Source organism: Muscardinus avellanarius (assembly GCF_963383645.1).
Source record: "Muscardinus avellanarius genome assembly, chromosome: 5".
NCBI lineage: Eukaryota > Metazoa > Chordata > Mammalia > Rodentia > Gliridae > Muscardinus > Muscardinus avellanarius.
The window spans coordinates 68,736,503-68,808,591 of NC_137790.1; the positions used below are offsets into that span (position 1 = coordinate 68,736,503).

General features: G+C 40.2%; 1 protein-coding gene across 4 annotated transcripts; it reads right to left on the minus strand.

The window, feature by feature from the left end:
• Positions 1-395: 395 nt before the first annotated feature.
• On the minus strand, positions 396-37,921 carry IGSF11 (immunoglobulin superfamily member 11; the record flags this gene model as incomplete). Of its 4 annotated transcripts, none has more annotated exons than XM_080696424.1 (6): positions 37,760-37,921; positions 35,564-35,771; positions 32,624-32,779; positions 4,355-4,405; positions 3,002-3,152; positions 396-840 (listed from the first exon to the last, which is right to left on the minus strand). In XM_080696424.1, the coding sequence occupies exons 1-6, from the start codon at positions 37,796-37,798 to the stop codon at positions 396-398; spliced, it is 1,050 nt and encodes a 349-aa protein (XP_080552550.1). In that variant the 5' UTR covers positions 37,799-37,921. The 4 variants fall into 4 exon arrangements, with proteins under 4 accessions (XP_080552550.1, XP_080552549.1, XP_080552552.1 ...); XM_080696423.1 differs by having other exon boundaries at positions 4,283-4,405; XM_080696426.1 differs by having other exon boundaries at positions 3,002-3,068; positions 37,760-37,918.
• Between the last annotated feature and the right edge of the window lie 34,168 nt (positions 37,922-72,089).

Consider the following 72,089-nt stretch of genomic DNA (forward strand, 5'->3'; position numbering starts at 1 on the left):
TTTATTTATTTAAACTCCATCTGGCACTTCAATCTCCTGAAAATTATTAAGTTAGGCATGAATTAAAGAATGAGCCCGTCTTAACTGCGTTTGAGTTGTGTGTGCTATTCAGCTCTTACATATTTCTCCTTGGCGTGGCACATCTTTGTGATGCAGCTTTTTTAATAGAATCCCAGGACATCTGTGGTGGGGAAACAAGTCTTCAAGATGGAGCACTCCCATCCACTTGGTGCATCTTGGTGACCAAGCAACAGTACTGCTTTCTTCTTTGTGCTTTCTTCTAGTAGTAGAATCACAAGGAAATTGTATCTTTCCCTGCACTCACCCACCCCACATTCCCCCTTGCATGGAGGCATTGGATTTATTCTTTTCTGAACACAGGGTCCCCTCATGTCCTATACCAGGGACCCTGCCCGACTCTGGGCTGGCACCATGACAGGAACGGCACCGATTCGCTCCAGTGTTGCTTGGCTGATGGTGTAGGAGTGTGTGTGCTGAGGCCGAGGCTTCCTGCTCACTGAGCCATTGTTCCTGGTCACAACCTGTGGTGATGACGCTCTGTTGGCTGTCACTACCAGAGTCTTATGTGGCCCGGGGACCAGATGGTTCCCATTAGTGTAGATGGACGGGATGTTGGCATCGCCTGAGTGGAGGGAGAAAGACTGGCGCAAGTCACCAAAGTGGTTGAATGACTCCGTGTTTCTGTGAACTTTCGAATTGTTGCTCCAGTATCGACTGTTGTAAGCATTGGAAGAGGTCAGTGTGTTGTTCTCTGAGGAGGATGTCTCCATGTGAAATACTTTGGTGGAAGAAGAACATTTAGGTGGAAGATCATCCTCTCTGGAAACAAGCAAAAGTAAAGCTGTTCTTAGGATCTACTTGAGCTTTATCTCACCCTCCCACCCAGGCCTCTTTCTTCTTATGTTAAAGCTACTATGACTGAAACACAATGTTGGCTTCATGGAGCCAACATGTGGGCTGTGCATGGACTTAGCTTTGGAACCCGCTGCTTGTGAGATAACTGGCAAGAAACCCTCGCCTCAGCGCCTCAGTATACAAGAGTAGAAAAAGAAAGCCCAAATCACTCAAGGAATTTCTCTTCTAATATAACTGAAATATACAAATAAATACAATACTTTCGTGTATAATTCATAAATAAATATATATCTTCTTACTGTAAATAAGAACACAGTCCATGTAAAAGAACCCTCTCTTTTTAATTACCATAAAATAGCTAGAAAACCAATCTATGGATATGGAGAACTTCAAGAAATCATTATTGTCTTGATTTTATTACCTTTTGGGATTTGACAAAACATTGTGGTATGCTAATGAGAAGTTTTCCTCAGCAATGTTAAAGTGGGATGGAATCTATCCATTGATACATCCCAAATCCTTAAGAATTTAACATTGAGAATATTCTTCTTCTTTTTTTTTTTTTTGGTGGTGGTACTGGGTTTCTGGAAGCCCTTCTACCTCCGGGCTACACTCCCAGACCTATTTTTACATTTTTTTTTTATTTGGAAACAGGATCTCCTAAGCCAACGCACACGGCTGGCTTCGAACCTGCGTGATCCTCCTGTCTCTGCCTCCCAGGCGCAGGGATTACAAGCGCTTGCCACCACGCCCGGCAACATTGAGAATATTCTACTAGATGTTTCATGCAAAGATGACACCTAATTGCGGCAGAAGATATATAGCTCAGTGGTAGAATGCTTGCCTAGCATGTGTGAGGCCCTGGGTTCAATTCCTAGTCACACACACACACACTCCTAAGAACCCTATAATCAAATAGCAGTAACAATCAATGCAAGCACACTTAAAAGTGAAAGGTTTCTAATTTATAATTTGAAAGGTTGTGCAAAGGGCTAAAGACAACTTATATGAGGATGTGATGCCTGGACTGGTCTTGAACCAGATCAGAGGATTTAGGAAGGAATGGATGAAAGGAGAAGGGATATGGTCCAAGAAGAGAGTAGCAGCTTGGGTAAAGGCCTGAATCAAGGGGCAATGCAGCATAAACTGGAACCCCTTGTAAGTGGTGGTGAGAGAGAAGGCTGGGGAAGCAGGGTCAGATCAAAAAAGGCTATGTATGTCATACTAAGGAGACTGAGGTCACTAAACTGTTTTCAACAGAGATATGACGTGATGAGATTTGAGAATCCTCAAATCTCCACAATATTCTGAAAATCACATTTCTTTAAAGATTATCTTGTTGTTTTCCTTAAGGCATTCATACCCTTGTATGAAGTCTACTATGGTTTTCGTATAGTTTGAATTCAAAAGTTCATGTGTCGAAATTTGATGGCCATTGTGGGATATTCTGAGCATGAAAAGTTAATTGACTCTAGTATTTAGAGGTGGGGCCTCTGGGAGGTGATTAGGACCCAATGAAGTCATGAGAGTGGAGGCCCCATGACTGAATCCCGGCAGCTTTATAAGAAAAAGACAGAAAGCAGAGGTATACAGACACAAGAACACCCTGTCTGTTGCCATCTGATGTTCTGCTGCCTCGATACTCTGCCAACAAGAAGGCCGTCACCAAACAAGGCCCCTAAACCTTGCCTCTCATAGTCACCAGCCAGAAGCAAACTCTTGTGCAAACCTCAGGCATTCCGTTAGAGTAATGCAAAGCAGACCATGGCCCTTCTGCATACAGGAACTGGCATGCCCTCGAAGGTTTCCTTCCTGCTTTATGTTCCCATCTATTATAAAAACCTAGGTTAAACATGTTTGAAACTAACTTGTATTGTGGCTGTCTTTGTGCCCCATCAACCCTGGAGAGATGGAGGAGCAGGGGAACTTTATGTCTCCTCCTAGTTGGACACATGTTTCATCTTTCATGGCCCCATGTTAGAAAAAGCAATATACATACAAAAAATTATTATTATTTGGCCACTCCAATTACCTTGACCATCAGAGATTAGCAAAGAAATCTTGACTACCAAAATTAATAGAAATATGCATTGGCCACGCAGTACAAATTATCTGCCATACAAACCTTATTTCATTTGGAATTTCTTCTTCCTCCTCCTCTTTATTTTTGCTTCTCCAATAAAATAATGCCCCTAAAATCAGTGCAATGCAAAACATGGTAATAACTGCACCAGTGCCAATGGCTCCAGCTATTAGTCCAATGCTTCTGGGCTGTGCTGCAAAATATATTTAAGGTAGATTTAAAGAAAAGAGAGAAAGGAAGAGAGAGAGATTGCATTACCCATGCAACTGTGTAAATATATTTGAGCCTGCTTTAAATGTACAAAACTTCCTAAGATTTTACACCCACATAAAGTTAAACCTCGATTAACATTCTGTATCACTAGTGGCTAATAATAACACATAGTAGGCTCTCAACATCTTTTTTTTTTTTGGTGGTACTGGGGTTCCTGGAAGCCCTTCTACCTCCGGGCTACACTCCCAGACCTACTATATATATATACATATACACATACATACATACATATATACACATACACACACACACACACACAAACACACACACACACACACACACATATATATTGGGGGGGGGGGGGGACAGAGTCTCTTAAGCCAGCGTGGCTGACTTCGAACCAGCGCGATCCTCCTGTCTCCGCCTCCCAAGCCCAGGGAATAAAAGCGTGCGCCACCACGCCCGGCTCTCAACATCTTTTGAATATATGGGCCATTAAGTAACTCACAAAACTTCAAGAAAAGCAGCTGGAGCCGAGTGGGGCAGAGAACACCTTCCCAGATCACCGGAGTGAGCTGTGGCACTTGGTGGGATACCTCACAATCTCACCCCTCACATCACTGCCTTTTTGCAACTCGAAGTCAAAGAACACAGAATTCTAACTAAAGAGAAATGTTCTACACTGCCCGTTTATAATCGGACAATGTTTAGATATATATAAGGGATTAGGGAAAAAACACAAGGTTTTGGTACAGTTATAAGATCACTAAAAACTTATATATAATGTTTTAAGCAGTATGAAATTAAGAACTGGTTTTTTTTGTGTGTGTGTGTGATACTGGAGATTGAGCCAGAGGGAATTCTGCCTCTGAGCTATACCCTCAGCCTCATTCTAATGACCCTGAGGAAAAGGACATTTTGTCATAAAGGTTATTATATACATTGAAAGCACATTAAAATACTTGCAAAATATTTTCAATAATGACCAAACCCAAAAGAATTTCTATTAATCTTCAGACACCCTCAAAACAAGCATATTCCTTCATTTCCTGGCTTAACTAAGAGTTTCACACCACATATGATGATGACATCCTAATTCCATCCACTTACGTGAAATAACCTGGAGATCCAAAAGACAGGTGCTTGTTCCAATGGCGTTAGAAGCCACACACTGGTACAGACCTGAAGACAGAGCGCTGATGTTCCGGATGGTGACTGTTCCCTGGACCTGGTCTGTCACAAAAACAATAACTGAGTATTTGGTGGAATTAATAAGAAAATTAAAAAATCAGAAGATGAATGATAAACAAAGATACTAGAGTTTCATCAATTTTCTTTTTTATGGGGGTAGGAGGAGAGAGAAATTTTAGGTTTATGAATGTTAAAGTCTAAAATTACTATGCCATGTTAAAGACCTGGAATTATTACCTCCCGGAACTGTCCTAAATACAGACAATCTTGAAACTCAATCTCCATATTAGTATGCTGTATCCCAAATGCTAATGGTCTCCCCTGAGGAAAGGGTGGCTAATGCCTTAAGAGAGTTTATGATTAGTAAACCAACTTTTAATTCTGAGGAAATGTAATAACATATAGATCAAGTTAGTTTCCATACCATGTCCACTTTATACTTGTAGAGAAAATACCAATCTGTGCTTTGAGGTATAGATCATTACTTACAACAACTACTACAATTCTTGTCATAGCCTAGATTCTTCAAGAAAATGGTACTAAGATAGGAATGCAAAGTTTATTGCAAGAAATATACATAAAAGAAATGAAAAGGAAGCTCACAGGGAGACCTCTGTGAAGGGAAGGAAGTTTGGGTAGGAAGAGTCTCAGACTGAGTCCTGGTTTTATGGAAGTTTCCATCAGTCACATGGGGAGTGCTGGAGCCAAAGTCATCCACTAACAATACTCCACACCTTTCAGGCACAGGCCTGCATTAGCAGCCCCACTGTACCCCACCAGCAGGGAGGAGCAGCCCAGGGAAGCTCAGCCTTGATACCAAGTAGATCCAGAGAAGCAACAGCTGGAACCATCGGTCAGTTACGCTCCCCATATCAGAAGGCTGGAGCGATGCATTTTCAAGGTCTTCACACTGGTATTACCAAGAAATGATTTGATAGTTCCCATTTTGCAGTTCATTAATATCAGCACAGTTTTGCTTATTTAGTCCTACAAAATGTAAGTGATTTGGTAATAATAAAAATCAAAATTAACAGCTAAGAATATGTGCTAAGCATCAAATAATCTTTTATATATATTATCTCAATCTTTACAATGACCCTATGTATCATTTTTATTATTAATCCCACTGAACAGATAAAAAGACTGAAGTGTCAGATGGGTAATAAGATTACATAGCTACTCATTAGAAATTGGAATTGGGTGCTTGGCTGTCTTACCTCTAAAGCACTAGACCTTACTGCCTCCCTTAGCAGGAAGGATAATATATGCTGTTATCTCAGCCATTCAAAATAGTTGCAAATTTAGAAGTAGAAAAGCCTCCTAATGGCACAAGTTAAAAAAAAAATCTGGCATAAAGTCCAAGCATGCCTAGGGCAACACTTGGAGCTGCCCCACCCTGGATGGACTAAGATTAAGTTATCTGGGTTCTGCTACCAGCTTTCATCTTTATCTAGATCAGAGAGGAGAAGTCAGCAAAAGCAGACAAGAAGGTATGCCATTACAGTAAACAAGCTAAGTGCCAGCACCAGCCAGAGAACATGGGGTGCTGTGGAGCACATTGAAGGGACCTCTAGAGAGAGTCTGAGAAACCTACAGACCTGGAGGAGGAGAAAACACTGGCCCAGGCTGGATCAGGCACCTGAGCAAAATCACGGAAATACCCCACACATCAATGCATCGGGGTCATCTCAACAATTTTTAATATAATACAATGAACTGTGTTAATGACTGACTGAATTATCAAATATTCACAGGAACTAGTGACAATATAAAGCTTAGGGAAACAGGAGATTTCATTTTTGTTTTTAATGGGAGCACTTAAAAACTTAACCCCATATTATATGATATCTTTAACATATCCAGATAATGATGCTTGGTAATTCTGGACACACACCAATATACTTAGAGGTTAAGTGGCGGGGGCTTTCATTGTTGCGGGGGGGGGGGTGGCGGCAGAGGCATGGTTCAGTGAATTTGCTCAGACACTTGGGCCACACCAGGGGTGCTGGTTCTCTTCTCATTTGTGTTTTGCTGACTTCATAGGCCTTCACTAGAGGCACCCCTAGAACTCTGTGTTCTCTAGCACTGTGGACATTTCATCCATTTAGTGTAATTACTTGCCTTCTGGTCTCATTAAGGTTAAGGACTGGATTTGTCCTATTAATCATTATATCATCATCCTTAGAAATTACCCAGCACACAGAAAGGTGCTCAATAAAGAAAGATAATAAATGAAAAAATTACTTTCTTTTTAGTTGTTGTGAACCACATACAGTGAGCTTTAACTGTCTCATTTAATCTTCAAAACAAGCATAGGTTCTATATTCTCTACTCTTCAAATATAAGAAATCTCAGAGTAGTTATATGTGATTTGTCTAAGATCACAAAGGTAACAGCAGGCTATAAAATCAGGTCTGTCCAAGTCCAAAGCTCATAACAACCAGAAATTTAAAACTACATTACTCTTGAGGGCATATCCATAGAATATTTCCTAACCACATAAAACTAAGCCATCTGCCTAATTCCCTCTTCCACTTACATCCTAATGCTGTCATGCAAGAAAGCCATGCTCGCTGGGCAACCAACCCCACAATTTCACACACTGTTCTTGTTTTCCTTTTTTCTTAAGCCCTCAAATTCTAGAAATTTGATCAGCTCACACCAAACCAGTAATTGTGTTGGCATTTTCTAGAGACAATTTGGGAAATTTTAAACAGCTGCTCTAAGCAGCATTCTGGCATGTAGAGAGGGGGTAAATGCTCAAGATCATGGATTTTAAAAGCTATTTTTAAAAGGTGAAGTCACTACACTTCCTTTTGTCTCTACAGATGTAGGGACACCACACCATGAGCATGTGGCTAGGAAAGTTATTAAAGGAGGTTGACATGTCATTGTAGAGCTAACTCAGAACGTAATTAAGGAATGAAACAGACACATTGATAAGGAGGATTGCCCAGCAGCAGAACAGGGCTGTTTATGTAGACAAGGAAAAGCATCAACCCAGCAGCTCTTCAGCAAACACCAGACTGTGTGCTACCATCAAGCACAAAGCCAGTCCTGAACCCAGCAAAGCTAATTCCCTAATCTGTCAGTGCACTGGGCCTGCTCTGGTAGACAAGTAATTTGCTGAAATGACGTTGGAGAATAAATGTTCTTTTGATCTTTCTTTCAAAGTACAGAGAAAGTTCAACTGTGTGGAACTTCATAGTCTGGAAAGCTCAAAAGACATCAAACTCCATTGTTACAGTTCACACTCAAGCTATGCACCTGAGCCAGAATGCCCTTCAAAACTAGAAAAAAAAATGCAGTGTACATCTCCAATTCCATCCTTTTTTTTAGTTCCAGAGCACCACCTCCTGCTACATGGTTGATGGAGTATCAGGTAAGACAGGTGCTGCAGACTCAGGAAGCCTGGGTCTCAATCTGCTCCAGCTCCTACTAGGTATATTATCTTGAAGCCCTTACCTTTAGTATAATGTCTGGTAATATCACCAGGTGATAATTACTTTCTTGAGTTTCTTAGGATATTTATGTATTTTCATGAATCATGAGAAAAATATGAAAAATTTGGAGATATTTCTAAATTTCCAGTAAATATTATTCTTTAGTATTTAAGGATGAGAGATAAAAATGCCTAACTCCAGCTGGGCGTGGTGGCACACGCTTGTAATCCCCGTGCTTGGGAGGTAGAGACAGGAGGATCGCGCAGATTCGAAGCCAGCTGCGCGCTGGCTTAGGAGACCCTGTTTCCAAATAAAAATGTAAAAATAGGTCTGGGAGTGTAGCCCGGAGGTAGAAGGCTTCCAGGAACCCCAGTACCACCACCAAAAAAAAAAAAAAAAAAAAAAAAATTCCTAACTCCTAATTTTTTCTGTATTTTCAGAGGATTTATGTATTTTATATAAGTGAACCTAATAATAAAAAACAACAAATTCTTTCCTTTATAAAAGTCTCAAAAATATTTTGTTAAAATATATAATAATAATGCATGGTTTATTACACTGTAACAAAATCATGTATTTTAACAATATGTTAGAATCTCAACTCGAAAAAGACATTTGTTGACAAAAACTTTGTAAAACAAGGAAACATTAATCTAAAACAGCAAATAAGAGTCCAATAAAAATAAAGATAATACCATAGAAACTTAATATTTAAACCTCATCAGTCTTAGAAATTTAAAATAATACATGACATAAGTACACCAACTAATAGATTTATCTTTATTTCATTTTGGGGCTGGTTCTGGTTGAATAGAGATGGAGATGGGAGAAGGTACAAGGAAGAACCTGTCTTTGTCAGACGAATGTCCAAAAGCATGTTGCAGGTAGACATCAGGAGAGATGCTGCTTCTTACTAGCTCAACAACTTCACCCAACAATGAAAATACTTTATCTGTTTGTCCTGACCATGGTTTTTGCCATTGAAAGAGATAATGCTTTTGCCAATTCAGATTTAAATCCATTTCTGGTTACATGTCAGTGTGTTCTACAGCAATATCCCCCTCTTCTCAGCATTTCTGCCATTATTCACACACAAAAATGAAGTCTATTGCAAATATTGAAACACTAGAAACCACCAAGGAACTTCCCTGGGCATTATTTGAATAATGTAATGTTCAGATACCCTGGTATTAACATTACCTAAAACCACATGTCAGAATTACCAAGTTTAGGCCTTATTTTGCCTCCAAAATCTATTATTTCTTAGAATACCTCTCATGACATTTATATAAAATATACTATGTGTATAAACATATTAATGTTTATGCAAAAATGATTCACCAGACTAGGCTCTAAACACACACTTATAATATATGGTAACAATTACAAGCAAGACTAACCTAGGCTCTAAACACACACTTATAATACAAGGGATTCCTTCCTGTACACTCTGTCCAGGTTTCCAGAGTGTTCACTTTGATTCTTTTGGAATCGTACATCTCTATGACTGTTAAGCTTTGATCTCAAAGGAGAAGAGCACTAAGCACCCAAGAAATGTTACCATCAGCATTTCAATCCCCACCTAGAAGCCCTAGAGGACACAAACTCATTCATACCTTCCTCAAGCAAACCTCTACAAATGCCTTCCCTAAGTTGATACCATTAGTGTTCATTCAGAAGCCCACAACAGAAATCCAAGTTAACTGTGACTATTGTCTGAGATTCAACATTTAAACATGTCTCATATGTTGATTTTTTAAAAAATCTTCAGTCACTCTGTAATCCTAACCTTCCCTCTGTCTCTTCTCTGTCCCCATCATGAGGAACTTAGCTCAGGCCCCCTTGATGTCTTGATGGAGCTATTATTGAAACTTCCCATTTATGACCCGGCTGACAATCCTTCTCTGGGATTCCTGATACTGCTTCTGAAATGCACATCTGGGCTATCTTTTCATGGTTTTTTTTTTTTTTTTTTTTTTGGTGGTACTGGGGATGGAACCCTTCTACCTCCGGGCTATACTCCCAGACCTATTTTATATTTTATTTGGAAACAGGGTCTCTTAAACCAGAGAGGCTGGCTTTGAACCTGCGCGATCCTCCTGTCTCCGCCTCCCAAGCACAGGGATTACAAGCATGCACCACCACACCCGGCTTCTTTTCATGCTTTATGTCGATGAATCACAGTTTCAAAGGTAAGATCCAAATTCCTTAAATGTTACATAAAGCCTTCCACAGTCTGGTCTGGACCTTGCCATGTTCTTCTCTGCTCAAACTTCCACGACTTTTACATCAATTTCATAGATCTTCCCACTTAAAAGATGTCAAACTTTTATACTTGCAAGATCTTGCGTGCAGGGTCCTCTATAATACTGCCTTTTACTTGGTAAATCTATTCATCATTTAAGATCTTTTTCTGCTCAAGAATTTCCCTATAAAGTTCTTCCTGGTCTCCCCAAAAAGAATATTTCCATCTTTTAAGTCTAATAACACTGTATACATTTTATAGCATTAAGTGTGTTATAGAATTATAATCTCTATATATGTCTTCTCTATCATACATGAGATCTAAGATGAAGGTCTATTTTTTATTTATTTCTCCACCTCCAGCACTCTTCCCTGAAATAGTTGCACAGAAAGAATTGAATATGTGCATATGTGTGGACATACATATGTTTAAAGAATGAAAACATATGAAGAGAGGAATATTGCAGGCTGTGATCATCTCTGTCATTTGATCTTTTAAAGAAGAAGAGGTTCTGAATGTTGCATGGGACTCGCTTCTTCATGTTAGAGGGCTAAAAAGGGAGGTAAAAACTTGTCTGGATCAGGACAACATGCTGATGGAACAGTAAAAAGTACCAATTTACCCAACAACTTAGCAGATTAAAACTTTTCTGCTCCAATGAGAAAATTATGGAAATAACCTCATTCAGAAGGGAAATGGCAGTGACCATTTAGGAATCAAAGTTCCTAAGCCTTCTAAGCACACAAAAAGAATAAGAAGAGTTCTTTTTGTCAATACACTCTGGGCAAACCTGGTATCCTCACTGGCCTATCTTCTCTTTTGTAACATGATGATGTTAGACTACAGTGATACTTCAGACCATCTCCTGCTCTAGTCTGATCTCTAGACATAGCTGTACATGGAGATCTCAAGCAAGCGAGAGAGTTTATCATCTCTCTTCACTGTGTTAAATTAGGAAAGAAAAATACAATGGAGGCTTTTCTTAGAAACCATAAAAAATGTACAATTTAGTTTGGGAAACTATTAAGCATTAATAAATTTTTAAGTCTAATGCTATACTTTATATTTGTCAAGGGAAAAGCGTATAGAAAATTATTGCATTATTTACACTTCTTTTAAAAATTCATTCTAAGGTGCTCTGTGCCTCAGAGTTGTGAGAGTCCTTCTCTGTCTTTAAGTTAGAGAGGACTGTTTTTCTCATTATATCCCTCAGTCTTTGTTTTAGAGTTCAAGTATTGAACCATTATGAAGAGCAACTGTGTTTATCTCAATTCTTGGTTGCCAAAAGGTGGTAGGGTTTAGAGAACAGATGTCAGTCTAGAAATAAATAACTTCTGTGGCTTGATATTTATCCTTTTGGGTGTGTTAATGCTTTACTCAACTGATTCCTAACTCTGCACACTGGAAATATTGTCTAAAAAATACTACTGCTAGACTCTACCACAGACTAATTAAATCATAATGTCTTGAGGAGGGGCAGAGCAACGGATATATTTTATAAAGTTTCCTAGGTAATTTCAGTGCATACTGAGAATACAGACTACTGTGTTTTGAAAACTATACTCTCTGTCAGGAATATATATATATATATATATATATATATATATATATATATATATATATACACATATACATATATATACATACAAACACACACACACATATATATGGGTGTGTATGATTTTAAAAAGTCTAGATCAAATGCAAAGAAATATGTCTAGACCAAATGTAAAAAAATATGTATGTGTGTATGTATATTTATATATGTATACATGTTTATACATACATACACACATACATATACACATGTGTGTATGTGTATATGTATATGTGTAAGGAGTATGTATGTGTGTATATGTGTATATACATATATATATATTCATACAGACAGACTCCTGTGTGCTGAAACTACTCCGGCAGGAATATATGTATGTATGTATGTATGCATATGTATATATATACACATACATAAATACACATATACATATACATATATGTGTAAGTATATAATTTTAAAAATGGGTTACATTGGAAAACAAACATCTAGACTAAATATAAAGAAAAAATTTAAAAATACTAATTACTATGGCTAGGGGTATTACTCAGTAGTACAGCATTTGATTTGTCTGGCATGTGCAATGCCTTGGGTTAAATTCCTAGCACTGCCAACAAAACAAAACCTTCTTACCACTTAAAGAAAATACAAAAACCATCTTTAAAATATTTTGTGGACCCTATTATTTTGAAGTATATTATGGTATGAAATTACAATGGACCGAAAAAGCATATAAAAATATTGGGGTAAAATTAAATCAAAATTATAATTCAAATCAACTTAAATAGTCAATAATAGGAAATTATATCAATTATAGTATATTCTTATGACTGTTATATAACAAATTTCTTTTTTTTTATTTTTTTATATGAATCTGTTTTATTTTGGATGAAGATTTTTTTTTTTGGTGCACTGTATTCATACATTATAGTGGGATACAAACTTTTGTAAACATACATGCACACATCACCCAGTCAGCCCCCACCCGATCCCCACCCCATTCTTTCCCCATCCCTCCCTCCCATGCTTGGCTTAGTGGTTGATGTCTAGTATTATAGCAATTTATCCAAAATTAAAAATGATAATCTCTCATAACAGTTTCATTTGTCTGATACCAAGCTTTTGATGACTTAAAGATAACATTTCAATATTTCTTTTTACTTTCTTTCTTACCAGAGAATATTTTTTTTCTATTTTTTTAGGTGAAACTATCATATATTTATATATTTATTTTTCAGAAAAAAAATCTATCCTAATATGGAATATGGACTCTAGATACCCAAAACGATCTTGAAAAAGAACAAAGCTAGAAGATATATATTTTCTGATTTCAAACCAAATAAAGCTACAATAACTGAAACAGTGTAGTACTGTTCTAAAGGCAGATATATAAACCATTGGAGTTAAATAAAAGCCTAGAGCTAAATTCTTCCCTATATTGTCAAGTTATTTTTGACAAGGTTTCCACGAACATTTGGTGGTGGAAATAATAATCTTTTAACTAAATATTGTTGAAAAATAATAATTACATGGAAAAGAATAAAATTGGACCCTTACCTAATCCCATATACAAATATTAACTCAAAATAGATAATAGACCTAAATATAAATCTTAAGACTATAAACTTTCAGAAGAAAATCATAAAACCTCACAACATTGAAATTGGCAGTGATTTCTTGGATATGATTTCAATGGCACAGGCAACAGAAGAGTATACAAACTCTCTAAAAAATATATATATATTATACATCCAAAGACAATGTAAACAGAGTTAAAAGTTACTAATAGAATGGGATAAAATATTTCCAAATGCTATATCTGAAGGTATATTAATATTCCAACTAGACATCCTAAAAATTAGCAACAATAAAGGCAAACAATACCATTTAGAGATAGCTAAAAGACTAACATAAATAATGAATCTCCACAGATAACCAATCTTAGTTGTCTATTGGATGGAAAATCTTGTTTCTCTGGTTCTGGTGTGTGTTACCTACTTCTTCTTTGTGGTTAATCTCTTTGAATATTTTCTCTAGTGCTGGTTTTGAAGACATAAATTCCTTCAGTTTCTGTTTGTTGTGGAAGCTTCTTATTTTTCCATCTAATTTGATAGAAAGTTTTGCTGGGTAGGAAATTTTTGGCTAAGGTTGTTTTCTTTCAGAGTTTGGAATATGTTACTCCAAGCCCTTCTGGCTCTCATGACTTGGTTTGGGAAGTCTGGAGTGATTCTAATTGGTTTGCCTCTGAATGTCACTTGGCCCTTTGTTTTTGTTGCCTTTAAGATTCTCTGCTTGGCTTCCACATTGGTCATTTTGACAATTATGTGGCGTGGGGATCCTCTTCTCCGATCCTGTCTAAAGGGAGTTCTATAAGTTTCCTGGACCTGTGTATCAACCTCTTGCTCTATGTTTGGAAAATTTTCTGCTATTACTTCCTTGAAGAGATTGTTGATCCCTTTGGTTTCACTTTCTTTTCCCTCCTCTATTCCAATTATTCTTAGGTTAGCTCTCTTAAAATGGGCCCATATTTCTTCAATGTCAGATTCCTGCTGTCGGATATTTTTTTCTAGATTAGAAACTGTGCGTTCATTTTTGGAATGATCATCTTCTAAGAGCGAGATTCTGTTCTCCATGTGTTCTAATCGGTTGTTTGTGCTTTGAATTGAGGCCTTTACTTCATTAATTGCATCCTTTATCTCTTTTTGGCTCTCTCTGAGTTCTTTTCGAAGCACCTCTATTATTTCTACAGTTATTTTCCTGATTTGATCTTCTAGAAATCTCTGATTTTCTGTTTTATCGGGTTCTGATGTTGTGGGGTTGTGGGCATTCATTGCTCCAGTATTATTCCTCTTTCCCATGATTTCGGAAGTTTGTGCCTTCTCTGGGTTCTTCCCTTGGGTCACTATGACTTCACTTAAGGTGTTCTGGATCTCGAGTCAGTAGTATCTCTGACCCTACTACTCCTTTACTGGGTTGGATCACAGAGTCTCCGACCCAGAGAGTCAATAGAGGCTGCTTTAAACTATGGGGGGGTGCCAGGTTGTACGTTCTCCTACGGTGTGATATCTCTGCTACCGCCACTCCCCAACTGGATCAAGTCCCAGGGAGTACAGTACTGGGATTTCTCCTCTGTGACCCGCAATTTGACTCACTGTTCTTGAGTACGCAGATGTAGCTGTACTGGACTCGGTGAATTCGCTGCTGCTGCCGCCGGTGGCAATATGGTGCCGCTGCTACGCCCTCGGCCGTGAAGCTGGCGTATTTCTTCTTGGTCTTGAGTTCCACTCTGAGTCTCTGCAGCGTGTGCTGAGCTCCGCCACTGGGAGCTTTAGATGCTCCCTGCGCCGAGAAATCCCGCCTGGCTGTTCCGCAGTGGCTCACCTCGGCTTGCTGTAGCCGTCTGGTGAACTCGCTGCTGCTGCCAGCAGTAAAGCGCTGCTGCCACTTCCTCGGGCGTGAGGCCGGTGTATCTCCTCTGTGGCTCTGAGCTCTGTTCTCAGTCTGCTTTCTCTCTGGAGCCTGGTGATTTTTTTGTTTCTCTGGTGATGGTATTTTCTGGCTATGAAAGGCGCTGATTTTGTGGTAATGGAGATTGGTTGTTAGCGGGGCTCTTAAGCCCCGCTTTTCTAGGTCGCCATCTTCCCGGAAGTCTCACAAATTTCTATAATATTAGAAATGGTGCATTATATATGCTTATATTAAAAGAATCAGATTCCAAACAGAAATGGCAAACTATTTAAAATTTATATTGATACACAGACAAAATACTGAAGACAAAGTACAATGTCAGTGGTATCTATCTTGTGATGGATATTCCTTGTAAAAATGTAAAATCACTGTTTCTATTACCAAGAAGTAACCTATATTAAACGGTTAACTTAAGATCCCTGGTGATTACTAGACTCTTCCTAATTTATTTAATGTAGTGTTTAGGTTTTTATGATTGGATAACATTTTATTTAATTTTTGTGGTTCTTGGGATTGAATCCAGGATATTCTACCTCTGAGATATACGCTCAGCCCTAATTTTTTTATTATGAAATAGGGTCTAACTAGTGTTCAGACAGTCTCATTAAGGGCCTCACTATTAAGTTGCTGAGCCTGGTTGAGAACCTGTGATCTTCCTGTCTCAGCCTCCTAAGTACTGGGGTTACAAGCATGTACCACCATGCCCAGCTATGGATAACTTTTAATCATAAAAAAATTGTTATCAAACTGTTAGGCATGACTTTCAGTTGAGACAATGTGATGGTCTTAGTTAATGTCTAATGCCTTCTAACTACACAGGAAGGGAAACTAACAAGAGTGACCAATATAAAGTAAGCATTGATGAGTTAGATAAGGTATATACCACAGGAGCCAGGAACAAAGAAGAAACCAAGTGAAGGTGAAAACTGGACCTCAATCTAGAAAGACAGTGCTGTGGTTTCAATGGCAGCAGGTACAAGAGAAAACGTGGTCTTCCTTCCCGGGGGTGGGACTCAACTGAGGTCTCAGCTTGGAATCAGGATCCTGAACAGGTGACTTTTAGTGAGCCTTCCGAGTCTCTTGGATTACAGAAAATGTGCTACCATGTCTAGATTACTGTATGACTTTTAAACACATCTTTCCCATAAAACAATAAAACAGCATCTAAAGCAGATATAAAATATTGGAAATGAAGTTAACAAGTTTCACAAGCAATACATATATATGTGCTTTATATATGTGTGTGTCTGTGTATTTATTTACACACACACATACACACACAGCCTGCTGGTGCTAGGGTATATACACATATAATATGCAAGCGTAACAGCTCTTTACTATTCTCTAACGTGCTCCCACTCCAAACACATAGGCTTGACAGTTGGGCCTCTTTGACGATCATTAAACACACGAGGCACACCCTGCACCAGGGCCTTCCTTTCTATGTCTGTTTCCTCTGCCTAGTATGCTCTGTGGCCCCTATATTCAGATGGCTCGGTCCCTGATCTCTCAGTCTTTGCTACACTATCATTTTAATGAGGCTCACCCAAAGCACTTATTCAAAATTGAACTTCTCCTCCCCAAACTAACATATTTTATCCTTATCTGTTTTCCCCATTATCACCTTGAAACACACTATGCAGTTTTCTGACACACTGTATTCAATATCCATCCACTATAATGTACACTCTGCAGAGGGAAAGATGTCTGCCCTGTTCTCTCATGTGCCTCCAGCACCTACAACATTATTTGGCACCTACTTGGTGAATAATAATTATTTGTTGAGTGAATGAATAAATGAATAAGTGAATGGATAATAAAGAACAATATAAGTCATAAGAAGACAGATAAAATCAAAAGCTAGACTTAACAATCTAGATTTTAGAAAATAAAAAGGAGCCAGGCGTGGTGGCACACGCTTGTAATCCCCGTGTTTGGGAGGCAGAGACAGGAGGATCGCGCAGGTTCAAAGCCAGCTGTGCTGGCTTAAGAGACCCTGTTTCCAAATAAAAATATTAAAAATAGGTGTCTGGGAGTGTAGTCTGGAGGTAGAAGGGTTTCCAGAAATTCCAGTACCACAGAAAGAAAGAAAGAAAGAAAGAAAGAAAGAAAGAAAGAAAGAAAGAAAGAAAGAAAGAAAGAAAGAAAGAAAGAAAGAGGAAAGAGAAGAAAAAAGAAAAGAAAAGGGGAAAGGCTGATTCAGGAATAAAAAGAGAAATAGTTTAAAAATCTATAAAAATAAAATAATGGTAATATAAGTACTAGTACTTACTAAGTGCTTAAAAATACCAGATGCTATTCTATACATTTGACACACTTGTGTTTCCATTTCATCTTTATTCAACTGTGACATAGTTACCCTGATTTCTGTGTTTTATATGCATAAAAATGAAGTCAAAGCAGTCATATGCCCATTTATCCGAGATTCAAAACCATAGCCTTATCCAGAACCTAAACTCTTAAAGACATTATTCTGCTTCCATACAGAGAATACTATGAGCAACATGAGGCTAATATGTATAAACATGGACAAGAGACATTTTTAAAAAATAAGCACATGCTTGTATTCCCAGTTTTGGGGAGGCTGAGACAGGAGGATTACAGGTTTGAGGCCAGCCTCAGCTACTTAGGCCCTCCACAACTTAGTGAAACCCTGTTTCAAAATAAATTTTGAAATTTGGGGGTGTAGCTCAGAGGTAGAATGCCCCTGGGTTCCATCCCCAGTACCCTCCAGAGATCGAGACTACCACTCAACACCATAAGCGATGCCATAGTCCCTGTGGGAAAATGTCCAGCATGGCAACCACAGGGAACAGTGCAGCCATGATAAACTCCCTGGGTTTGAGACTTTACTGTTCAACCCTGGGAAAAGTGGGGATGGAGTCTACAACTTACAGCAATGGCGGCTGAGCTCACCACACCCTCCAGAGATTCAGAACTGTGCTCAACAACAGTAAGTGAATCTGCAGCCCATGGGAGAATGCAAAGCGTGCCCCCCCCCCAAACAGGGACCTGCACAGCTGCGATAAACTCACTGGATCTGAGACTTTGCAGTTCAACCCAGAGAAGGTGGGGTGGAGTCTACTGTTGGACATAGCAGAGACTCTGACAGACTTAGACTCTGCATCAGTGGAAAGTGTGGAGGGAGACCTAGGCTTAATTCTAAACCCAATGAGTAGGATCTCTGGGATCACCACAGACCACCCGATCGTGGTGAGTGGGGTGAAGTCAGATCTGACCAGCCCTAGCTGTGGAGAACAGAGACTCATACATTGAGTTTGGTCTCAGAGGCATCTGCCACCTATGGAGGCAGGGAGAGACTGAGACTCCACATCTGTGGAAAGCATGGAGGGTGACCTGTGCTTAACACTAGATCCAGCCCCATTGATACTGGTCATCTGCTTAGAGTGACAAAAACTCAGACAACCAGGCTTGCAGCAGGAAAGGTGCTGGTAACATTCAGTAACTGCACAGAGAGAGACTGCAGAGGCCTAGTCTGCTAAATATTCATATATTTGTAGAGTTACATTAATTTGTTGGTGGTGTTATTTGGGTTTTTGTGTGTTTGTGTGTGTGAGTGTATAAGCCTGTTTGTTTAATCTCTTCCCAAACCCTCTCCCAAGCTTCTTCCCTTGTATATACCTACTCCCTACTCTCCATCCCTTTTCTTTTTTTCTCTCTCTTCTTTTTTCTTCTTGCATTAAATCCATTTCATATCACTATACCAGAAACCCTACATTGGTTACTAAAATACTACTACATATTCACTATCTCTAATCTCTAATATATACTACCTTACCAAACTCATATTCTTATTCTATTTGATCCTATCTGAGGCTTTACCCTATTCTTGCTATTATGACTTCGCTTCCTTCCTCACTCAACCTTCACTGTTGAATACAATACAATGTGCCCTTAGATATACCAGCTGACACCTAGACTAAGAGAAATCTATCAAAAGCAACAGATAGCTAGGCGTGGTGGTGCACGCTTGTAATCCCCACGCTTGGGAGGCAGAGACAAGAGGATCATGCAGGTTCGAAGCCAGCCGCGCTGACTTAAGAGACCCTGTTTCCAAAGAAAAATATAAAAATAGGTCTGGGAGTGTAGTCCAGAGGTAGAAGGGCTTCCAGAAACCCCAGTACCACCAAAAAAAAAAAAAGAAAGAAAGAAAAGCAACAGATACAAACTTCTGAAATCATAAAGAGGAAGCAATGGGCTCCCACACCACCACATAACAGAACCTGACAACACAGAATTGCAGAGATCTCCAGAAGTTGTCAAACCAGGAACGTAACTGTAGAAATAATACAAGACTTCTGAAAAGAATTTAGAGAAAGTCTGAAAGAAATAAAGAATGCAATCATTGAAGTGAAGACTTTAAATCAAACTATAAACTATCAATTATATGACATAGAATACAATATTTTTCCTAGAAGATGATCACTCCAAAAATGAACACATAGTAACTAAATTAGACAAAACAATTCGACAGCATGAATTAGATGTTGAGGAAATATCGACCCTTTTTTTCTTTTGTGGTGTGGGGGTGGAACCCAGGGGCATTCGACCTCCGAGCTACACCTCCTGCCCTATTTTTTATTCTTTATTTTGAAACTGGGTCTCACTGAGTTGAAGAAGGCCTCACTAAGTAGTTGAGGCTGTCCGTGAATCGCGATCCTCAGGTTTCAGCCTCCCGAATGCTGGGATTACAAGCATGCGCCACCACGTCTGGCTAATATTGGCCCATTTTAAAAGAGCTTACCTAGCCAGGTGTGGTGGCACACGCTTGAAATCCCAGCATTCGGGAGGCTGAGACCAGAGGATTGCAGTTTGTGGACAGCCTCAGCTACTTAGTGAGGCCCTCCGCAACTCAGTGAGACCCTGTTTCAAAATAAAGAATAAAAAATAGGGCAGGGGGTGTAGCTCGGAGATCAATTGCCTCTGGGTTCCATCCCCAGATTTTCAAAAAAAAGAAAAAAAAAGAGCTTACCTAAGAATAATTGGTATAGAAGGAAAAGAAGGTGAAACCAAAGGGATCAACAGTTTTTACAAAGAATATCAGAAAACTTTCCAAACATAGAACCAAAGATTGATACATAGGTACAGGAAACTTATAGAACCCCCTTTAGTCAAGATCAGAGAAAAGATTCCCCACTCCACATAATAGTCAAAAGAAGCCAAGGAGAGAATCTTAAAGGCAAAAAAAAAAAAAAAAAAAAAGACCAGGTGACATTGAGAGGCAAACCAATTAGAATCACTTCAGACTTCCCAAACCAACTCATAAAATCTAAAAGGCAGATTCCAAACTTTGAAAGAAAACAACTTGCAACCAAAAATTTCCTACCCAGGAAAACTATCACTCAAATTAGACAGGGAAATAAAAATCTTCCAAGACAAACAAAAGCTGAAGGAATTTATGTCTTCAAAACAAGCATTAGAAAAAATACTCAAAGAGATTAACTGCAAAGAAGAAATAAGTAATCCATGCCAGAACCAGAGAAACAAGAATTTCTATCCAGCAAACAAATAAGCAAAGAAGAACAAATACTACCTCAAACAGAAGTTAAACCTAGATATGTTAGGAATTAAAAATAATCTCTTAATAATCACATTGAACATGAATGGCCTCAACTCCCCAGTAAAAAGACATAACGTGGAAAAATGTATTAAAAACCAGAAATGAGCCAGGCGTGGTGGCGCACGCTTGTAATCCCCGTGCTTGGGAGGCAGAGACAGGAGGATCGCGCAGGTTCGAAGCCAGCTGCGCACTGGCTTAGGAGACCCTGTTTCCAAATAAAAATGTAAAAATAGGTCTAGGAGTGTAGCCCGGAGGTAGAAGGGCTTCCAGGAACCCCAGAAATGTAAAAGGATATATTCCACTGAGAGTGTAGAAATCCAGAGGATTATCAGAAAATACGCTGAAAAACTATACTCCAACAAAATGGAATATCGGGAGGAAATTGACAACTTTCTAGATAAATACAATCTTCGTAAAGTGAGTCAAGAAGATATAGAAAAAAAAATTGGGGGGAGTGGTACTGGGGTTCCTGGAAGCCCTTCTACCTTCGGGCTACACTCCCAGACCTATTTTATATTTTTTTATTTTTTGGAAACAGGGTCTCTTAAGCCAGTGCAGCTGGCTTCAAACCTGCGTGATCCTCCTGTCTCCACCTCCCAAGCGCGGGGATTACAAGCGTGCGCCACCATGCCCGGCGATATAAAAAATTTAAACCAACTAATAGCAATCAAAAAATTGAAATAGCGTGCTGGCATAAGAGACCCTGTTTCAAAAAATATAAAATAGGTCTGGGAGTGTAGCCCGGAGGAAGAGGGGCTTCCAGGAACCCCAGTACCACCAAAAAAAAAAAATTGAAATAGCAATAAGGAGTCTATCATCAAAAAAAAGCCCAAAACCAGATGGTTTCCCAAGTGGATTTTAGAAAACCTTTATAGAAGAACTAATCCCAATATTCCTCAATCTATTTCATAAAATAGAAAGATAAAAGAATATTCCAAATACATTCTATGAAGCTACCATCACATTAATACCAAAACCAAATAAATACAGCTCAAAGAAGGAAAACTATAGGCCTATATCTCTAATGAACTTAGATGCAAAACTGCTAAACAAAATAATAGGAACACACTTTCAAAACCTCATCAAAAAAATCATACACCATGTCCAGATAGGCTTCATCCCATGGATGCCAGGGTGGTTCAACATATGAAAATAAATCCATGTAATTCATCATATAAACAGAACCAAAGACAAAAATCACATGATCATTTCAATAAACACTGAAAAAGCATTTGATAAAATCCAACATCCATTTATGATAAAAGCACTGCAAAGATTCAGAACAAAAGGAACATAACCTTAACATAATAAAGGCAGTCGACAAAAGGATCATAGCCAACATCATACTAAATGGAGAAACACCTCAAGAATTCCCCCTAAAAACAGAAATAAGACAAGTCCATTGTCACTCTTTTCAATATTGTACTTGAGACTCTAGCCAGAGCAATAAGAGAAGAAAAGAAAACAATGGAGTACAAATAGGAAAAAAAAACCTCAAAGTTTCACTATTTGCAGATGATATGATACTATACTTAGAAGACTCAAAAACTCAACCAAAAGGCTTATAGAACTTATTAACTAATTCAGCAAAGTGTCTGGATACAAAATCAATCTTAAAAAATAAGCTTTTCTATATACCAATCATAAATCCACTGAAAAAGAAATCCAGAAAACACTTCCACTCAAGATTTCCCAAAAAAGAATAAAATACTTAGGAATAAACTTAACCAAGTAGGCAAAAGATCTCTCAAAAGAAAATGATAAAACATTGAAAAAAGAAATTGAAGAAGATCTTAGAAGATGTAAAGATTGTCTATTTTTTAGATAGGCAGAATAAATATCATCAAAATGGTCATACTTCCAAAAGTGATCTAAAAATTCATCGCAATACTCATTAAATTACCAAGGTCATTCCTCACAGACATAGAAAAATTACTCCTTAAATTCATTTGGAACAACAAAACCCAGAATAGTCAAAGTAGTTCTCAGCAACAAAAACAATGCAGGAGAAATCACAATACCTGACTTTAAACTATACTACAAAGCCACAGTAATAAAAACAGCATGGTACTGGCATAAAAAGAAAAACAAAAATAGATACATAGACCAATGGAGTAGAAAGAAGACTCAGAAACAATACATACATTTACAGCCAATTGATTTTATCAAAGGGGCCAAAAAACATACACTGGAGAAAAGACAGCCTGTTTAACAAATGATGTTGGCAAACCTGGTTAACCATACACAGAAAAATGAAAATAAATTCCACTTTCTCATCCTGTACAAGAGTCAATTTAAGATGGATCAGAGACTTGGAAATTAGACCAGAGACTTTGAGGCTCCTTGAAGAGGGCATATGCCCAACACTGCAACACATAGGCACAGATAAAAACTTTCTTAACAAAACCTCAATGGCACAAGAAAGTAGATGGTGAATCAATGGGGGGGGGGTGTGCATTAAACTGAAGAGCTTCTGTACAGCAAAGGAAATTGCCAAGAACCTCAACCGAGAGCCAACAGAATGGGAGAAAATTTTTTCTAACTACTCTTCTGATAGAGGACTAATATCTAGAATACACAGAGAACTCAAGAAACTTAGCACTAAAAAAACAAATAACCCAATTAAAAAAATGGGCAAGTGAACTAAATAGACACTTCACAAAAGAAGAAATTCAAATGGCCAAAAAATGCATGAAAAAATGTTCAACATTATTAGCAATGAGAGAGATGCAAATCAAAACTACCCTGAGATTTCACCTAACTCCAACTAGAATGGCAATCATTCAAAACACAAACAACAACAAATGCTGGCGAGGATGTGGAGAAGTGGGAACTCTAAAACATTGTTAGTGAGATTGCAAATTAGTGCAACCACTTTGGAAAACAGTATGGAGGATCCTCAGAAGAATGGGAACGAACTTACCATATGATTCAGCAATACCACTTCTGGGTATCTACCCAAAAGAATGGAAACCAAACTACCAAACTAATGCATGTGTATCAATGTTCATAGTTACGCAATTCACCATTGCTAAACTATGGAACCAGCCAAGATGTACATCAACAAATTAATGGATTACAAAACTGTGGGATATGCACACAATGGAATTTTACTCAGTCATAAAGACAAACACAATTATGTCATTTATAGGAAAATGGATGGAACTGGAGGACTTTATACTAAGTAAGATTAGTCATTCACAAAAAAATAAGAAATCAGGTGTTCTCCCTAATATGTGGAAGCAAGGGACAAAATGGGTCATAGGAATAACTCTAGATGAAGAAGGGAATTCTATACATAAGCAAATAAGGCGACCTAACTGAGGAGATGGGAGGGAGGAGAGAAATTCTCCAATGAACATGATGTACTTTAACAAACAACAATGTCTATCCTAAGCTAAACATGAGAAGGAGGGAGGAGGAGGGAATGAGACAGAAATTGGCTAAGGGCTAATTGGGTGATGTGTGCATGCATGTCTCCACCATCTTGTACCCCATTAAAATGTATGACTTATAATGCACCAATAAAATCTTCTTAATGTAATTAATTTATTAACGTTGGATAATTGTTTTGGGGGCTGTCTTGTATATTATTCAATCCTTCCAGCTTTAATGATGCATAATTGATAAATAAGTACCATATATAATTACAGTGTATGACATATTTTGATATAGGTATACATTATGAAATCATTAAGGCAATCAAGATAATATACCACCTCACACAGCTCCTTTATGTGGGTAAGTGGTAGGAACATTTAAGATCTCTTAGCAATCAAAGTTGTACTCTGTTTCTATGGGTTCAACGTAGGTCTGGGAGTGTAGCCCGAAGGTAGGACTTCCAGGAACCCCAGTACCACCACTACCAAAAAAAAAAAAAAGAGAGAGAGACAAATTTTAAAAAGTATAAAATAGGTCTGGGAGTGTAGCCCAGAGGTAGAAGGGTTTCCAGGATCCCCAGTACCACACACACAAAAAAAAAACCCATCAACTGGGTGGCTTAAAAATGACAGACACTTCTCCCAGTTTTGAAGACCGGGGGATCCATATCAAGGGCCTGAGAGCTTGGTGAGGGTCATTTGCTGGTTCACTAATGATGTCTTTGTTAAGTTGGGTCCTGCACTCATGTGACTTTGTGTCACATGACCTCTGCAGGGCAAGGGAGGGGCTGAAACCCCCGCGAGAATTGGGCGTTCCCGCGAGTAAACCCTCCTCTCGCGAGATGCATACCTTGAAAAGGAGAGCCCGCGTCCTCAAGCTTCGGACAGGCGCACGGGCCCCACGGTGCCTCGCCCTGATCCCCGGGAGAGCCGTGCCATTAAAACTTTACATGCCACGTGTACCGGACCTCTCTCGTGTTTTTCACACTCCGCCGTATGCACATTATTTTTATTTTACTCGCATTTAATTTTTTATTTTACTTATCATTTGGTGCCGAACCGGGAGAACTCTTGGGTCCCTCCCCATTTTTTTTCCTTTTTTTTTTTTTTCTGTTTTTTCTTTTTATTTTTACTCTCTTTTTGAGCCCCAGACTCTCCGACCCGCCAGCAGCTCGACTGTGAGGTCCCACACCAGCGCTCCGCTTGCAGGCGCTGCTCCCACCACTGCCGCCGCTGCCGCCTCGTGCCTGCCCGGACCGTAAGCCTTCTTCCCCAGCCCCGTGCTCTCCGGGAGAGCCGGCGGCCTTCTTCCCGCCCCGGGCTCTGCTGAGAGTCTGCGGCCATCATTCCAGCCCTGCGCTCTGCTGAGAGCCGGTGGCCATCTTTTCCTGCCCACGTGCTCTCTTCTGGAGCGCCAATGGCAATCTTCCACTGCCACTGCGGCCGCAGCCACCACTGCCAGGGCGTGCAGGCTCCGCCGGCCGCCAGGCTGCCAGTTCCACCCGCCCGGAGCCAGGCTCCTTGGGTGATGCTGGCACCTGCTCTGCTCCTGCCTGCCGCTTGGACCTCCTAAAACCGCCGTTCCCGCCTGCCCACGCTGCCCACCGCTGGAATGGGACCGCGCTGCCCGCGAACTGCACCACACCGCGTGCCTATGTCTTCTCCGCGCCTGGCGTTGCTTAGACCCACCTGCCGGGGCCGCCTGCCTCCTCCATCTAGGTGGCTGCCACTCTGCTAAACAGCCCCCAGCCCGCCAAGTCCAGCCCGCGCTCCAGCTGGACTCGCGCCCTGGCACCCTTCACCCTGTGCCTGCCCACCCCTGCTGCCTGGGCCTGGCCATTCCGGTAAGCAGCCACCTGGAATTACTGGGGGGGGGGTCGCCAGCTTTGGCCCGCCATCTAGGACACGTGGAATCACTGGGGGGCCGCCATCTTGGCCCCACCATCTTTAACCCCTCCCACCTCATGGCCTCACTGGAGGCCTCGCCATCCTTAACCCCTCCCACCTCATGGCCTCACTGGAGGCGTCGCCATCCTTAACCCCTCCCACCTCATGGCCTCACTGGAGGCCTCGCCATCCTTAACCCCTCCCACCTCATGGCCTCACTGGAGGCCTCACAATCTTTAATCCCTCCCACTTTCCACTCCTAACCAATCCTAGGAGTTGGCGGCCATCTTTCCGGCCCGAGCCAGGCAGCTTGGCACTTGCTCTGCCTGCCAACCGCCTGCGCGGGCCAGAACCTCTGCCTGCCGCTTGTACCTCCTAAAGCACCGTTCCAGCTTGGTTCTCCGGTCACCGCCGGGACCTCTGGCCGGTTTGCCCCACCCGCCCCGAGCCAGGCTCACTGGCGGTGCTCCTCGGGGCCCAGCCTCAGCGTCTGGCGTGTGCCTGGAAGCCATTTTGTCTCCACGCTGCGGGCCCGGCAAGCCACGCCGCCTGCGCACCCCCACTGATCCCGCCAGCCGCCAGTGCCGTCCACACCAGCCACCGGCATCCACGCGCCCTGGCTCCACCGCGCCCCCAGCAGCTTCTCAGCGCTTCTATCACAGCCAGCGCTGGCCGACATCACTATACTCCGGTAAACTGCCTCCTTCCCTTGGTTAGCGGGTTCCGGACTTGGGTCTTCCGGTCCACTGGGACCTTAAAATCCAAGCGCTTGGTGACCCATTGTCCCCTGGTCCACTGGGACAACCCTGCGGATGACCAGGTCATCCTCCGGTTTTGAGAAGGAATGAAGACGTTCTTCCCTATCTCTTAACCTCCGTTTCCGAACGATTGAGCAGGGAAATCGGGGACGCCCATTTCCTGTTCTTCGTTTCCGCCCACAAACCAATTATGGGGAGTCGAACCTTTATACTAGCAGATGCCCACATCTCCATGCTCCGCCTGTCTGCCTTGATACGAGTTGGGAAATGGGTTGTGGTGGCCCAGGAATAGTTAGGAACTTTTATAAGCAGTCTGGTATCCCTCCAAATGCTCTCCCCTATCAGCTGCCATTTAATTTCTCCCAGCCGCCATTTTGTGATGGCGTGCAGTCGCCACCTGGTGACGTCACAGTCGCTATCTTGGCCCCCACCAGACTACAATTTTGTTGGGCGGCTGCCCGGCCGCTCCGCATGGTCCTAAATGCGCTTGGCTTCTGGCTCCCTTTCCGGCCCGCTTGGGCACGCCCTAGGTGCTGCGGGAAACGCCGGGGCCAGGCCAGGGCTGGGGCGACACCCTCTGCCCATGGGGAGTCCGCGTTGCCATTCTTGCTGGACACCCGTCTCGGGACATGCTCTTTGTGAGTATAGGTCCGTCGCAGCTGACAGAACCTTAACATGGCATCTAAGTTTTAATTCCAGAGAGAAACAGGCGGAGATGGAGCGTACACTCTTGACTTTGCCAAAAAGCAGATCCCTGGTAGCTGCCCTTTGGCTGGCGGTGGCGGCTCAGCCCCCTGGAGCGCCACCTAGTTGTGGAGGACTGCAACAACAACTACCTCCAGGAGCCTGCCTCAAGTGGGGCAAAGCCATGCCTACCAATCAGACTGCTCGGCGTGTGGCCAGGAGGGCCACTGGAACAATGCCCTTGGAAAAGGGTGAGCCCCAGGTGCCTCAACACAGGGGGAGCACCTTTCCAGACCAGGCCCCGCCGCCGGCCCTACTCAGCCTGGCTGAAGACTGATGGCTCCTGGATCCCTCAACCTCCATCCTCTTTGCCAGCTCAGGGTAGCTCTCCAGGTACTGAGTAAACCAGTCTCCTTTTTGGTCGCCTGCTCAATCTCATGATTTGTTTTTTTCTTTAATAGCCCTTGCCTGTTCAAGCCTCCTCAAGCGCACATCACTAAGCTGTCCAGGGTAACCTCCAATTCGCACTACAGCTATGCACCCACCTGCACCCCTTCTGGGGGACTGGACTCCCAACTCCTCCCGGCCTGGGGCCCCTGACGACGCCCCTTGACAGCAGGAAGAAGCTAGAGGGTCCAACGTCATCCATTATCCCTACCATCAAAAGGCCGGAATGTTAAGTTGGGTCCTGCACTCATGTGACTTTGTGTCACATGACCTCTGCAGGGCAAGGGAGGGGCTGAAACCCCCGCGAGAATTGGGCGTTCCCGCGAGTAAACCCTCCTCTCGCGAGATGCATACCTTGAAAAGGAGAGCCCGCGTCCTCAAGCTTCGGACAGGCGCACGGGCCCCACGGTGCCTCGCCCTGATCCCCGGGAGAGCCGTGCCATTAAAACTTTACATGCCACGTGTACCGGACCTCTCTCGTGTTTTTCACACTCCGCCGTATGCACATTATTTTTATTTTACTCGCATTTAATTTTTATTTTACTTATCAGTCTTCTTATTGTGCCCTTCTAGGACAGTTCTCTAGGCAGTCTAGCCTTGGGTTGACCTAGCCCCCCAACCCTTTCTCACTTGTAATTCTCAGGAGTAACCACAGATTTACTGGGAATACAATATCCTGAGTTAGGAAAGCATTGTCAAGAACACCCAGACTCTGTTCCAGTCCCATTTTAAATACTTTAGCCCAGTGTGTCATATAGCCCCTAGTATACACACCCAGGGAGAGCTGCCTCTTCAGATCCCTCCACTGTGGTGCAAGGAGCATGTATAGATGAGATTCCATCCACTCCTGCCAGGTTTTCTGAGCCTTGGGATGCTGGATGCAAGTCCAAGGTCAGAAAACCACATTGATCTGGCCGCTGAGGAGGTATGACTCGTAGAAGCGCATGTCAGAACATGAGCTCACATCACCAAACAAGAAGCCAGAGCAATGCAGGGCTCAGTCTAGCTCTCACCAGAGTTCAGGAGTCCCAGTGTACCAGTATTGGGAATGGCTTAGGAAGATTTGAGAAAGCTCTGATTATTAATAGATAGATTTCAGAAATAACTGTTTCAAAATGGCAGACCTGGAGAGAGAAAGGCTTGGCTTTGGTCAGGAAGCAAACAGCTATTGAAACTTAGATTGACTTAGCTAAAAGTAATTAGCAAGTGATAGGAGAGGGGAACTAGGCCTTTCAGTGTCTAAAGACAGATCTACATGATTAGATAAGCTAGCTAGGCTGGGAGGAGGGGTCGACCTTCCTGAAAGGAGACACCTTGCCACACCTTGCTGGAGGAGGTACCTTACAGGGATGTTTACTAAGTCAGAATTACGTAAACAGATGGAGGTCATGGGTATAAAAAGTCCGGTCCACCTGCTGTATCTTTGGGTGGTGAATTGGCTCGAACTACCCCCCCCATGCCATTCTGGCATGGGGCTGTAACTATCTTCTATATTTCTATCTTTTTAATAAACTTCTTTAAATCTTCAGCAAGTGTCCGAGCTATGTATACTTATCCTTAGCTCAGGACAAGAACCCGTGGTTTTTCTGGTTTTGGGGGGTTTTGTTGTGGTTTGAGGGAAATTGTGTCCGGGACCCTAACAGGGATCCCTGGGGACAGTTTGCCCAAAACCGTAACATTCCCACACCATAACATATTTCACCTTAACACCAGGATGCACCTTCCTTCATCCCCTCTAAAGAAATGTCCCCAGGTGACCTAAGAATTTCCTACTAGGACCCACCTCTTAAAGGTCCCACCACCACACTGAGGACCAAGCCTTTAACACATAAAACTTAAGAGAAATATGAGAAATATATTCCAACCACACCAAACCACAGCAGTCTCTTTCAAGGTAGAACAATTCCGTCTTCACAACTGTCTGAGTTTTTCTAATTACTAGGTTCAGCTTATATAATATGGACAGGAACACCACAGAAACGATGTGTGTCCTTCTCAGTGCATATATCACGAGGCACATTATACATGGGCTTATTACAATACTGAGTATACTTTTATCATCTGGCTCAAGTGTTATCACCAGGTCCTTTCCCCATTATAAACTTAACTTTCCTTGTAATTAAGTAATAAATAATTTGATGCATATTTTGTTACTATATAGTCTTTTCCTCATCAAACCACTGCTCACTATTTTTATATAAATGATGCTTTTTTTTTTCCTGTGGTACTGGGGACGGAACTCAGGAGCATTCTACCTCCAACCTACACTCCCATCCCTATTTTTATTTTTGGTTTTGAAAAGAGACTCACTAGGTTGATGAGAGTCCCGCTACTTGCTGAGGTTGTCCGTGAACCTGCAATCTCCTGTTTCAGTCTGGCAAGTGCTGAGATTGCAGGCATGTGTCATCATGCTCATCTAATGATGTTCTTCTAACTCCATCCTTCCTTCTAAAAGCATCAACCAGCATTCCGATGCAGGACAATGCTTTTCCTTTACCCCTACTTATATATGTTCATCAATAGAGATTCAACAATTCTCATTCTATTCTATTGATTATATATTTCATGTTCAAACTGTGCCATATTTTGCCATAAAGAACCTTGTCTAGCCTCTGCACACAAGGACAATTCCAATCCCAAAACATTATTCTTCCATTACAAACCAGACTCCTGGAATATTTCCCTGGTGTCAAATGTTTTTCCCTCGGCTAAAGAACCAAGAACTTAATTAAATAATTATAAACATTATATAAACTTAATTAGTAGAGAAATCTTCTGAAAAATCTATTTGGGGATTATATATTATACTGAGATATACTTTATTCACATAGGCATCAAGATGTGAATTTAAATTAGAATGATAACTCATTTAATGTTTATTATTATAATACAAAAACTTATCCAAAGTAATTCTGATAAGCCAGAGTTTAGATTATAAAAGATAAAGTTTTTTTTTCCTTAGAATTCAAATTCACTTTTACACCTAAAAAACCAAGTGCTATTCAAGTTGCAAAAAGGATACCAAGAAATTTGACAGATACACAGATCCAGGAACAAAAAGGTAATGAAAGTTTCTCTCTATAGGTATTTTCTAATTTACATACAATCATCATCAAATGTTCATTTCTAATTCTAAACTTTACCTGCTATTATCAATCATGGAATCTTAATGCTGCTTCAGAGGACCCTGAAAATAATACTGTTAACTCCTTTATTTAAAAAAAAAAAAAAAACAGTAACAGGCTCAGAGAGATGAACTGTAACAGAAATAGTTACTGGAAAATCTAGAATTTGAACATAGTTTTCAGCATTTCAAGACAAGAGCTATTTTAAGCATGCCACTTACAGTGAGATTAACAAGTCAGTCCACAAAAAGTGCTAAATTATTTATCCCTCAGAGTGGCTGAAACACTTAGCAGTGAACTATCATTATTGTAAGGGAAAAATAGTATTGCAGTAGCCATTATCAAGGTAACCACAAGTTATTTTCCAAATAACACAAAAGTTATTATTTGAAAGAAATTTTTAAAATAATGAATTTGGGGCTGGGTGAACTAAAAGATGATGGGAAAGTTTGTCACTATTTTGTTGTGATTCCTCAGGGAAATTTACAGACTATTCAGAAGCTCATGGCCCTGGTTCTTTACTATACTGAACTTTTACCAGACCACTTAGGACTTTTACTTTTCTATGGTAGGCCTGAGCCATCAATAGGATTCAAACTTGGGCATAACTAAGGCCTCTCATTCATGGCCATCTCTCTCTGTATATATTTTACTTATTTATTTACTTATTTATTTTTTATTTATTTGGAGGTAGTGGGGGTGAAACCTAGGGGCATTCTACCTCTGAGATATACTCCAAGCCCTATTTTTTTATTCTTTATTTTGAAACAGGGTCCCAGTAAGTTGCAGAGGGCCTCACTAAGTAGCTGAGGCTGGCCATGAGCCTGTGATCCTCCTGTCTCAGCCTCCCAAGTACTGGGATTACAGTACTGTACCAGCATGCCCGACTCAACACTTTATATTTAAGATTTGTATATCTGCTCTGAGAATACAAATTTACAAATCTCGTTCTCTATTATACAATACTTGGGCTGCTACATTTTATTTATTACAAATTCACATTCTCTATTATGCAATACTCAAGCTGCTACATTTTATTTTCCTGGAGGAGGAAGATTTTATATATACTTGGAACATTTCCTTCCTTTTATATAATGAACTAATCTTAATTTTTTAAGGATGCTTCCCTTAGAATTAAATTTAAATGCCGGGATATACATGTAGAAAATCGTCCACAACACTCATGCTTCCTCCGTACCTGTCTGGTGTGATCATTTCCTGGATCTCCTGTGATAGGAAGCATTTTTCTGTTCTCCTTTCCATCTCCCTTCTCTAAGTAGACTTGGGGCTGCAAACAGAGTTAACCTTCTCATGATCTGTAGATGTTTTCCACACTAAAGGGCAGTGTGCCTCAAGTTGGGAGTGGGTTCTCAGATATAAACATCAAACATACTCTTAAAGTTTACCTAAAGCAGAGGTCATTTAGCTATTGTTACTCTACACTGTGAAGGAACAAAATATCCCTATGTAGTTACCACTGGATGAGATGCATTTCATAAAGGCAACACAGAGAAGAGAAAAGAAATGTTTTATGCACTTTAAAGTAGAAAACACAAAATGATCTGGAAAGTCTTTTCAGCAGTTACAAATAACATTATTTTTCAAGATCTATTAAGTTTCCTTGCTTTGTGAATCTTGGAATTTCCCATGATAACTAATAAAATGGGTAAAGAGGCACCGTACCTACCCTGAGTGGCTGTTGGAGGTAGCTTGAGGGTGTTGTCTAACTTCTCCCAAAGGTAAGTTGGTCGAGGGATGCCTTCCTCTGAGCTGCAGAGCAGGATGACATCACTGCCGATATCTTGGGACCCTTGGATTTGGCAGTGCGGGGCAGAAGGGGGAACTGCAACAGAAAGTGAAAGCAATAAAGTACAGTTACCAGGAGCCCTATGCGATGGAGAAGGCACCAATATTCAATATTCTGGAACCTCCGGTAGTAGTGGTTTTGGAGTACACACCAGCAGATAACTCTTGGCCACAGGATAGCCATGCACTAATTCATGAGTGTGGTTATTGGTACAGGGCCTGCAACTTCAGTTTGGCAGGAAGCAGCTATCCACACAGGGCTGCTCCCTTTACTTATATTTTCACAGTATTTTATGGCCTTGGTTAACTATGCTTCTTCTAAAAAATTAAGATGATTTAGGTCAACAAATTTCCTTTAAAAACACAGCTGAAAGGCCACTTTTAAAGATTTTAGGAATATGACACTTGCTCTACCAACTGTTCCCTGGCTAAGATCACAAGCAAAGGGCCTGTCTGCTTTTTGTTAAGTGACAAGAAGATCTACTTTATACTAAATTTTGTTTTATGGTGTAGAAAGAATAAGGCTCAAGGTAAAGAAAGTTTGAGAGTAATACAGTGGACATTTTATAATCTTTAGGCTAGAAAAGGACACAAAGGACAAAATAAAAGAAAATTACCAAAACCAAAAGCTTTAAATAAGCAGTAAAAACAGAAACGAAGCCCAGGACTTGAAATCACAAATTGGTGAATACAGACTCTAAAGTTTAAGTCCAAGTAATGATAAATTTCTAGTGCTTTTCAATAAGTGGTTCATCCTTTCAAAGAATGAATAAAAAAAGGTATAGAGATCAAGTGCAGAGTAAACAGGGAAATCAAGAAAAGGGAAAGGGAGCAGGTGAGGGGAAGAGAGAGTAATGAAAGTGCACGGGTAGGAAGAGTAAAACTCTCAGAATCGTTGGATCACTGTGGCAGGGTAACCAATCTCAATGCGCATCCTTGGATTCTGCTTCTATGATACCCTAAAGGAAAACCTGAGATAATTCTTTGGTTGTAGTTAACTATAGAGTAAAACATTTTCTCTTCCTTTCAAAACAAATAAGCTTGGATAATGTAGGAGGAAAGTAACCTAACTTACAGGTATTAGCATGAAAACATTTAATTACATTAGTATTCTATACCAATTACTCAGAGGACTGAAAAACCTCTTCTTTTTTTTTTAAGCAAAGTCTCTCTAGGTTGATGAGAGTCTCATTACTTGCTGAGGCTATCTAGAACCTGCAATCTTCCTGTCTCTGCCTCCCAAGCACTGGGATTACAGGCATGTGCCACCATGCCTGGCTTTATAATTTTAATATATCATGATGAATAATATTTTCAGAATAGAGACCTCCAACCTGGTCCTAGTTTTTAATTCTGTTTGAGACTGGCACTAAGAATGACAGCATATTCTCACCCAGAAGGGAAAAATAGAACCCAACATTAGTAACCTCGAGTGACTCAACAGTGGAAGAGAAAAAAAGGTTGGGGAGTTTGACAAGGACTGTGCAGGCAAGTTCTGAAACTTGAGAAAAACTGAGAATTAAGAGCTCGGCCTTCTTAGCCCTTTCTCCATCTCCCCAGATGAACTGATTTTAGCCACTTCTACTACACATATACACTTAGGCAGTTTTTTTTTTTTTTTTTTTTTTTTTTTTTAGTTTCAGAGACACAAAAATTGAGAGATTGAACATGTTTAGGAAGGATGATTTACATGCTATATAAGTTATACTATATGCTATAATTTAGCACGGCATAGTCTCAAAGGGTGGTATAATGAAAAGAGTGCTGGTTTGAGAAAAGAGATCTTAAATGCTAATCTAAACTGTGGATTTTCATTGTCTTTTGTGACAAGGCCCTAAATCTATCTGGACTTAGAATTAAAGTGATAATGTAATTTATGTTCAATCAAGAATATTTTGCATAGCAAAAGGAAGTGATTCCCAGGTGTGGTGGCCCACACCTGTGATCCCAGTACTTGGGAGGGAGGTTGAGATAAGGGGATCACATTCATAGCCAGACACATGCATGCACGTGCGCGTGTACTCGCACGCACACACACACAAAAATATTATTAAAATGATGCAAGAGTCAGGCGTGGTAGTGCACGCTTGTAATCCCAGCATTTGGGAGGCTGAGACAGGAGGATTGGTGTTCACAGACAGCCTCAGCTACTTAGTAAGGCCATTTGAAACTCAGTGATACCCTGTTTCAAAATAAAGAATAAAAAATATGGTGGGGGGTGTAGCTCAGAGGTGGAAAGCCCTTGGGTTCCATCCCCAGTACCAAAAAAAAAAAAAAAAAAAAAGAAAAGAAAAAAAATTCTGCAAGGACAATGAGTACAAACACTGATGAACCTACTCCATGTTATACATGTAGGACATAACAGTGTTATTCTCACACATGCTTAAACTTTTGCTTCAATAACTAACTCATAAATAAATGTGTTCTCAACGGAAGTTTCTATCCTGTAAATGCTTAAGAAAAGACGTAAGTCAATTTGGTCACCTTTATTCACCTTCAAAAAACGACATTAAAGAAAAAAGTTTGTTTAAACAACATTAAGTAAATTGTGTCATATGCATAAGGACTGTATCACTACAGATCTCACCAAGTGTACAGTTATAATGCACAAATAACAATTTTCAAAAGACAAGAAGTTTTAGAAACCACCTGAATAAAGAGAGCAACTGTGGGGCGACTGTGTAAGAAGTGTGAGAAAGTAGAGAGGAAATGGAATTGAAAGGAAAAGAAAGGAAAGGATTGTAAGCAGATAAGAGTGAGTAGGCTGGACAGACGATTCAGAAGTAAAGCCCAAGGTGCCCCAAACGTTTCTGCCACTCACCTAACACTGTGAGGCCAGTCACCCCAATGTTCCTGCCCCCTCTGTCTGGAAGGTTGTTGACCAGACACTGGTAGGTGCCTGTATCTGACAGCTGAGTATTATTAATGAAGATAGAGACGTTGGTGGCTGGCATGGTGCCTACAAATCCTACCCTACCATGGAAGCGGGGGGTACCATCAAACATCTGTCCACCCTGATACAGAATGACCTGCAAAAGAAAGCAAAATAAATCATCTGGCCTCTTTATCCCCTGCTAGACACCAGCAATAACTGTCTAGTAGACAAGAACAAATAAATGTGTGTACACCAACTGTTGAAAAATTTTTTATTTCTAATCTGAAAGTGTCACCAACTTCTCATTATCACACCTGGTTCATTGATATTTTGGGGTTCCAAATTATCACATACTAAGTTAGAATAACATTTTTCATTTACCTAAACTGTTAAAACACAACAAATGACTTTAATGATACCTTATTATCAACCCATAAGTATTTATTACTGGTTTAAAACTTAATTCCAAAACTAAAATTAAAAAAATATTAGCATTGTCATTCTTATGCTTACTGTGCCACAAAATACTAGATCAGAGTTATATAATGAATATTAATAAATATTATGAAATTGAAGAAGAAAATTGTAATTCCATAATTATTATACTCATGAGAAAGGAATCAGAATGGGATATATTGAAAAGCCCTCTAAGCTGAGAACAAAGAACTTATTTCTACTCAGGCTCTAACTGTAATGTTTAGGGAACTAGTCAAGTCCTTTCCTTGACTCATAGTTATGCTTTGTATTTAAAATGTTCCCCAAAACCTCATGTGTGGGTAATTCAACCAGGTTTGCCTGTAGGACATGCTGAAGGGGGTAGATCCCTAAGGGCTTAACTTTAGGGACCATATCTGTCCCTGGCCACTTCCTTCACCTCTTTCCTTTCCTTTCTCTCCTGCAGGTATCATGCATTGAAGCACTGTTTCCCTGCCATGCCCTCTGCTGTGGCAGTTTCGCCTTGGAGCCAGCTATCATGGACAGACCACTGAAACTCTAAGCCAAATAAACCTTTCCTCCTCTAAGTGGTCCTTGTTTTGTTGGGTACTTTTGTCACAGTCATGAGAAATGCTAACTAGAGCACTCCGAGAATGATGAAGTTGAACAAAGTTATCTCAAAGGCTTAATCTAACTACAAAAATCTCGTCGTTTTAAGAAACAAAAGTTTCTATGGTATTTCATATCAGAAAATTTAGTTTATCAAATATCTGTAGGCAGCACTAAGCTTATTAAAGCAGAAAAGCTTTCTAATTATCTCTGTAAATAAAATGAGCCTATTATCACATTCATTAGTTTTCTGAGTATTATTTTATACAGTAGGTATTACAAATTATTATTTTTCCTATAATTGATGCAGTTTATTGGAGAGTAGTTTCCCTGCTCATGTTCATTCTTTTGTTTCAGTATTGAAGATGAAACCCAGGGGCATTCTACCTCTAAGCTATACCCGCAGTCCTATTTTTTGTTCTTTATTTTGAAATAGGGTCTCACTAAGTAGCAGAGGACTTCACTAAGTAGCGAAGAATGGCCCCGAACCTGCAGTCCTCCTGCCTCAGCCTCCCAAGTACTGGGATTACAAGCATGCGTCACCATTCCCAGCTTCATATTCATTCTTTTATGTAGCATATTCCAATATATCCGAGACTCTGAAAGCCAGTTAGTATGTCTACTTGTGTTTAAATACTTGTGAAATTAAGAAAAGCATGTACTACTACCCAATGTTACTTCCTTATTTTCATCAGTATCTCTAAAAAAAAAATAAAAATAAAAACTCTCATTCTCCTGTGTTAATGTGTTCGTCCCTTCCTTTCAAAGTAGACCTTACTTTTGTATCTTGGATATCTTTTATCTATCTTATTCAATTTTTTAAAATTCCAGGTTCCTACATAAACTACTTAGAGGATTTCTCAGAGGATCTCCTTGACATTTGATGGCGATGATGATAATGATGATAGTTGTTTTTTTAAGAGTCTGACCTCTTCTGATAGTTGACAAATAATACAGCGGGGCAGAACATCAAGCCGCATAGGTACAATGAACAGGCCACCTTCCTCTAGAAATCAAGATGTACTCAGGATGCTTCTCCACCCACCTCCCCTGATAAGATTAATATTTTAGAGGCAGCACAGGATTTAACCGTAGTACCTGTTCAGGTTGGTTAGCATTGGAGAGAGGAATGACCATCCAAATGACATTGAGGTTAATCAGGGCAGCGCTGGTAGAGAAAGTGCAGGGCAGGACCGCTGTCTGGCCCCGGGCCACCTGGATACTCCCGGGGCTCTCTGACACTTCCAGGGACACTGCAACACCTGTAGAGGAAGGAGCAGGAGGTTATGTGCTCACCCGTTCCTGAAAGCCCAAAGCCCTTCAGAAAGGTCTGCATGCTTTGAATTATCGCATTACTATTCATACAGTGAATACAATGACATAACAGTCTTACTAAAGGACCATAAACCAGTCGCTAAGTTAAAATAATAAAGATGATAAGTTCATCCCATTCAAATCTTGGAAATTATAAGTGAAAAATATTAGAGGCCACTTACTCTCTTTTTAAAGACATTATTCAGTATTTGGCCAGATTCAAATACAATATGAGAGAATTTCACTGATAAGAGTTTTAGAAAAACTTATAAATGGAATTAAAGATGAGAAATAAACTCAGTTTTGTTTTAAAATTAGCATTACATGAGCATACCACAAAAGTAAATGCTTAGTCTGGCAAAAACGTGTTATCAACTATATGCTGCAAACTACATATAACACATTAATAGAAGGAGTCAATGAAAGTAAATAAATGGAAAAACATACAATGTTCATGAATTGGAAGATTCTATCTTGTTAAGAGGTCAATTCTCCCCAGATTGATCTACCATTAAGAGAAACTCCAATCAAAATCCCACAGGGCTTTTGACAGATAATGACAAGCTAATTTTATAGCACATAGAAAGACAAAGAACCTGAACAGCCAAAAGAACATTAAAAAAAAGATGGAAAATTCACAGAATCTGATTTTAAAACTTGCTATACAGCTATAACAATAAAGAGAATGTCATATGAGGATAAGGATGGATACAGCAAAATGACACAGTATTAAAAGTACCAAATTAAACCCGTATATTTGCCGGGCGTGGTGGCGCACGCTTGTAATCCCCGCGCTTGGGAGGCAGAGACAGGAGGATCGCGTAGGTTCGAAGCCAGCTGCGCGCGCTGGTTTAGGAGACCCTGTTTCCAAATAAAAATGTCAAAATAGGTCTGGGAGTGTAGCCCGGAGGTAGAAGGGCTTCCAGGAACCCCAGTACCACCAAATAAAAAATAAAAAATAAAAATAAACCCGTATATTTATAGTTGAATGTTTTTCAACAAATGTACATGACAATTAAATGAAGCAAAGAGTTTTTTCAACAAATAGTGCTGGGATAATTTGGTAAAAAAAAAAAAATATATATATATATATATATATATGAGGAAAAAGGAGGAGGAGGAGGGATGGGGGGGTGATCTCAGACCTCAGAGAATACATGAAAGTCGACTTAAAATGTTCATAACTCTAAATAAAAGGGCTAAATCTAAAAAGCTCCTATAATTAAACAAAGAATAAAATCTTCGTTACCTTGGATTAGTTAAAGAGATCTTAAGTATGTCACATGACAAAAAAAACATGAATCATTAATAAATTGGACCTCGTTAAAATTGAAAGGTTTGTGCTTCAAAAGACTTCAGGGACTTCCGGGAAGATGGCAACGGAGGAAAGCGGCACTTACAAGTCCCGCTAACAATCCAACTCTACTACCTCAAAACCAGCGCCTTTCAGAGCCAGAAAACACCACAGCAAAGAAATAAAAACGGTAAACACAAGGGACAGAGAAAAAGGGCTGAAAAAACAAGACACCGGAAAAAAACCAGCCCGAAGTGCCGCGCCCGCGCGACGCGGAGCGGCCGGAGCAGCCGGAGCAGCCAGAGCCGCAGCGCGGATTGGGGGGAGCCGCGGAGCAGAGCGGCCTGAGCAGCCGGAGCAGCCAGAGCCGCGGCGCAGAACGGCCGGAGCGGCCAGAGTGGCCAGACCCGCGGTACAGAGCAGCTGGAGTCGCGGTTCCGAGCAGCTGAGCAGAGCGGCCAGAGCAGCCGAGCGGAGCGGCCAGAACAGCCGGAGCAGTCAGAGCTGCAGCGCGGATTGGCTGGAGCGGCAGCGTGGAGTGGCCGGAGCCGCGGAGTGGAGCGGCCGGAGCAGCCGGAGCAGAGTGGCCAGAACAGCTGAGCGGAGCGGCCAGAGCAGCCGGAGCGGAGCGGCCAGAACAGCCGGAGCAGCCAGAGCCGCGTCGCGGAACGGCCGGAGCGGCCGGAGTGGCCAGACCCACGGTGCAGAGCAGCCAGAGCCGCGGTGCAGAGCGGCTGGAGCAGCCGGAGCGGCCAGAACCGTGGTGCGGAGCAGCCAGAGCCGCGGCACAGAGCGGCCGGAGCGGCGCGGCCTACATCTCCCCTAGCAACACCAGGCTCCAGAGAGGAGGGAGACTCAAAACAGAGCTCAAACCCAGAGAGGAGGTACTCTGGCCTCGCGGCCTAGGATGCAGAAGCAGCGTCTTACTGCTAGCGGCAGCGGCGAGTTCACCGGACGGCCCTAGACCAAACCACTCAACCAGCCACCAGGCGCCTGAGAGGAGGGGTGGACAGCGAGCAGAGGTGAGCAGGTGCTGAACAGCCGGGCGGCAGTCAGCAGTTTTGTTGGTGCAGGGAACATCTAAAGCTCCCAAGGGCTGGGCGCAGCACAACTGGCAAGGACTCAGAGCAGAGTTCAAAACCAGAGAAGAAATACGCCGTATCACGGCCGAGGGCGTGGCAGTGGTGCCATATTGCCAGTGGCGGTAGCAGCGAATCCACCGAGTTCACTACAGCTCCATCAGCGCACTCAACAACTGTGAGTCAAATTGCAGCCCCTAGGGGAGAAATCCCAGTACTGCACTCCCAGGGACTTGCGCAGATAGTCTCCCTGGGTCGGAGATTTTAGCAGTGCAGCCCAGTGGGGGAGTGGCAGTAGCAGAGATATCATACCATAGTCACAACTCCCCACTGGAGAACGCCCAACTTGGCACCCCCCACGATCTAAGCAGCCTTGATTGACTCCCTGGGTCTGAGACATTGTGATACAACACAGTAAAGGAGTAGTGGTGACTGAGATACCATAGACTAGAGATCCAGAGCATCTTAAGTGAACTCGTAGTGACTCAGGGAAGAACCCAGAGAAGGCACAAACTTCCAAAATCATGGGAAAGAGAAATAACAATGGAGCAGTGAATGCCAACAACACCACAACATCAGAATCTGATAACACAGAAACCCAAAGATCTCTAGAAGATCAAATTAGGAAAATAACTTTAGAAATAATAGAGGACTTTCGAAAAGAATTTAGAGAGAGTCAAAAAGAGATAAAGGATGCAATTAATGAAGTAAAGGCCTCAATTCAAAGTATAAACAACAGATTAGACCACATGGAGAATAGAATCTCGCTTCTTGAAGATGATCATTCTAAAAATGAACGCATAGTTTCTAATTTAGAAAAAAAAACCCGACAGCAGGAATCTGACATGAAGAAATATGGGCCCTTTCAAGAGAGCTAACCTAAGAATAATTGGAATAGAGGAGGGAAAAGAAGGTGAAACCAAAGGGATCAACAATCTCTTCAAGGAAGTAATAGCAGAAAATTTTCCAAACATAGAGCAAGAGGTCGATACACAGGTCCAGGAAACTTATAGAACTCCCTTCAGACAGAATCGGAGAAGAGGATCCCCATGCCACATAATTGTCAAAATGACCAATGTGGAAGCCAAGCAGAGAATCTTAAAGGCAACAAAAGCAAAGGGCCAAGTGGCATTCAGAGGCAAACCAATTAGAATCACTCCAGACTTCCCAAACCAAGTCATGAGAGCCAGAAGGGCTTGGAGTAACATATTCCAAACTCTGAAAGAAAACAGCTTCTAGCCAAAAATTTCCTACCCAGCAAAACTTGCTATCAAATTAGATGGGGAAATAAGAAGCTTCCATGACAAACAGACACTGAAGGAATTTATGTCTTCAAAACCAGCGCTAGAGAAAATACTCAAAGAGATTAACTACAAAGAATAAATAGGTAACACACTCCAGAACTAGAGAAACAAGATTTTCCATCCAACAGACAACTAAGATTGGTTATCTGTGGAGATTCATTCTTTATGTTAGTCTTTTACCTATCTCTAAAGGGTATTGTTTGCCTTTATTGTTGTTAATTTCTAGGATTTCTAGTTGGAATATTAATATACCTTCAGATATAGCATTTGGAAATATTTTATCCCATTCTATTAGTAACTGTTAACTCTGTTTACATTGTCTTTGGTTATACAATTTTTTTTTTAATTTTTTAGGGAGTTTGTATACTCCTCTGTTGCCTGTGCCATTGAAATCATAACCAAGAAATCACTGCCAATTTCAATGTTGTGAGGTTTTATGACCCAGATTTTCTTCTAAAAGTTTATAGTCTTAAGATTTATATTTAGGTCTATTATCTATTTTGAGTTAATATTTGTATATGGGATTAGGTAAGGGTCCAATTTTATTCTTTTCCATGTAATTATTATTTTTTAACAATATTTAGTTAAAAGATTATTATTTCCACCACCAAATGTTCATGGAAACCTTGTCAAAAATAACTTGACAATATAGGGAAGAATTTAGCTCTAGGCTTTTCTTTAACTCCAATGGTTTATATATCTGCCTTTAGAACAGTACTACACTGTTTCAATTATTGTAGCTTTATATGGTTTGAAATCATAAAATATATATCTTCTAGCTTTGTTCTTTTTCAAGATTGTTTTCGGTACCTAGAGTCCATATTCCATATTAGGATAGATTTTTTTCTGAAAAATAAATATATAAATATATGATAGTTTCACCTAAAAAATAGAAAAAAAAATATTCTCTGGTAAGAAAGAAAGTAAAAAGAAATATTGAAATGTTATCTTTAAGTCATCAAAAGCTTGGTATCAGACAAATGAAACTGTTATATGAGATTATCATTTTTAATTTTAGATAAATTGCCATAATACTAGATGTCAACTACTAAGCCAAGCTTGGGAGGGAGGGATAGGGAGAGAATGGGGATCCCCACGCCACATAATTGTCAAAATGACTAACGTGGAAGCCAAGGAGAGAATCTTAAAGGCAACAAAAACAAAGGGCCAAGTGACATTCAGAGGCAAACCAATTAGAATCACTCCAGACTTCCCAAACCAAGTCATGAGAGCCAGAAGGGCTTGGAGTAACATATTCCAAACTCTGAAAGAAAACAACTTCCAGCCAAAAATTTCCTACCCAGCAAAACTATCCATCAAATTAGATGGGGAAATAAGAAGCTTCCATGACAAACAGCAACTGAAGGAATTTATGTCTTCAAAACCAGCGCTAGAGAAAATACTCAAGGAGATTAACTGCAAAGAGGAAATGGGTAATTCACGCCAGAACCAAAGAAACAAGAATTCCCATCCAGCAGACAATTAAGCAAAGAAGAATAAACAGTATCTCAAACAGAAATAAGATCTTAACATGTTGGGAATTAAAAATTATCTCTCTATAATCACACTGAATGTAAACGGCCTCAACTCCCCAATAAAAAGACATAAAGTGGCAAAATGGATTAAAAGCCAGAATCCATCCATCTGCTGCTTACAAGAAACACACCTCACAAGTAAAGATAGGAACAAACTCAAGGTAAAGGGCTGCAGCAAGGTAATCCATGCTAATGGTACTCGAAGACAAGCAGGAGTAGCAACTATGATATCAGACAAGTTAGACTTCAAACCCAAACTTATTAGAAGAGACAAAGAAGGTCACATTTTACTGGTAAAAGGAATAGTCCAGCAAGAGGAAATAACAATAATCAACATCTATGCCCCAAACATAGGGGCAGCTACTTTCATAAATCAAACTCTTTGTGACATGAAGCCACACATAAATCCCAACACAATAATACTGGGAGACTTCAACACACCTCTCACAATACTAGACCGATCTTCCAGACAAAGGGTCAGTAAAGATGTCTCAGAACTAAAGAACACCATTAACCAAATGGACCTTTTGGACACATATAGAATATTTCACCCAACTACAGCAGAGTTTACATTTTTCTCAGCTGCTCATGGAACCTTCTCCAAAATAGATCACATCCTGGGACACAAAATGAGCACTAGCAAATTTAAAAAATGTTACATACTTCCCTGTGTCATTTCAGACCATAATGGAATGAAACTAGAAATCAACTATAAGAAGACCCAGAGAAACAACATAAACATGTGGAGACTGAACACCACACTTCTGAATGAAGAATGGGTCATAGAAGATGTAAGAGGTGAAATCAAGAAATTTCTAGAAACAAATGAAAATAAAGAAACAACATATCAAAACCTCTGGGACACTTTGAAGGCAGTATTAAGAGGAAAATTTATAGCACTGAGTGCTCACATAAGAAAAACAGAAAATCTTCAAATAAATAGCCTTATGACACACCTCAAAGCCCTTGAAAATCAGGAACAATTGAACCCCAAAGCCAGCAGAAGACGGGAAATTATTAAAATTAGAGCAGAAATTAACGAAATAGAGAATAAAAAAACAATACAGAAAATCAACAAAACCAAAAGCTGGTTTCTTGAAAAAATTAACAAGATTGATAAACCACTAGCCAACCTAACTAAAAAAAAGAGAGAATCAACCCAAATTATGAAGATAAGGGATGAAAAAGGAGACATTACTACTGACAGCGTAGAAATCCAGAGGATTATCAGAAACTACTTTGAAAAACTATACTCCAACAAAATGGAAAATCTGGAGGAAATCGACAACTTCCTAGATAAATACAACCTTCCTAAACTGAGTCAAGAAGATATAGAACACTTAAACCAACCAATAACAATCAAAGAGATTGAAATAGCAATAAAGAGCTTACCATCAAAGAAAAGCCCAGGACCAGATGGTTTCCCAAGTGAATTCTATAAAACCTTTATAGGAGAACTAATCCCAATACTACTCAAACTATTTCGGGAAATAGAAAAAACCGGGACTCTCCCAAATACATTCTATGAAGCCAACATCACACTAATACCCAAACCGAATAAAGACAGTTCAAGGAAGGAAAACTACAGGCCTATATCTCTGATGAACTTGGATGCAAAACTATTAAACAAAATACTAGCAACACGCATTCAAAACCACATCAAGAAAATCATTCACCATGACCAGGTAGGGTTCATCCCAGGGATGCAAGGCTGGTTCAATATACGAAAAACAATCCATGTAATTCATCATATAAACAGAATCAAAGACAAAAACCACATGATCATCTCAATAGATGCTGAAAAAGCATTTGATAAAATTCAACATCCATTTATGATAAAAACACTGCAGAGAATTGGAATAGAAGGAACATATCTCAACATTATTAAGGCAATCTACAATAAGCCCACTGCCAACATCATATTAAATGGGGAAAAACTTCAAGAATTTCCCCTAAAAACTGGAACGAGACAAGGATGTCCACTATCACCACTTCTCTTCAATATAGTACTAGAGACTCTAGCCAGAGCAATAAGGCAAGAAAAGGAAATCAAAGGAGTACAAATAGGAAAAGAAGAACTTAAGCTTTCACTATTTGCAGATGACATGATACTATATTTAGAAAACCCAACAAACTCAACCAAAAGGCTTATAGAACTGATCAACAAATTCAGCAAGGTATCTGGATACAAAATCAATCTTAAAAAATCAGAAGCTTTCCTGTACACCAACCATAAATCCACTGAAAAAGAAATTCAGAAAACACTTCCACTCAGGATCTCCCACAAAAAAATAAAATACCTAGGAATAAACTTGACCAAGGAAGTAAAAGATCTCTACAAAGAAAATTATAAAACACTGAAAAAAGAAATCGAAGAAGATCTTAGAAGATGGAAAGACCTTCCATGTTCATGGATTGGCAGAATTAATATCATTAAAATGGCCATCCTCCCAAAAGTGATCTACAGATTTAATGCAATGCCCATTAAACTACCAAGATCATTCCTCACAGACATAGAAAAATCAGTCCTTAAATTTATCTGGAATAACAAAAAGCCCAGAATAGCCAAGGTAGTTCTCAGCAACAAAAACCACGCAGGAGGAATCACAATACCTGACTTTAAACTATACTACAAAGCCATTGTAATAAAAACAGCATGGTACTGGCAAAAGAACAGATATATAGACCAATGGAGCAGAATAGAAGACCCAGAAACAAGTCCACACACTTTCAGCCAATTGATTTTTGACAAAGGGGCCAAAAACATACACTGGAAAAAAGATAGCCTCTTCAACAAATGGTGTTGGCAAAACTGGTTAACCATATGCAGAAAATTGGATGTTAATCCCACTTTTTCACCCTGTACAAAAGTCAACTCACGATGGATCAAAGACTTGGAAATTAAACCAGAGACCTTGAAGCTCCTTGAAGAGGGCATAGGTCCAACACTACAACACATAGGCACAGACAAACATTTCCTCAACAAGACCCCAAAGGCACAACAAATTAAAAGGAGAATCAATACATGGGATTGCATGAAACTGAAGAGCTTCTGTTCAGCAAAGGAAACTATCAAGAACCTCAATCGAGAGCCAACAGAATGGGAGAAGATTTTTGCCACCTACACCACTGATAGAGGACTAATATCTAGAATATACAGAGAACTCAAGAAACTCAACACTAAGAAAACAAAGCATCCAATAACAAAATGGGCAAATGAACTAAATAGACACTTCACAAAAGAAGAAATTCAAATGGCCAATAAATGCATGAAAAAATGCTCAACATCACTGGCAATCAGAGAGATGCAAATCAAAACTACCCTGAGATTTCACCTAACTCCAACTAGAATGGCCATCATTCAAAACACAAACAACAACAGATGCTGGCGAGGATGTGGAGAAGTGGGAACTCTAAGACATTGTTGGTGGGATTGCAAATTAGTGCAACCACTTTGGAAAACAGTATGGAGAATCCTCAGAAGAATGGGAACAAATCTTCCATTTGATCCAGCAATACCACTGTTGGGTATCTACCCAAAAGAAAAGAAACCAAACTACCAAACTAATGCATGTGTATCTATGTTCATAGCTGCACAATTCACCATAGCCAAACTATGGAACCAGCCAAGATGTCCATCAACAGATGAATGGATTACAAAACTGTGGGATATGTACACAATGGAATTTTACTCAGCCATCAAAAAAAACTCAATTACATCATTTTCAGGGAAATGGATGGAACTGGAGGACATTATGCTAAGTGAGATTAGTCAGGCACAAAAAATAAGAAATCAGATGCTTTCCCTAATATGTGAGAGTTAGGGAGAAATGGGTCATAGGAGGAACTCTTGGAAGAGGATCAGTAACTTTTAACTCTGTTTATATTGTCTTTGGATATACAATATTTTTTTTATTTTTTAGGGAGTTTATTTACTTTTTTGTTGCCTGTGCCATTGAAATCATATCCAAGAAATCACTTCCAATCTCAATGTTGTGAGGTTTTATGACCTAGATTTTCTTCTAAAAGCTTATAGTATTAAGAGTTATATTTAGGTCTTTTATCTACTTTGAGTTAATATTTGTATATGTGTTAGGTAAGGGCCCAATTTTATTCTTTTTCATTTATTATTATTTTTCAACAATATTTAGTTAAAAGACTAGTATTTCCTCCACCAAAAGTTCATGGAAACCTTGTCAAAAATAACTTGACAATGTATGGAAGAATTTATCTCTAGGCTTTTATTTAGCTCCAATGGTTTATATATCTGCCTTTAGAACAGTACTACACTGTTTCAATTATTGTAGCTTTATATGGTTTGAAATCAGAAAATATACATCTTCTAGCTTTGTTCTTCTTTGAGACTGTTTTGGGTATCTAGAGTCCATATTCCATATCAGGATAGATTTTTTCTGAAAAATAAATAAATAAATGTATGATAGTTTCACCTAAAAAAAAAAAAAAAAGAAAAGAAAAAAATATTCTCTGGTAAGAAAGAAAGCAAAAAGAAATATTGAAATGTTATCTTTAAGTCATCAAAAGTTTGGTACCAGACAAATGAAACTATTATGTGAGATTATCAATGTTAATATTGTATAAATTGCTATAATACTAGATGTCAACCAGTAAGCCAAGCGTGGGAAGGAGGGATGGGGAGGGAATGGGGTGGGGATCGTGGTAGGGGCTAACTGGGCGAGATGTGCATGTATGTCTACAAAAGTATTTTCTTTATACCACTATGATGTATGAATACATTGCACCAATAAAAAATAAATTAAAAAAAAAAGACTTCAGAATTTTTTATAAGGTCAAAACTCGGAAAACATATTTTAAGTCATATAGCTAATAAAAACTTATATCTAAAATATATAAAGAATATGACAACTCAATTTCTAAAAACTTATTTTAAAGGTATATAAATATTAGAATCATAAAGATACTACTGCAAATCCACTGAAAGGTATACAATCGATAATGCCAAGTGCTAATAAGGATGTAGAGAAACTAATGGCTTACACATTGCTGATGGGAATGTGAAATGGTACAACCACTTTGTAAAATAGCTTCAGTGTCTTAAATACATATAAACATATATCATATAACTCATTAATCTCATTTCCTAGGAATCTACCCAAGTATAATGAAAATATGTCTACATAAAGACTTGTCTATCAATGTTTATAGAACTTTATTCATATCATGCCCCAAAATGGAGATGCTACAAATAACCAGCAACTGATACATACTTAAAATGTGGTTCATCTGTGTGGTGCAATGCTATTCTGACATAAAAAGCATCAAACTATGGATATACAAAACTAAATTGTTGTAATAGATGCACAACTCCATAAATTTAGTAAAAATCAATGAACGGTATACTTTAAGTGAATGAATTTTGTGGAATGTAAATTATACTTCAATAACACTAATTTAAAAAAAAAAAGCAATTCACTAGAGTCAACTTCTAAGAAGCCAAATGAACCATTATATCTCTTCTACAAAGAATGCCTGACTCCCTGGGATGATGGAATAGTATGGAAATAACAGGAGATTAAAACAATTCTACATGATGCAGCTTTCTACATCAAAAATACATTAAGTCTGTGGAAGTATCTTATTTTGAAGTGATAATATCTCAATTCTCCCCCAAAGTAGCACAGTACTGTCCAGACTACAATTAGTTTTAAAAATGTACATAACACCTTCCTTCTATAGAACTCCTTGTGCTTCACATTTAGTCTGATGATGTTCTCAGGAGTTAAATTTGCAAAATAAATTGTTTCATCAAATAAGCCATCTGTGAGAAAATATAAAGCATTTGATAGCATGAGGAAAAGTCTTTAAGCAAAATAACATTAGGGGATGTCTATAAGTTTTAAGGAGAAAGTTGGAAGCATCTCAGGGGTTAGAGGCAAAAAACCAGAAGGTTATTGGATCATGGCTACCTCAAAGGCAGAAGTGGGTTACAGAAGTATACATATTACAATAATATGGTAAATTTGTGATAAATGCCACCAGAGATGTTTTTAAGAATAAGGCAAGAGTAAATGGGTAAAAAGATGCCCTGGTTACCTATATGCCCCCTCTACCAAGGAACCCTAATTTAAAACTGAGTGCACATAATTTTTGACACAAAATTTAAAAAGAAAAACAAATGGCTGACATAAACAAAAACGAAAGAAAGATGCAGGAAACTCCCAAAGCAGAGTGTCTGGAGGATGAGTAGGCATACAGGATTGCAGAATCGGGGCCAGAGCCCAGCAGAGAGCAGACCTGCTGGCTCAGTGTGAGCCTCAAGTGTAGCAGAAGCTGCACAAGACCAACTTCATTTACTTCATGTAAAACAGTTGCATGATTTATGTAAGCCTAACCCTGAAACCTTGAGTTTTGAGACAGTCGCAGAAGAAAAATTCTAGATAAGCTGCTTTCAGAGCTTGTAAAAATGTGGTTTTGAAGCTGGAGTGTTGAAATCTGACCCTTGCATCTAATTAGCTGTGTGGCCCCAAAGGAGTCACTTAATCTCCAAGTCTGTTGCTTCATCTGCACACTAAGGGCTGAATGTGATGGTCCCATCTTGGGAGGGACAAGATAAGGGCAACCACGGCAGACACTAGGGATGACTACATTCATTGCTGCTACTGCTGACACCTAGGCCACACCAGACCCACACCAAACACTACACAGACATACTCATTTAATCCTACAAGGTATCTTGTGCAGCATTCCTATTTTACAGAGAAAATTGAGGAAATTAAAAACGAGCTCCAGGTCCCATAATCACATAGATAGAAAGTGGTATGGTCTAGATTTAACCCCAGGCAGTTTACAGAAAATATACTAAACTACTGTCTATAACTCAATACATAGAAAACATTCCAAAATGCTTGTTATTATTATCATGGCTATGTTATACAATTACAAAATTAAAATTAAGAGGGACTTCACATGAAGTCATTACAGAAAACGTCCTCTACTTCCTGCTTCTAAACCTACAGATCAGTTCCAGTCAGTTGGCCTGATCCTCTCCTTCCTCTCTCCTGTGTGATTAGAGGGTTTTATCTGAGGGTGGGGACCCTTTACATGAGTCTTAAATTCCATTTTCTGGGCTCTCTTAGTAGCCCTGTCATATATTGTCCCATGTCATATATTGTCCCATGGGTTATATTTTCTACCCACACACACAATGGAACTCCTTAAAAATGTGTGTGTGTGTGTGTGTGTGTGTGTGTGTGTGTGTGTGTGTAAAAATTTTAGGCGGTACTGGGGATGGAACATAGGAGCATTCTACCTCTGAGCTACATCCCCAGCCCTATTCATTCTTTCTTTCTTTCTTTCTTTCTTTCTTTCTTTCTTTATTACTTTTGAAACAGGGCCTCACTAAGTAGCTGAGGCTGGCTGCAAACCCGGATTCTCCTGTCTAAGCCTCCCAAAGGCTGGGATTACAAGCATGTGCCACCATGCCCAGCATCCTTAATAAATATTTATTTATTTATTTATTTATTATTTTTTTTTTGGTGGTACTGGGGTTCCTGGAAGCCCTTCTACCTCTGGGCTACACTCCCAGACCTATTTTTACATTTTCATTTTGGAAACAGGGTCTCCTAAGCCAGCACGCATGGCTGGCTTCGAACCTGCGTGATCCTCCTGTCTCTGCCTCCCAAGCTCAGGGATTACAAGCGTGCGCCACCACGCCCGGCTCCTTAATAATATTTAAACATTCTCAAATATTTCAGCTTAAAACTCCTATCTCCTATCTCCACAGTCCTCTCCCAAGTACATGCGCTCTGTTGCTCTCTAGTTCTCTCGACCTCCCTCCCTCCTTCCCTCTTTCTGATTTTTCATATTCATCTTCTTGAAAGAACTGTCTATATTCACTCTTTCCATAGCGTCCTATCTCACTCAATCCACCCCTGCCCCTACCACTTCTTAAAAATCACTCCCCTCAGGCTTCCCGGAGGATTCCTTGTGGCTGTGTGGCGCTCATGACCACGATCACTCCTAGACTCTCAGAAGCCTCTAGCAGAGATGAGCCCTGCCTGCTCTCTGAAACACATTTTTCCCTTATCTGCAGTAATATTACCTGTGTCTGCTCTTCTTTCTTCCTGTCTATCTGGAAACTCCTACGTCTCATGCTGCCTCTCTCTCCACATGGCTTCAATGTTGATTTTCCTCCAAGTGCCGCCTTGGCTTCCTATTCTAATCTCTTTTTCTGCAGAATCTCATCTACCATCGTGAGTTCAATTCTCGCTTGCCAGTATCTTCCAATTTACCTCTGTAACCCACACCCACCCTCTTATATCCAATTACCTCCTGGACATCTCCATATGGATCTCTCAAAGGCACCTCAAAGCCACTTGTCCAATCAAAATCCTCCCTGCCCTGGTCACCTCCCCTGTATATCTGGCTCTGTTCTCATGCTCTTTGTGGTGGCAAATGGCTCCAACGGGATATTTGGACAAACAGGTAACTTAAAAATCCTTTCATCATCTCCTAAACCAGCCATGATCTAATCTGATCCATTTCATCAACTTTATTTCTCTTGATTTCTGGAATCAGGGACTCGACTCTGTCCTCTGTCTGATTTTGCTCTGTTCCAAATTTTTTTCTTAGTAACAAATTCATCCTTCATATTAATTAGCATAAGTGTTACCTTTTCATAGAAAAGCCTCCCCTAATCTCTCAGTCTCCACTCAGGTCTCACAAACGATTGTCAAAATACTATCCACACCTGCAGTTACACTTAACTTACTGAGATTCTTTAACGTATCTTCACTGGTATACAGTAAAGTCTGACCATAAGGAACTCAATACATATATGTTGCTAAATTGATCTAATCCAATTCCTTCAATTTCTACATGAAAATACTAGAGTACAAAGAAGTAGGCTTGTCTATAGTCTGACTTCCAATAAGTCTTCTGACTCCCAATAAAATGTCTTCTACCATACCAAATTCTTCATTGATCATGTCTCAGAAAACAAGTGATACCAATACCAGCTATATAATGACTAGGGGGACATTCTTCACCAACAAGACTGATACTGAATAATAAACACTCTTTGTAAATACATCTGCTCTTCTCTGTCTCACACAAACATTTTAAAAGGCCATTATTCTATCTATTAGGATTCTCCATGGAACAGGATTTTTTTTTTTTTTTTTTTTTTTTTTTTTTTGGTGGTACTGGGGTTCCTGGAAGCCCTTCTACCTCCAGGCTACACTCCCAAGCCTATTTTTATACTTTTATTTGGAAACAGGGTCTCCTAAGCCAGCACAGCTGGCTTTGAACCTGCATGATCCTCCTGTCTCCGCCTCCCAAGTGCGGAGATTACAAGCATGCGCCACCACGCCCGGCTGGAACAGGATTTTTTTAAAAAGTCATCTAAGGGTCTAAAATATCATGCATGAGACACCAAAGAGAGTTTTAGGACAGACTCTCCTGGAGAACTTTTACAAAGATGGCTAAGAACTGGTTATATTAATATCAAGGGCTATGCAGGGAGTAAATGAGTCAAAAGTAAAAGCTTGTAGGGAGACTTTGTGGAGAGCATTTTCAAGTTAGAGCTGTAGTATGCTTTAAGATCCAGCCCATTCCTATCCTGAAATCAGGGCCTAGGATGTCTAAGTATTTCCGATGGATCAGTTGTAAACATACACAAATGTTGGACAGGGTCACCTTGGGTTCTGCCCAAGAGAACTTTCTGACAGACCTCATTGGAAGGAAGCTGCAGACACACACACTTCTGTATATAAATGTATATAAATTAAGATTTTTCATGCTTAATTTTATTCTTAAATTTGAAGTAATCAGAAAATTTGTACAACCCGCTTTAATTTTCATCTAAGGAATGAAGAACTAACTCTTAAATTAATTTAAAGAAATGTAAAAGATAAAAATAATGTTGCTTTGTACATAATGTCTTAGGGATTTTCTTTAATATCAATTCCGCTGAACACAATCAAAAAGTTTCTGACAGCCTAAGAAGGAGGTGAGTGTGTGTTTTTCACATTTTAAAAGATTAATTTCTCCATTTTATAAAGAACAACCAAAACTCTATTTCCTTTCAGAGTGTGTTTCCATGTTTAAGATTCTAGGCAAGAATTTAAACTTTAATGCTAAATATTGGATTAAAAAGTCACTTAAAACATCCCACAATTTGCAATATTTACATATAAAATACATAATTTAAGAGCTGAATTGGTAGCATTTTGCAGACCTGAATCTTAGTACTTTCACCCAAGAAAAATTATGTCAACTCATGAATTCTGAATGACTCTTAGCAATTAAATAAAAAACACAATAAGTACATGGCCATGTTTCCTGTGAGGAGTTGAAATAATGAAATACAGTAGTTGCCTGTACTCTTTCTTTAGACCTCTGTTTCCCAAAATTTAAAGCAGAAGTAAATTCACATTATCTCAGATCAAGATATGTTTGCGAAAAAGGAGCTGGCAGCAAAGATCCCTCTTAGGGATCCTCTTAAAAAAACCCTAAAGAGGGATCATCTACACTACATAGCCAAGAGAATACACCACAAACATTTTACAATAATTTGCATACTCTAAGACTCTGTGACAGGAGATATCCCCTGTGAACCTGTCAAAGGTAGAACGCCAGAAGCTCGGGATGGGGACTGGCCCAAGCAATCCAACTGGGATTTCAAGAGAACATTCTCTGATGCCTACAGAGCATGTGCTCATGTTTTAGGAACAGCCCAACTGCCAGAACACTTCTGTCTGGGAATTTAGTCAAAAAAGCATCAAAAGGACCTCATAGCATTCTAGAAGACCTTTGGTATCCTTTTGCCCCTGATTTTAGATAAGAAGTCATTAAAAAGCTTGTTCGGTATATCATTCCTGTGTGGTCTCAAAGTGTTTTCTCTTACATATGACATGTGTACTATAAATCTATTTAATCTTACTCAAATTAGGTTTTATGAGTTCTGTCAGACCAAAATAAATCTCAATTTGCTGAACTTGTATACTACGCTCTATTTCTGAAGGAAACTAAGGAGTAGCACACTTCTCTAAAACTATAGTGATTTTACAAAGTAAATCATTTTCTCTTCATATTTTAACTGAACTTTAGAGTAATCTGTAATTATTATTATGTGACCTTTTTAAAAACTGCTATCTGATTTAAAAGTTAATATTTGTGTTAAGTGAAATCAAATTATATTTTGGCCATCAACACAGTTTTAAATGAAATGACAATGTAGATGGCTCCATGACATGCTGCTCATCATTAATTAATTAATACATTAATTTTCAGGACCACTGCCAAACCTTGGCTTCATTTTATACATAATATTCATTCATGGCTTCATTTTATACATAATATGAATATTATGTGGGTGGCAATTACTCAGCAATAGTTCCTAATACCTGATGTGACCTTTATCAGCATACTTTTCAGCAAATTTCCCAGTATTATCACTCTCTCCTAATTTTGTATCTGGTTAGGGGCTTAAGTATTCTATTCTAGTTAGAAATCTCCTTGTAGGGATAACCACAGTCTCCAAGGTAGAAATAGAGGAGTCCTTAAGAGTGACTACAGGGAGTAATTATTAGAGTACTAAAAGCCAGGGTGCTAAATTTCTATGTCACTGGCGTATCAAGAACACAGTGCCCCTAGAGCATACGAAACAGGTGACATATAATTTATATACATGTATTTTTCACCCATACTATACCCACTCTGAGTTTATAAATAACTTTAAGTTGTGTACAAGTAAAAATAATTCATAAATATATAACAAGATATATTCATAAATTTAAAAATAATTCTTTATGCTCCAAGGATTGGGTGACTTTTTCTTAATCTTTGTGCTTTTAAATTTCAGAAATTATAGTTCAGAGGTAGGGAAGAGAATAAAAGAGAAAATTTAAAGAATGTATGGGCTGTTTTTTTTTTTTTTCTGTGTTTCACTATTGACCTGATTGATGTGGTGATCTAGCCAAATCTGAACTTGTAAAAGATTAGTCTTTTTCAGGGGGAAAAACATCAAAATTCCTTATTTCTGAAAAATCTAGTCCTTCAACTTAGATAATGAGTTGGCTGAGAAGAATGTCTTTTGCTTTCCTGGTTTAGTTTTACCTAATTTACAGAGTACTTCATTTATGTTTTATAGGCCTTTCTGACTCTCTGACACTGTAGCTGAGTGTCCCTATCAGTCTGGCTACCACATTGAAGACTTATATTAGGAAATGCTATCTAGAGCTTCCGGGTGGCAAAAGGCCAGATAAATGATCTTTGCTGTTAAACAGAAGCATGTACTCTCAACTTCCCCACTTGGTTGAATACATCCACACTTAGCTATAATGAGCAAGCTCCATTTGTTTAATGAAGCATTCATATGATAAAAGTGGCTAAATCAACAAGTGGAGTTATTTATGAACAAATAAAGCCATCTGAAACCATCAGGAAGGATGTTATATTCTGAACCCAATTCTTTTTAAAAATGGCTCAACTGAAATATTTTACTCTTGTTCACCAATAACAGTGTCTCCTAAGCTGAACGCTATTTTTTAAAAATTACTTGATTTTCAGGATATGTTTGTGTCGGTACTAAGATTAACTTCTGACTAGTTTAAAGCATTCTTCAGCAGGGCGTGGTGGCGCACATTTGTAATCCCAGCTCTTGGAAGGCAGAGACAGGAGGACTGCATAGGTTCGAAGCCAGCTGCATTGGCTTAAGATACCGGTTCAAATAAAAAAGTATAAAAATAGGTCTGCGAGTGTAGCCCAGAAGTAGAAGGGTTTCCAGGAACCCCAGTACTAAAAAAAAAAAAAAAAAAAAAAAAAAAAAAAAAAAAAAAAAAATCTTCAAGGGTATATAACATAAAAAATAAGAGATTAAAAATGCAGAAATAGCCAGGCATGGTGGCGCACGCTTGTAATCCCCACGCTTAAGAGACCCTGTTTCCAAATTTAAAAAGGGATAAAAATAGGTCTGGGAGTGTAGTCCAGAGGTAGAAGGGTTTCCAGGAACCCTAGTACCATCACACACACACACACACACACACACACACACACACACACACACTGCAGAAATTGAAATCGAGAATTTAAATTTTCAGAAGCTCTTATAAATCAAGAAATACGAAGAAAGATATTAATGGCATCTGTACCAGTATTGGGAATGGACTAGGAAGATTTGAGAAATCTATGATTATTAATATATTTCAAAAATTGGGTGAGGGGCAAATCTGTGCAAGGACTTGGTTTCCACCTAAAAGCAGGCAACTATTCCAATGTAAATTAACATAGCTAAAAGTAATTAACAAGTCAATAGGAGAGGAGAAGGAGGCCTTTCTCTATCTAAAGATAGATTTTAGGAGAGGAGAACTAGGCCTTTCTCTATCTAAAGACAGATCTACATGATAAGCCAGCTAAGATGGTAGGAGGGGTCAACCTTTGCCACACCTTGCTGGGGGAGGTACCTTACAGGGTAAGGGGAGGTACCTTACAGGGACTGTCACCACATCAAAATTACATAAACAAGATGGAGGTCATGGGTATATAAATTCTGGTCCTTGGCAGGTGTGGTGGAGCACGCTTTTAATCCCCGCGCTTGGGAGGCAGAGACAGGAGGATCGCGCAGGTTCGAAGCCAGCTGAGCGCATTGGCTTAGGAGACCCTGCTTCCAAATAAAACATGTAAAAATAGGTCAGGGAGTGTAGCCCAGAAGTAGAAGGGCTTCCAGGAACCCCAGTACCAAAAAAAAAAAAAAAAAAAAATTCCGGTCCACGTGCTATATCTTGGGAGTGGTAAAGTTGGCCCGGGCTGCCCTCCCCACTCATGCCATTTTGGCATGGGGCTCTAACTATTTTCTGTATTTCTATCTTTTTAATGAACTTCTTTAAATCTTCAGCAACTGTCCAAGCTATGCATATTTATTCTTAGCTTAGGACAAGAACCCGCGGTTTTTCTGTTTTTGGTTGTTTGGGGTTTTGTTATGGGTTGGGGGAAAGTATGTCCAGGACCCTCATATAGGTTCCCGGGGAACAGTTTCCCCACAACCATATTCTCCCAATCCGTAACAGCATCATAATTAGATCCTGACATTATACCTAAGTACATTCAATAACCTCCCAGGCAGTGCTTAATCTGACCTTTGTTTATAGCATTTTCTCCAACAGTAGCCTTTACACAGGTTCAGCAATACATTGGGCTCTCCCATGTCAATATGTGTATGGTCTCACTCTTCGCTTGAAGTAACACACATACACACATGCATGCAATCCTTCTATCTCTGACCCATCCTTCAGATCTCAGAATCCTACTGTCCTCCAGAAGTTACACTTCCATTTTAAACTGTCCCCATAGCAGCCTGTGCTTCCTGAACATGACTTGGAATTCTCATAGCACAGGCCTTTCTCACTTTGATTCTTTTTTTTAAATTTATTTATTTTTTCAATTGGTGCATTATAGTCATATATCAATCACATTGGAGTACAAGACTTGAGAGGATATACAAGCACACATAATCCAATTAGCCCTCATCCAGCCCCCATCCCATTCCCTCCCCCTCCCTCGAACCCATGCTTCTTTGGTGATTAACTTTGATACATTTGTTTATGTACCTCCTGCGTTTTAAAGAGGCTCTGTCCTCCACTATTCCATACCCTCTGATTGGTCACATAAATTGCTTCACTATAGGGCCCTTTCTATAGCTCAACCTATTGCCCCTTTCCTCCTAGTTATTGCTGATTAGGGGAAGCATCTGATTTATATTTTCTGCGATATTTCTCTGTGCATGCTGTGTTGCAAGTACCGATCCCACTCTTGACTGCCCCAGTAGTGGCCTGGCTACTCAGTGGACTGATCCAGACCTCGCTGGCTCAAGCAGCGGCCTTGCCTCATGGGAGGCCTGGTTCTGGTCTCGATGGCCCCCACACCAGCCTAACCCCTCAGCTGGCTTCAATCCCAGCCTCGGAGGCCGCAGTAGTGGCCTTGCCTCACGGCAGGCTCCGATGCTGGCCACTGGCCCCGGCACCGGCCTAACCCCTCGGCAGGATTCCGATCCCGGCCTCAGAGGCCCCAGCACTGGCCTTGCCTCACGGCAGGCTCCGATGCCAGCCGCGCTGGCCCCAGCACCGGCCTAACCCCTCAGCAGGCTCCAGTCCCGACCTTGGAGGCCCCAGCACCGGCCATGCCTCACAGCACACTCCAATGCCGGCCTCGCTGGCCCCAGCACCGGCCTAACCCCTCAGCAGGCTCTTATCCTGCCCTCGAAGGCCCCAGTAACAGCCTTGCCTCACGGCAGGCTCCGATGCCGGCCTCGCTGGCCCTAGCACCAGGCTAACCCCTCGGCAGGCTCCGATCCCGGCCTCGGAGGCCCCAGCACCAGCCATGCCTCACGGCAGGCTCTGATGCCTGCCTCGCTGGCCCCAGCACCGGCCTAACCCCTCGGAAGGCTCCAGTCCCGGCCTCGGAGGCCTCAGTAGTGCCCTTGCTTCACGGCAAGCTCTGATGTCGGCCATTGGCCCTGTCACCTGCCTAACCCCTCCGCAGGCTCCGATTACTGTCTCTAGGGTTATTATTTCAAAGGTTCCAGGTGTAACGTATCAGCTCTCTTCCTCCCCTGAGTACTGGCCACTGCCATTGCCACTGCCTCCACCATTTCAAATCCTTCCCAGGCTCTTTTTCCACTCTGAATGTTGTCCAGTGTTCCTAAGCATGCGTGATGGTAGCACTCGACATTTGGTGTAATTTCTCCAAAAAAATAAGGTTGGTAGGATCCGGTTTCTGCTTCTCCTGAATACAAGTCTCCACCGCCATCGCAGAGACCTCTTTCAACACTGCCTTTCTCCTTGGTCTCTGCTAAACTCTCTCCTTACAGGTGATGTCCAAGATTCTTAACAATATAGACAAATAGCAGTCCTCCTTCACGGGGAATTTTTCCATAAGTTCCATTTCATTTAGATAAGTTTTGTCTGCATCTCCAGTGTCCTGGCATCCGCAATAGCTTTCTTAACTCCTCTCCGATATTTTTTTTTCTTTTTCTTTTCCTTTTTTTTTTTAATTAAGAGAAGACAGTATATGTGGTTTGAGGAGGTAGTGGGATCAGGCACTCACTCACTAGCACTGTAACCCGGTCGGTTTCCCCATGGATCCAGAGTGCCCCGCACTACTCCGCCTGGGGCCCAGGGTCCCGCGACCCAGCCCCGGCTGGCGTGCCCCACCTGAACCCCCACACACGCCCCCACCCCCCCAGTCCCAGGGTACTGGGCCCAGTTTCTCCAGGGGTCTGGCGTGCTACACGCGTTCCGGCCGGGGCCCAGAGTCCAGCGACCCGGGCCCCGGCTGGCGTGCCCCGCGCGACCCCCATCCGGGACCCAGCGTCTTACTGGGCCTGGTTTCTCCAGGGGTCTGGCGTGCTATGCGCAGTTCGGCCCGGGGCCCAGAGTCTTGCGACCCGGGCCCCGGCTGGCATGCCCTGCGTGACCCCCGCCCGGAACCCAGGATACTCACTTTGATTCTTAAATAGAAACTATATGCCAGGGTCCCAGCATACCTAGACCATAATACAGTAAATGCCCAGTATATATTTGATTGTATTTATCAAGAACTTATATGTCATGTACTGTTCCAAGCACTTTACCATGAAGCTTAGCAACAAACAAGACTGGGAGGTATATGATTATTAATCATCTTTTTCATATGAGGAGGACACTGAGGCCCAGAGATGGAGCTGAGACTCAGACCAATGTCCCGGGTGACTCCAAGGTCTTTCCTACATTTTATCCTACACAGCCTTCCAGTAATGGTGATAAGAGACTTAGAATTCAGGTGCAGTAATTAACCATATTCTTGACACACTACTTAAACTATTTGAATCTTAACTTTTTGCCATTTTATTTTATTTTTTTATTTTTATTGGTGCATTGTAATCATACATCACATTGGAATACAAGACTTGAGAGGATGTACAAGGACACATCATTCAATTAGCCCTCATCCAGTCCCCATCCCATTCTCTCCCCCTCCCTCAAACCCATGCTTGTTTGGTGATTAACTTTGATACATATGTTTATGTACCTCCTGCTTTTTAAATAGGCTCCATCCTCCCCTATTCCATACCCTCTGATTGGTCACCTTAATTGCTTCACTATAGGGCCCTTTCTATAGCTCGACCACTTCCTGTTGCCCCTTTCCTTCTAGTTATTGCTGATTAGGGGAAGAATCTGGTTTTAATTTTCTTCAGTATTTCTCTATGCATGCCGCGTTGAAAATACTGATCCCACTTTTGACGGCCCCAGTTGTAGCCTGTCTACCCGGTGGACTGATCCAGACCTCGCTGGCTCAAGCAGCAGCCTTGCCTCATGGGAGGCCCCGATTCTGGTCTCACTGGCCCCAACACTGGCCTAACCCCTCAGCTGGCTCCGATCCCGGCCTCGGAGGCCCCAGCACTGGCCTTCCTCATGGCAGGCTCCGATGCTTGCCGATGGCCCCGGCATCAGCCTAACCCCTCAGCAGGCTCCCATCCAGGCCTCGGAGGCCTCAGTAGCGGCCTTGCTTCACGGAAGGCTCCGATAACTTTTTGCCATTTTAAAGAAAAGGGATAAAAATATCTATCGCTAAAGGATTGTTTAGAAAAAGTAACATTAGCTGGGCGTGGTGGCGCACGCTTGTAATCCCCACGCTTGGTAGGCTGAGACAGGAGGATCGCACAGGTTTGAAGCCAGCCTCAGCTACTTAGTGAGGCTCTCAACAACTTAGTGAGACCCTGTTTCCAAATAAAATATAAAAATAGGTCTGGGAGTATAGTCCGGAGGTAGAAGGCCTCTGGGTTCCACCCCCAGTACCACCAAAAAAAGAAAAAGTATACATTAAACTGCCAAGCATGAAAGAAATTTTTTATAACCAGTAACTGAATCTGACATCAGGAAAATCACCTAAAGTTATAAGCAATAAGAAACAGAGAACAAAAGAAAGTAAATAGCATGATTTACCTAGACTCATAGAATTTTCCTAGTGGCATGAAATTGTCTCAAGAAATTGTGTTCTCATTTTGATACCTTTTTTTTTTTTTTTTTTTTAGCAGTACTGTGGATTAAACCCAGAGGCATTCCATCTCAGAGCTACACCTTCAGCCCTATTTTTTTAATTCTGTATTTTTGAAACAGGGTCTCACTAACTAGTGGAGGGCCTCATGAAGTAGCCGAGGCTGGAATCTTCCTATCTCTGCCTCCCAAGTACTGGGATTACAAGTGTGTTCCACCACACCCAGCTTACATACAGCTTTGATTCTTATTTATCAAAAGCCATACAACCAGCATTTGGGAGGCTGAGACCAGAGGATCATGGTTTGTGGACAGCCTCAGATAATTTATGAGGCTCTCTACAACTCAGTGAGATCTTGTTTTAAAATAAAGAACAAGAAATAGGTCTGGGGGTATAGCCAGAGGTAGAATGCCCCTAGGTTCCATCCCTAGTACCACACACACACACACACACACACACACACACAGAAAAAAAAACTTACAAAAGCCAGGTGTGATAGTACACACCTGTAATCTTAGTACTTGAGAGGGTAAGATAAGAAGATCACAGGTTTGAGACCAGCCTCAGCAACTTGGTGAGACTCTCAACAACCTAATGAAACTCTTTTATTTTATTTTACTTTTTTGGTGGTACTGGGGATAGAACCCAGGAGCTTTCTACCTCCAGGCTATACTCCCAGACCTACTTTATATTTTATTTGGAAACAGGACCTTACTAAGTTGCTGAGAGCCTCACTAAGTAACTGAGGCTGGCTTCGAACCTGTGAGATCCTCCTGTCTCAGCCTCCCAAGCACAGGGATTACAAGTGTGCACCACCACGCCCAGCTGTGAAACTCTTAAAATAAAAATAAAAAGGGTTAAGTGTGTTGCTATGAGGTAGAAATCTTCTGGACTCAGTCCTCAGTACAACCCCCCACCCTGCCAAAATAGAAATAAGAGAAAAAGCTATGTAAAGTTACTCTTAATCCTATGTTAAGAAACTGCTTATTTTGGTATACAAGTTACTACATTTCTTCACACCTATTCCTCCAAAATAAAAGGTTATAATTTTCATGACATGTATAATTTTCATGACAAAGCAGCAGTATAAATAAAAAATAAAATGCAATGAAAAATTAGAAAATAAAAAGATAAACCTAAATTAAACTAAAGGTAGTGCAGGGAGAATAAGAAAAAGGAGTGGGGGAGGAAATGAACATAGATTACGCTGTATTGTTGACAGCATCTGATCCACTGATTAATGTTATTTCTAAGAAGATTAACCAAATCCCAACTGTTCTACATCAGGTTCTTTCTCTAAGCTTTTCCTCCCTCATATCAGCAAATAAAAAATTTAAACAAACAAATAAAATAGAATAAAAAACATCCACATAAAACAAAAATGTCCTGGATTGACAATTCACCTATGCCCTTCCATTTGTATGTACAGTAAAATGATGAGAGTGACAAAGCTTAAGAAATTTAAAAAATAACAGAATTAGTTCATCGGTATAATTTTTAAAATACAGTATCATTAAGCCACCCTCCCCTCAAAATAGATAATCACTTGAGGGTAGAATGTGTAAAAAGAGACAGTGTGGTGGGGCTTGTTATTTCTGAACAGACAGAGAAAAGAACTTTTAACCTTTTTATGCTTCTCTTTATTATAACCTTGTCCATAGCAACCATAGAATCACAGTGGCCAAAAAAAAAGGATGAGATGAGGAAAAAAAGTATATCTTATACTTTTTTATATATTTTGAACACACACAACAAAATATATGTTGTGTGTGTTGTGAACAAACACAACAAAATATATAAATGGTACAGATTTATCTTGTCATTTCATACTGATTTTTGTTTTCTATTGTTTCTTTTCTATTTTTATTTTCATTTCATTTTTAATATACTCATTTATTTTCAGAAATAAGCCAGGAGCTGATGCCTGAGCATAGATAGCTGTGTATGTGTTGGTATATAAATTCTGCAGAACTGTTGAATTGAGGCAATGGTTAAAAAAAAGTTACACATTCCCCGTGAAATATCCTATGACTCTGAAAGATAAATCACCAAAATAAGAATACAGTATATTATAATTGCTATTTTTCTCTAGCAGTTTTATTTGCAACATTTACAGCACTTTACAGCAGATTTAATCACTTAGATGAGCCTATATTACTACAAAAGGGAAAAAAAGTATTTTAAGACCCACCAGATTTCTCAGTGTTTAGTCCAGAAGAATGGGTTTGTACCACTGGGTTTAATCCCTAGTACCACAATATATGATGGTAGATATCATTATATATACATGCACATACATACATTTTCTATTTAGTTTGTAGCTTTTCTGAATGTTAAAAGTTTGGAAAGTGATCTTATATATATATCATCTACTCTAATCCTTTTTATTTCATAAATGAACACACTTGGGCTCATGAGAGCGAAGTCATTTGTCTGAACTCATACTGTCAAGTCCTTAACTTTCAGCAGAGTGTTATTTCCAGATTATCAGATTCGTTGCACAAAACATAGCAAATAAATGCCCAGGAAATTAACTTCTCAAGAAACTATTGCTAGGAACCCTGAAATCTCTGCTTCTTTATATCTGCTCCCCATGATTTATTCCACTACTCACTCAGTAACTGAAGAACAGCAGCTCTACCATGACCCACACCCCACAGTGATGGCTGCTGGTGATGTGTAGGTGGCCTTGCCGTGAGTCTAGTAAATAAAGAATTCCCTTTTCTGTTTACTGAGTTGATCCCAAGGGACTCCACAGGGACTTCCAGGGTACTGGAGAGGGATGGCTGCCCTCTAGCACTGTGGCATCGAGCACAGGAACAGAGGATAAAGGAGGCCACCCCTCCTGCTGGTAGGGTTTACAAGAGACCCAGGTTCGGCTCTGTTTTGTAGGTATTATTTCATTCAAACAAGGAAGGCTCAGTGTCCATGCCAAATTTACAAGGACTGGTTCCATGACTAAAGGCATAATGGACAGCTGGGTCCAGGGGGTCAGGGCCTCAGCTCCTGGGAGTACCTCTATTTCCAGGGACTCCAGTATGTGACCAGCAACTGCCACTCTCCTGACAAATACCATGGTTCCAAGCAGGGTCATTTCTGGCATTAAAAGCATGTGGATAATTTCAGGCCAATATGGGTGGTCAAGAGGTCCTAAGAGGAACAAGAGGAAAGTGCTAAAGACTCCAGTCTAGAACCGAGTGTAATGGCACAGGTTTGTAATCCTAGTACTTGGGAGGCTGAGACAGAAAGATCCCAGTTCAAGGACAGCCTCAGCTACTTAGGGAGGCCCTCCACAACTTAGTGAGACCTTATTTCAAAATAAATAAAAAATAGGGCTTGGAGGAGGCATGCCCCGGGTTCCATCCCCAGTGACAAAAGAAAAAAGGAAAAATAAATTCCAAAGAGTCCTTGGGTGGGAAGGAGCCACCAATAGGAGTGCCAAAGTATTGTAAACAGGACAGATTCTAGAGGCTCCATTGTAGGAGACCCCATTCAGGACAGTCTAATTTGCAACTGACTTAAGTAAAATTCATTATTTTAAAAAAATAATGCCGCCGGGGCGTGGTGGCCCACGCTTGTAGTCCCCGCACTTAGGAGGCTGAGACAGGAGGATCGCACAGGTTCAAAGCCAGCCTCAGCTACTTAGTGAGGCTCTCGGCAACTTAGTGAGACCCTGTTTCCAAATAAAATATAAAACTGGTCTGGGAGTATAACCTGGAGGTAGAAAGCCCCTGGGTTCCACCTCCAGTACCACCAAAATAAATAAATAAATAAATAAATAAATAAATAAATAAATAAATAAATAAATAAAATGCCTTTAAAACTTAAAAAGGTGTAAAAGATGTTGAGCCTATTTTAACATTTGTGAGTGCTTAAAGGGCCATCATGTAATCCTTGACAGCATCAGGGATGCCACAGCTTTCAGCTAACCAAATAATTTTCAGTAATTTAACACAGTTAGGGAGGCACTGTGGTATGGACTGGGTGAAGGTCCATGTCCCTTGTGAGCTTCTATGTGAACATTACTATATCCTGGATAAGTCTGTCGAATGAAACTTCCTGGAGGAAGATGTCATCATGGAGATTTTAAGACCATGAGCTCCATGACCTTGTGGAACTTAGGCAAAGCAATAGTTCTAATGGTTAGGGTGAGATATATCTATTTATTCTCTGTTTCATATCTGGTTACTTCACTAAGAATATAATGTGTACCTTATTAAAATTCTGTGTATAGGACTACCTTTTTCAATTTCATTTATTCAATTGCAATTTTATTGAGACCTATAATTTGAGCCTCAGCTTCCATTAATGCCAGGAAGATATATTTTAACAGACAGTAAGGTTAATTCAGAACCTGGAGAACATTATGCTGAGTGAGATTAGCCAGTCACAGAAACTGAAGGTTCATATATCTTCTCTCATATGCAAAGCTAGGGAGTAATCAGAATGCTGGAGGGACTTGAGACAATGGATGGGGAACTCTAGTGGAGCAAGGGAAGCAGCCTAGGAGAAGGGCTGGGAGGAAGGAGAGAGAAAATTAATGAAGAAAACGCTTCCATTGATGTTATGTACCTATGTGAGAATACCAATGCCAATCTCAATACCCTCTGTGGGGAAGGGGCAGTGGGGAGAGAGCCAGGGCAAGCCCACCAAGTGCTGTGTGTATGTATGTCACCATCACTATGAACTACATTATGATGTGAGACTACAATATACCAATAAAAGTAAAAAAAGATAAAAGATAAAATGTAAAACATAAGGACTGGACTTCCGGGAAGATGGCGACGGAGCAAAATGGGGCTTACGAGCCCCGCTAACAACAATCTCTACTACCACAGAATCGGCGCCTTTCATAGCCAGAGAACACCACCAGCAGAAAACAAAAGATGTAATTTTAAGGGACAGAGAAAAGAGGGCTGGAAAAACAAGACACCAGAAGCCAGACCGCAGTGCTGCAGCTGGAGCTGCAGCGTGAAGCGGCGGGCACCATTTTGCCTTGCAGCACCAGGCTCCAGAGAGAAAGGGAACTCATAACAGAGCCCAGAAACCAGAGAGGAGATGCCCGAGAACGCAGCAGCAGCGCCTTACTGCTGGCGGCAGCAGCGAGTTCACCGGACGGCACCAGACCAACGCACGCAACAGCCCACCAAGATCCAGAGAGGAGCATCGGACAGCGAGCCGAGGTGAGCCGATGCGGAACAGCCGGGCAGGATTCAGCAGATCTCTCGGCGCAGGAACCATCTAAAGCTCCCAGGGGCTGGGCTCAGCGCACACTGCAGGGACTCAGAGTGGAGTTCAAAAACAGAGAAGAAATACGCCAGCCTCACAGCCGAGGGCGTGGCAGCGGCGCCATATTGCTACCGGCGGGAGCAGCAGCGAATTCACCAAGTCCACTACAGCTCCATCTGCGTACTCAAGAACAGTGAGTCAAATTGCGGGCCACAGAGGAGAAATCCCAGAATTGTACTCCCAGGGACTTGACCCAGTGGGGAAGTGGTGGTGGCAGAGATATTACACCATAGGAGAACGCCCAACCTGGCACCCCCCATGGTTTAAAGCAGCCTCGATTGACTCCCTGGGTCTGAGACTCTACAATACAACCCAGTATGGGAGTAGTGGGGACTGAGATACCACAGACTCGAGATCTACAGCACCTTAAGTGAAGTCGTAGTGACCTAGGGAAGAAACCAGAGAAGGCACAAACTTCCGAAATCATGGGAAAGAGGAATAACAATGGAGCAGTGAATGCCCACAACCCCACAACATCAGAACCTGATAAAACAGAAATTCAGAGATTTATAGAAGATCAAATCAGGAAAATAACTGTAGAAATAATAGAGGTATTTCAAAAAAAATTCAGAGAGAGCCAAAAGGAGATAAAGGATGCAATTAATGAAGTAAAGGCCTCAATTCAAAGTACAAACAACCGATTAGACCACATGGAGAATAGAATCTCGCTCCTAGAAGATGATCATTCAAAAAATGAACGCATAGTTTCTAATTTAGAAAAAAAAAATCCGACAGCAGGAATCTGACATTGAAGAAATATGTGCCCATTTTAAGAGAGCTAACCTAAGAATAATTGAAATAGAGAAGGGAAAAGAAGGTGAAACCAAAGGGATTAACAATCTTTTCAAGGAAATAATAGCAGAAATTATCCAAACATAGAGCAAGAGGTTGATACACAGGTCCAGGAAACTTACAGAACTCCCTTTAGACGGGATCGGAGAAGAGGATCCCCACGCCACATAACTGTCAAAATGACCAATGTGGAAGCCAAGCAGAGAATCTTAAAGGCAACAAAAGCAAAGGGCCAAGTGACATTCAGAGGCAAACCAATTAGAATCACTCCAGACTTCCCAAACCAAGTCATGAGAGCCAGAAGGGCTTGGAGTAACATATTCCAAACTCTGAAAGAAAACAGCTTCCAGCCAAAAATTTCCTACCCAGCAAAACTTGCTATCAAATTAGATGGGGAAATAAGAAGCTTCCATGACAAACAGACACTGAAGGAATTTATGTCTTCAAAACCAGCACTAGAGAAAATACTCAAAGAGATTAACTACAAAGAAGAAATAGGTAATACACACCAGAACCAGAGAAACAAGATTTTCCATCCAATAGACAACTAAGATTGGTTATCTATGGAGATTCATTATTTATGTTAGTCTTTTACCTATCTCTAAATTGTATTGTTTGCTTTTATTATTGCTATTTTTAGGATTTCTAGCTGAAATATTAATATACCTTCAGATATAGCATTTGGAAATATTTTATCCCATTCTATCAGTAACTTTTAACTCTGTTTACATTGTCTTTGGAAATACAATATTTTTTATTTTTTAGGGAGTTTGTATACTCTTCTGTTGCCTGTGCCATTGAAATCATATCTAAGAAATCACTGCCAATTTCAATGTTGTGAGGTTTTATGACCCAGATTTTCTCCTAAAAGTTTATAGTCTTAAGATTTATATTTAGGTCTTGTATCTATTTTGAGTTAATATTTGTATATGGTGTTAGGTAAGGGTCCAATTTTATTCTTTTTCATGTAATTATTATTTTTCAACAATATTTAGTTAAAAGATTATTATTTCCTCCACAAAATGTTTGTGGAAACCTTGTCAAAAATAACTTGACAGTACATGGAAGAATTTATCTCTAAGCTTTTACTTAACATCAATAGTTTATATATCTGCCTTTAGAACAGTACTACACTGTTTCAATTATTGTAGCTTTATATGGTTTGAAATCAGAAAATATACATCTTCTAGCTTTGTTCTTCTTCAAGATTGTTTTGGGTATCTAGAGTCCATATTCCATATCAGGATAGATTTTTTTTCTGAAAAATAAATAAATAAATGTATGATAGCTTCACATAAAAAAAAAGAAAGAAAAAATATTCTCTGGTAAGAAAGAAAGCAAAAAGAAATATTGAACTGTTATCTTTTACTCATCAAAAGCTTGGTATCAGACAAATGAAACTGTTTTGTGAGATTATCATCGTTAATATTGGATAAATTGCTATAAAACTAGATGTCAACCACTAAGCCAAGCATGGGAAGGAGGGATGGGGAGGGAACGGGTGGGGATCAGGTAGGGGCTAACTGGGCGATGTGTGCATGTATGTCTACAAAAGTATTTTCTTGGACTTCCGGGAAGATGGCGACCGAGAAAAGCGGGGCTTAAGAACCCCGCTAACATCCAATCTCCATTACCACAAAATCAACGCCTTTCATAGCCAGAAAACACCATCACCAGTGAAACAAAAAATCACCAGGCTCCAGAGAGAAAGCGGACTGAGAACAGAGCCACAGAGGAGATAAGCAGCCTCACGCCTGAGGACGCGGCAGACGCGGCAGCAGCGCCATACTGCCGGCAGCACCGGCAAATTCACGGGAAGGCTACAGCAAGCTGAGGTGAGCCACTGCGGAACAGCCAGGCGGGATTTCTTCACGCAGAGAGCATCTAAAGCTCCCAGTGGCCGAGCTCAGCACATGCTGTAGGGATTCAGAGTGGAAATCAAAACCAAGAAGAAAAACACCAGCCCCACAGCCGAGGGCGTAGCAGCGGCACCATATTGCCACCGTCGGCAGCAGCACCGAATTCAGCGAGGCCAGTACAGCTACATCTGTGTACTCAAGAACAGTGAGTCAAATTGCGGGACACAGAGGAGAAATCCCAGTAGTGTACTCCCTGGGACTTGACCCAGTGGGGGAGGGGCGGTGGCCGTGATATCACACCATAGGAGAATGTGCAACCTGGCAACCCCACAGTCTAAAGCAGCCTCTATCAACTCTCTGGGTCGGAGACTCTGTGATACAACCCAGTAAAGGAGTAGTGGGGTCTGAGATACTACTGACTCGAGATCCAGAACACCTTAAGTGAAGTCATACTGACCCAAGGGAAGAACCCAGAGAAGGCACAAACATCCGAAATCATGGGAAAGAGGAATAATACTGGAGTAATAAATGCCCACAACCCCACAACATTAGAACCCGATAAAACTGAAAATCAGAGATTTCTAGAAGATCAAATCAGGAAAATAACTGTAGAAATAATAGAGGTGCTTTGAAAAGAACTCAGAGAGAGCCAAAAAGAGATAAAGGATGTAATTAATGACGTAAAGGCCTCAATTCAAAGCACAAACAACCGATTAGACCACATGGAGAAAAGAATCTCGCTCTTAGAAGATAAGCAATCCAAAAATGAACGCATAGTTTCTAATCTAGAAAAAAATATCCGACAGCAGGAATCTGATATTGAAGAAATATGGGCCCATTTTAAGAGAGCTAACCTAAGAATAACTGGAATAGAGGAGGGAAAAGAAAGTGAAACCAAAGGGATCAACAATCTCTTCAAGGAAGTAATAGCAGAAAATTTTCCAAACATAGAGCAAGAGGTCGATACACAGGTCCAGGAAACTTATAGAACTCCCTTCAGACAGAATCGGAGAAGAGGATCCCCATGCCACATAATTGTCAAAATGACCAATGTGGAAGCCAAGCAGAGAATCTTAAAGGCAACAAAAGCAAAGGGCCAAGTGGCATTCAGAGGCAAACCAATTAGAATCACTCCAGACTTCCCAAACCAAGTCATGAGAGCCAGAAGGGCTTGGAGTAACATATTCCAAACTCTGAAAGAAAACAGCTTCTAGCCAAAAATTTCCTACCCAGCAAAACTTGCTATCAAATTAGATGGGGAAATAAGAAGCTTCCATGACAAACAGACACTGAAGGAATTTATGTCTTCAAAACCAGCGCTAGAGAAAATACTCAAAGAGATTAACTACAAAGAATAAATAGGTAACACACTCCAGAACTAGAGAAACAAGATTTTCCATCCAACAGACAACTAAGATTGGTTATCTGTGGAGATTCATTCTTTATGTTAGTCTTTTACCTATCTCTAAAGGGTATTGTTTGCCTTTATTGTTGTTAATTTCTAGGATTTCTAGTTGGAATATTAATATACCTTCAGATATAGCATTTGGAAATATTTTATCCCATTCTATTAGTAACTGTTAACTCTGTTTACATTGTCTTTGGTTATACAATTTTTTTTTTAATTTTTTAGGGAGTTTGTATACTCCTCTGTTGCCTGTGCCATTGAAATCATAACCAAGAAATCACTGCCAATTTCAATGTTGTGAGGTTTTATGACCCAGATTTTCTTCTAAAAGTTTATAGTCTTAAGATTTATATTTAGGTCTATTATCTATTTTGAGTTAATATTTGTATATGGGATTAGGTAAGGGTCCAATTTTATTCTTTTCCATGTAATTATTATTTTTTAACAATATTTAGTTAAAAGATTATTATTTCCACCACCAAATGTTCATGGAAACCTTGTCAAAAATAACTTGACAATATAGGGAAGAATTTAGCTCTAGGCTTTTCTTTAACTCCAATGGTTTATATATCTGCCTTTAGAACAGTACTACACTGTTTCAATTATTGTAGCTTTATATGGTTTGAAATCATAAAATATATATCTTCTAGCTTTGTTCTTTTTCAAGATTGTTTTCGGTACCTAGAGTCCATATTCCATATTAGGATAGATTTTTTTCTGAAAAATAAATATATAAATATATGATAGTTTCACCTAAAAAATAGAAAAAAAAATATTCTCTGGTAAGAAAGAAAGTAAAAAGAAATATTGAAATGTTATCTTTAAGTCATCAAAAGCTTGGTATCAGACAAATGAAACTGTTATATGAGATTATCATTTTTAATTTTAGATAAATTGCCATAATACTAGATGTCAACTACTAAGCCAAGCTTGGGAGGGAGGGATAGGGAGAGAATGGGGTGGGGATTGGGTAGGGGCTGACTGGGAAAAGTGTGCATGTATGTCTACAAAAGTATGTATCCTACTATGATGTATGAATACAGTGCACCAATAAAAATAAATAAATAAATAAAAATAAAAATAAAATAAAAAATAAAATAAAAATAAATAAATAAATATTTTCTTTGTACCATTATGATGTATGAATACATTGCACCAATAAAAAATAAAAATAAAATAAAAAAAACATAAGGACTGCTATATAAGAGTTAAATGAGATTTTTCTCTTTCTTACAACACAAAGTCTGGTTGTCAAAGCCAAATCAGATAGTCTTTTGTACTAAAAAGTTTTGTCATCTTTGTCCTCAAAAGTTAGTATAAGCCGGGCATAGTAGCACATGCCTGTAACCCCAGCATTTGGGAGGCTGAGACAGGAGTATTGCAGTTTGTGGACAGCCTCAGCTACTACTTAGTGAGGGAATAATCGGAATGCAGGAGGGACTTCAGACAATGGATGGGAAACTCTAGTGGAACAAGGGAAGTGGCCTAGGAGAAGGGGTGGGAGGAAGGAGAGACCCTGTTTCAAAATAAAGAATAAAAAATAGA